This window comes from Coturnix japonica, chromosome 1, assembly GCF_001577835.2.
Source record: "Coturnix japonica isolate 7356 chromosome 1, Coturnix japonica 2.1, whole genome shotgun sequence".
Lineage (NCBI taxonomy): Eukaryota > Metazoa > Chordata > Aves > Galliformes > Phasianidae > Coturnix > Coturnix japonica.
This window is the reverse complement of record NC_029516.1, coordinates 92,487,289-92,559,377: the sequence shown is the minus strand read 5'-3', so window position 1 is coordinate 92,559,377 and position 72,089 is coordinate 92,487,289. Positions and strand designations below refer to the sequence as shown.

The 72,089-nt window shown below is 41.7% G+C and overlaps 1 protein-coding gene across 2 annotated transcripts; it reads left to right on the top strand.

Moving 5' to 3' along the window:
• The first annotated feature begins 15,195 nt into the window (after positions 1 to 15,195).
• On the top strand, positions 15,196 to 67,713 carry CYYR1 (cysteine and tyrosine rich 1). 2 transcript variants are annotated; one of them, XM_015880865.2, is made up of 4 exons: positions 15,196 to 15,334; positions 17,358 to 17,460; positions 63,294 to 63,451; positions 65,995 to 67,713. In XM_015880865.2, exons 1-4 carry the CDS (start codon positions 15,253 to 15,255, stop codon positions 66,126 to 66,128), a joined length of 477 nt encoding a protein of 158 aa, XP_015736351.1. In that variant the 5' UTR covers positions 15,196 to 15,252; the 3' UTR covers positions 66,129 to 67,713. The 2 variants fall into 2 exon arrangements, with proteins under 2 accessions (XP_015736351.1, XP_015736343.1); XM_015880857.2 differs by having other exon boundaries at positions 17,355 to 17,460.
• The last annotated feature ends 4,376 nt before the right edge of the window (positions 67,714 to 72,089 follow it).

Here is a 72,089-nt window from a genome sequence, read left to right as displayed (position 1 = left end):
CCCTATCCGAAGAGAATACTGTACTAGTAGAAAAGGTTCAGCAATGTGTAACAAAGCTGGTAAAGGTTTGGGGCTTCCATACATGAAGAGAGTATGTAGACTAGAACCTGTCAGCCTAGAAGATAAATGACCTTTGTGAGATTTATAAAGTTGTGATAATACAGACATAAATAAAGGTTGATTAATCATTGCTTTCCAGTATAAAAACAAAGGGACAGTAAATGAATCATGACAGTAACAGGCTGAAGGCAAACAAGTTACCACCATATACCATGTGTTGCTCAGGAGTGAAATCCCATACCACTGAAGGCAGTGCGTGCCATAAGCATTCTCAGGGATTCAAAAAGAAATTGAGACAATTTCGGACAAAGAAAAAAGCCCTTCAAGCATTATCAAAGAAAATAAGCCTGAATCTCAGAATGACGGAGTATTAAAGTGTTTTTTTCTAGTCCTTAGGCTCAATCTGATGCATCTTTTGTTAGACACCATGGATGCCTTTAGCCATCTACTCTCAGTATTATATGTCATTCCATAGCAAACTCTTGGGGAAAAAAAGTCATAAACCAGCCACATATAAATTCCTTTTATTGTTTAAATGTATATTAGACGTAGCACCATCTAGATTTGGACTAGTAAATGGATTAAAACCATCTTAGTGCTTGCATTCCTGATGATGATGATGGAGAGCCATTTTCATCTCCCTGAGTTTCTATGCAGGAAATCACTAGATCATTTAGAATTGTAGCGTTTCATCAGAGAAATTACATGTGTCCAAGGACGTACAGTTACACAGAGAAATGTACTGAATGCACATGGAGAACTGTGATGATGGTGAAGGGCATCAAGGGCAAGGCATACAAGGAGCGGATGAGCTTCCTTGGTTTGTTCAGCCCAGAGAAGAGATTAATCTCTCTGTTGATAGCAACAGGACCTCATGGATCATGGAGCTGCGTCAGTGGAGAGTCATGTTGGATATTAGGATAAAGCTCTTCATCAGGGGGCATGGAACAGGAGTTGGACTCAAAAATCTTCACTGGTCCCATCTAACTCAGGGTATTCTATGATTCTATAATTCTAAGATTTGAAGAGAAAGATCTGGAGGTGGTGGTAGCAGACAGGTTGACTATGAGCAGCAATGCAACCTTGCAGCAGTGTTTCATACTGGAACAAGTTAGTAAAAGTGTAACCAGAAGCTCAAAAGAAGCGATGCTTCCTCTACATGCAGCAATTCTGAGACCCCAGATGGAGGACTGACAAGAGAAATACCAAGACTGTCTGGAGATAGACCACTAGGACGCAAAGGAGCTGGAGTACATGTTGTACAGAGAGATGCCAAGGAAACTTGTTTTTCTCAGCCTGGAGAAGAGATGGTTTCCAGGGGACCAATATCGCTTTCCTCGGTTGACTCCATATTTTATAGAAGAGTCAGAGTCAGAATGGTTGGAGGTACCCAGCAAAAGAATAGAAGGCAATGTTCACAAGTCAGAAGAAGGACATAGCCACAAGCTAAGAAGGTCACAGTAAGGGTGTTCACGCTTTGGCACAGGTTGCCCTATGAGTTATCGTACCTTCATCATTGGAAATATTCAAAACTTGACTGTGCAATGCCTGATCGACTTGATCTGACTTTGAAATTAGCCCCTCTTGGAGCAGGCAGTTGAATTACACTCACAGTACCTAGCTGTCTGGAGATGCAGAGGGATGCTGGGCATTTCTCTAGTTTACTCAAAGACAGTTTGGGTGTATCTCCTATATCTGGCACAGGTCAGTGTGGAACTGCTTATGGAGCTGCTCAGTTCATCTGGAAGGACTATCTATCTCCTCAAGGCACTTCTTGATGTTTACCCAAAACCTGGAAAAATAAGTATGTCCCAGCTGGCAGGTCCATCTCTTCTCTGCAGTACAAATTGTCCTGTGAGGAAGAACATTATTTTCTGGCTTTTGCCATGGAAGGATAATTTCTTTCTCATCTGTGGATAGTTATAGCTGGAAGACTGTATGTGGGGAGAGCCCGGAAAAGTGTTGTCTTAATCCTTTATTGTCTGTGAAATCTTTTTATTATGTTTATTTTATGTAGCTATTTTAGCAGGTAAAAATATTTTATTTCATGCTCTTTTCTGTACTTTTAAAAATTTATTATTATTATTATTATTATTATTATTATTACTCTTTCATGTTTAAGTAGAAAGCAACCACTCTTATCCTTCATTCAAGAGACTAGCAATGCTTCATCTTGGATAAATACATATTTATTCATACCTAATAGAGCAAAATTATTCCCAGTGGAGCTATTAGTCTATCAGCTAAGTATGTAATTATGCTTTTTTAAAGCATATTATGTACTCATCAGACCAGAATGACAATACAGAAGTTACTCTAGCCTATCTGGTAAATAGGCAATTATACCTTTTATTCAAATTTTTATTTACCATTTTAAAAAGTCATTCAAGTCCATTAAGTTTCCTACAGATAGTATTCTTGTACATCTTTGTATGCAACAGGATACCTCATCTAATCAACTGAAGCATGCATTTTGTTAGTGAATTGTGCATGAATAAATATATGTTATCCAACATGTCATGGAAGTCTTAGTGATATACAGAGGCTGTGTCTACGGTGCATCAGTTCATTTCTTACTGTTGATGCCTCTCCTGAGGTTTCTCCAAGCTTCCCAAATCGCTTCTGAGAATATCTGTATTTTAAGAGTTAAAGAAAAAATGACACAAAAACAATCTGCCTTAATGTGAGAAAGAGGTATAAACCTAGGGTATACTTTTCCTGAGTAATGATAGGATAAATATAAAATGCCTAACAGCTAATAGGAGCTGGAAGTGGATGCTGTACAGTACAGAGAAAGGAATATGCCAGATTTCCCTCTAAGTTTTTCCATTTGTTTTCAAGATCATTTGATAAAACTTTTTATGAATGTCTTCAACACATTCTTTTTCCCTTGAAGTCAGCCAACATTCAACATGAATTTACTTAATATAATTTATATAATAATTTCTTCTGTAATGAATTGACAAGACTGGTAGATGAAGGGAGGGCAGTGGATACTGTCTACCTGGACTTCATTAAGGCCTTATAAACAAGCTGTTAATTTAAAGGCCAAATGGTCAGATGGTGAAGTACGCTGAAATCTGTCTGAACAGCTGGGTCCAGAAAATGGCCACCATTAGAATGACAACCAGTTGGAGACCAGTAAGCAGCCGTGTACCCTAAGGGTCATTACTGTATGTAGTTCTGTATAACATCTTAGTTAATGATCTAGATAATGTGACAAAGTGTACCCTCAGTAATTTTGCACATGAAACAGAACTGCAAGGAGTGGCTGATGCACCAGAAGATCATGCTGCCAACCAGTTTGATATTGACAAGGTGGTGAAACAGGCAGACAGGAACCTTATAAAGCTCAATAAATGTGAAGTTCTGCACCTACAGAGGAGCAACTCCAGGCACCAGTAACATCTAGAAAGCAGCTCTGTGACTTGCAGAAAAGTATCAGGAGGTCCTGGTGGATACTAAGATGAACATGAGCCAGCAACATGCCCTTGCAGAAAAGAAAGCTTATGTTAGCCTGAGCTCCATTTGTAGAAGTGTTGCCAGCAGGTCAAGACAAGTGATTCTTCCTCTTTACTTAGCAATCTTGAGGCCACACCCAGAGCACTTTGCCCAATTCTAAGCTTTTCAGTGCAAGAGAGACATGGGCATACTGGATAGAGTCCAATGAAGGGCCACCAATAAAATGGTGATGGATTCATAGCACTTCTTGTATGAGGAAAGTCTCAAAGAGCTGGGAATCTTCAGACTAGAATAAGCACAGGAAGTATTTTAATGTCTATGAATATCTGAAGGAAGGGTGCAAAGAGGATGGAGCCAGGCTCTTTTCAGTGGTGAGCAGCACCAGGACAAAAAAACAGCGGGCACAAATAGAAGCTGCTGTGGCCCACAGCAGCATCTGTGGCCCACAGAAGCTATGGCCCAGTACAATTAATAAATGTACAGTCAGATGAATTGCGTGGTTAGGATGGTATTTTACAGGTTTATAGTTAGAAAAATTATTGTGGTGGAAAAAGACCACAGTGGGGGTCCAAACAGAACTCTGGCATTGCCACTGGCCCCACCCAAAGTCATCCTGAGTTATATGAACATCCAAGTCAGCTGGGAGGGTAGAATCAAATATACCCAATGTCTGGGCTTGTTTAACTTCCAGTTTTGCCTGTTGGAAAGCATCCTGTTCTGTTCTGACCCTGTCTCATAGCTTCCCCTTCTTCATGAATCTGTACAGTGGCCTCAGCAGTTGCACTGAATGAGATATGAAGGAGTGCCACTACTCCAATATACCTAAAAACTCCTGCAGCTGCTTGGGAGTTGCAGGGATTCAGAATGCCTAAACCTTATCTATTACAGCACTGGGTAGTACCTAAGTCTTTCCTTACCAAACTATATCCAGGAATTTTAAGGACAGGCCTGAGGCCCACAGAAGCTACTGTGGCCCACAGAAGCTACTATTTTGCTAACTAGGGAGGATGGTGGTGATGGTATTTGTTGTAGAGTTCGAAGAAGAAACTGAACAAGAATACTTGGGCTCAAAGTATCATGCTGTGTTGTGATTTTCTTTCTTTGCTTAACAGAAAGAATAGCAATAATCATACTAATAAAAAAAGCCTTTTCCAGAGAGATCTCTAAAATCAAAGCCTATTAAAATCTGTGAAATAACCTCTGTTCTGTTCTGGAAAATAATGATGATGCTGATTCTCTTTCTTCCTCCAAATAACAAATAGCTTTGGACATATCCAGCTGCATTCCAACCTTCAGGCACAGATGCTACCACAAGCATACATTCACTTGCACTTCTATTATCCAAGTATAATAATGCAATAAACAATAAGAGAATTCTTAGATGCCTTGTTTTTACATTCTCTATTGGCAGGTTACCAAGATATTTCTTCCCTGGATTTTGGTTATGATGTTTATTGCTACAGCTTAAGCTCATCTGCAAACTTGTTATGAAAAATCCTTCTTTCTCCTACTGTGATGCTGACACATCACAATGCTAAAAGCCTTATGCATCTAAATGTATTACTTATTGATTTATTATACCTGTAGAATTTCAGCCATTATATTTAACTTACTTTCTATTGTATATTCTGTTGATGGTTTTGAATGTATCTTACGAAACAATAGAGAACTAAGCACTCTATGGGTAGCTACTACTGGACAATTTAATTCTTCTCCTGAAATCCTTCTCAGAAGAGCTCTCATTTTTTGCTGACTTTCAGCCCTCTGTTTCTGTTATCCTTTTAGTTCCTCATTGTGGCTTCCAAAAAGTAATTGAGATTTGACCTGGTGGTTCAATATCTTCTCAGGTTATGAGTTCACACTTATGTACTACTGCAGTTTGTGCCTTCTGCAGGCTTTGTGTATAAACATCATGAGCCAGATCATTTTTTGCTGTAGACAGGTATAACTGCTCAGACGTCAGTGGCACTACAGCTGTTTACATCAAGCAGAGGCTCTAGATGCAAGTTCCAAACATGCATGGCATATCTCAAGTATCTTTCAGGAATTCAAAGGAATTTTTATCTGAATGCTAAATAAGGATTTACCTAACCCTCAAGAACACTATTTTTAATGGATATTTTCAGTTTATTTATTCTGGGTTTGATTGTTTGTTTGTTTTTTATTCCCACATGACAATATCTCTGTAAAGATATCTCTGTAAAACAGGAGTTAGAAGAATACCACTGTTTCCTGAGGAGGTCACTCCTTGACTGCTTGGCCTAAGGAAACAGATATTGTTGACCAGGAAGCCAAAATGGTATTACTTTCAAGAGTTCTGGTTATGAACACATATGCGCTACATGCGCCAGCTTCCTTCTTGCATGTTTTAATAAAACTGCATTTAGCCATCTAGTAAAACACGGTGGTTATAATTAAGATGCCAACTGTTTTTTACAGGTAAAATATTTTCTGCTATGAATAAAGAAAACATCAAACATTGTGTTATAACTGTCTCCTAATTTTTATTGACAATCAGTATATTTTGACTAATGAGATGTCAACTTATACACAGGCTGTGAAATGTCTTTGAGATTATTTCTATTCATTGCTACTTTCTTTTTTTTTAATCCATGTTGCATTGCCAGATGAGTATACTATCGAAAGTAAGAGACCTTTGGAGGAGATTTTCAGAAGAAAAATTGATTAAAATGACCTTACATAGCTTCTGCTTTCCGTCTGATTTCTCTGAAGTGACCCTCACTGGTTATCAACCAGTTACAATAATTACCTCTGATCACCACAAAAAAAGTGAATAGAATTTCAAACTCTTGCTTCATCACAGGAATGTCTGACAGGAAAAGAAATAATGCATACAGTACAGAGCGCTGGTATCTCAGGCGCACAGAGTCTCCTGATAGAGCAAAGGAAATGGCTCTGGATATGGTTGTTATATACGCTGTGCCTTGCATAGTCACCTGGCCTTATTTTGCTCTCAGAAGATCACCCAACCAGAAAAGTTAAAAAGATAATTTTAACAAAACGAAGCAATAGTTAACTCTGAGCTGTTTCCCCAGCTCTGTTCACTACACAATACAATCCATTTCCAAGTGAGAACAAAAGAAGTAAATACAAGGAGCAGAGTAGCAGCATGAGTGGATAAAGAAGTGGCTTCTTTTGGAGGCAATTACATTGTTAGGTATTGACAAGACTGAGCTCAGTTACAGAAGTCTGTGTTTACATAATTTTGTTGTTTTTCACTGGAATTGTCCTGAGCTGGTATGGAGTTTAGCCATCTCTCATGTAAGTGGATTACATAACTGCACTGGTGCAATCTCAGGGAAAAAAAACATACCTTCCGACATTTGGCACATGGATAAGATGCATGCCTAAACTAATACTTGCAGAGACACCATTTTCAACACAAGGATATAGTTTCACTTCATCCTGTGGCACTTACTTTCCTGGGACCCTTAGTGTGCTCAGACTGTTGCTTTCACAATATCATGAGGACAAAGTTCTGTACAGGTGTATTTTTCCTATGTTGATCTGTTCAGATATAGAAATAGGAGCTTCAGAAGGAACATCTCTAAGGGGTGAGGGCTGAAGTACTTCACATAATGTTGCCACTACAGTATCCAGTGGATGTGGATTGGAACATGAGGAGAAAGTTTGGTTTTGTACCTTTTAGAAAAATTAAAAATGAAAATTGTACACTGAGTAATCCATTGTGTGATCTATTATAACAAGATCACTCTGGATAGATATAATTATATATAAATGAGCACAAAGATGCCTTCTCTTCTGATTTAGTTAGTAATCTCTTGGCGTAACTCCGTATATCTATATTACTAAGTTTTTCATCACTTTGAAAAAATGATTTTTCAGTTTTAAAACAGAATACATTTGGCTTGATTATAAGTGCCCCCCTTATGATTATACTCCTGTGTTGTTCCAACCCTTTGTTTTCTAGTTCAGAATCTTCCATCATCACATGATGAACTCTGAAGCATACAATCAACAGCTGTTGTGCTGCTGGCAAGGAGCACATTGCATGCAAGCTGCCTTTCAATTCAAAAGGAAGACCCTAAAAAAAAACCCAAAACATTAAGAGATTGAACCCCTTCCCAAAGTTAAAATATAGCATGAAAAGTGGATCACTGCTTAAAAATGGACCACTTGATTTAATGGCAGCTGGCCGTTAAGTCTCTAGAAAATGTTCTCCACCTCTAATTCTGTTCTTTAAATAAAAGTCTGCAAGGTTTGAATGCTACAGGAGAGAAATGGACCTTTGAAGATCAAGGTGTTTGGGAAGAATAAATAAAGTACATTTGTTTACCATTTGGTTTTTTAATTGTGCTAACAGTTCTTTGATACCAGCAAGTCATTATTGCAAGAAGTCACTATGAAAGGACTATGGGATGTTTCTTGGAAGGGTGAGCTTTAATCTTCCAGTACTTCCCATGGACATAGCCATTTTGTCTCAGTGGAAGCACTGGGTCTCCACAACAAGCATCATGCTGTGCTCTTGTACCCAAAGACCATACAGCCAAAAAACAGCCCAACTAGTCCTAATTTTCCCTGATATCTGGTACGGAAGAGCTTATCCCAATTCACTCTTCCAGATTCTTGATATAAGACTTTGTGAGGCTTGCAAGTACAAGAGTAAGGACTGGGATTACCTGCCATCTAGATAACAGAAAAATAACATAGAACCATAGAGTCTCATAATTGTTTGAGTCAGAAGGGACCCTTAAAGTTCATCTAGTCCAACGCTCCTACAATGAACAGAGATACATGCAGCTAGATCAGGTTGTTCAGAACCCTGTCCAGCCTGACTTTGAATGTCTCATCCACCCCCTCTCTGGGCAACCTGTTCCAGAGCCTCACCACTCTTACTGTAAAAAACTTCTTCCTTAAATCCAATCGAAATCTCTCTCCTTTAGTTTGAAACCATTTTCCTTTTTTTTTTTTTTTTTTTCTTTTTTTTTGTCACAGCAGACCCTGAAAAAGAATCTGTCCCCTTTTTTCTTGTTGCCCTTTTTTAGATACTGAAAGATCACTCTTAGGTCTCCCTGGAGCCTTCTCTTCTCCATACCAAACAGCCCCAGCTCTCTCAGCTTGTCCTCAAAGGAGAGGTGTTCCATCCCTTGGATCACTTCTGTGGCCCTCCTCTGGACACATTCCCACAGGTCCATGTCTCTTCTGTTCTGAGGACTCCACATCTGGATGCAGCACTCCAGATGAGGTCTCACCAGTGCAGAGTAGAGGGACAAGATTACCTCCCTTGACCTGGGTATGATCTTGTAGCCAGTTTCTCATTCATCAAACAGTCCACCCATCAAATCTGTATCTTTCCAGTTTGGAGAGAAGGATGTTATGGGGAACCATGTCAAAGGCCTTACTGAAGTCCAGGTAGATGATACCACTGGCTTTTTCCTTGTTCATTGGTAGTCCATTGACCATCATAAAAATCAACAAGGTTGGTCAGGTAGGACCTGCTCTTGATGAAGCCATTCTGGTTATCCCCTGTCAACTCCCTCTCTTCCATGTGCCTTAGCATAACACCCTGTAGGATCTGCTGCATGATCTACACCTCATCAACCAAACAGCATTAGGCTGCCACTTCACATTCTTTCTGGAACATCAATCTGTCTTTCAGTTAATAAATGGGTGATATGCACTGAACTTTGGTTTCCTTCTTCCAGCTTCATTAAGCTTCCAAATTCTTGCGTAAGCTTGTTTATCAAAACACGGATTCATCACCTAGTGATACAGATGTATTTGTGTGTGTGTATTTGTATGAATGTAAAAATGTTTTCATGTATATATTCACATATATAGGTACATATGAAAGTATATGTGCATTTAGTGTACCAGAAAAAAAAAAACCAAAAAACACCTATAGCTTTTATAAGGCATTAGAAATCCCTGCATTTGGAACCATAACAGAGTAATAGTTCTGGAAGTGCCTTTTTAATTTATTTGTGTAGCCAATGCATTGCCAGTTTTACCTTAAGTTTCTCACCAGAATCTGTTGATGAAGCTGGCATACTAGATATTCCGAATGCTCTTAGCAGGGTATCATTTATGATCGCTCCTGAAGAAGGGGCTCGGGATCATTTAGGTTCAAATCTTGATTCTGTTACTGGATACTCTGGTTGAGTTCCAAATGTTATGCAGCCTCTCTACCTTGGTTTCTTTCTGATCAGGGAGCAGAAACACCACTGCCAAAGTATGAACAGCATTTTTATTCTAATGTACTGCATGTTATGGAGATCAATATAAAGATGCTTTTATACAGCATGGAAAACTGAAGGTTATTCAGCTAAGCTTTTTTGGGACACTGAAAAACATCTAGCAATTTTGAGGATGTTTTCTTCCTGCAGCTTATTAATACCAAGCACTTGTTTCTATTTGCCAGTTCTAGTGAACTAGCAGGCTGCCAAGGTGCTAATGAGTGTGCAGTCTGAATAGTAATTCCAATGCTATTGGAGATGATGATTAGGAACACTCCTGAATATAGATGGTGCTGTCTTGACCCCTGTCTCTGCCCTCAATTTGAATCAATTCTACTCTACTCCAAAAGATTTTTCATCTCCTTTAACAGAAAAGTTAGAACGTTTTGTTTTGTTTTTCAATAAAGTGTGCTGTCATTTCTGAAAGCACCCTTATGTAAGAGAGAAATGGATTTGCTTCCATATCCTAAAGTTGCTCAACTAGATTAAACCAAGCACTGAAGCAAATGAAAGTAGCTGCTGTCAGACACAATCCTTCCATAGTTCCAGGATTGTGATTATGGTAGTAGGGTTTCCTTCTCTTGCCCATCCCACCATCTTTCACTTCTGTTCTACTTAACAATTTATGTAAGAGTGTGAAGTGTAGTTGTACAGGATAAAATAATTTTGAAAGGCAAGGCACTGAGTCCAGCTAACAGGCACCAAGTTTTTCTTGTGAGAGAGCTTTAAAAAATGTTACTAGCCTCTATTCTCCAGTAGAAGTAATCTCCATTTCACTTTGTGAAATACAATTCTGAAGAGAATGTCATAGGGTTCATGAGTACTGAACGTCTGCTGGGCTAAATGTATTCCTCTACAAGCAGCATATCAGAGCATTCTCCTTTCAGGCTGGCAATGTTAATAGTGCTCTAGGCTTCAAGCAGAACAGTTGAGCTTTCTCAAGTGTAATGGTTCCCATCAAGTTGAAGTAACATGGACAACAGCAAGAGAGCCATGCACATTTTGTTGTAGCCATGAGGAACACAATGATGATATACAAAGGACAGCATGTTAAAAAATTAAAAATAGTTATCTTTGCCTAAGAAAATGTGTAAGAAAATAGCACTAGGGAATACAGCGTGTTTCAGTCCTTATAGCTGTACGACAGGGCCTAAAGGATCAGCAGAATAACTACTTCCCCTTTCTGAATAAAACAAGTTACAATACCTACCCAGTGTTCTTCTCTTTATTTGCTGCTCATCTTTGCTGGTTTCTGCTATTTGCTTATTCAAGCAAATAAGTGTAGTAATTTATAATCCAGTTTACCTACAGGCTGAGATGTTTAAATCACAGTATGGCATTTGTTGGCCTTTGGTTTTTACAGAGTATGTTTCCCTTCATAGTTATGTTTATCAAGAAAAGTAAATTTAGTGACACTTTTCACAAAGCCAAAGTTCTCTAAAGGTCACAACTACCAGCCAAGCATCAATAATTACAGTAGACACTGATATAAGAACTTAAAGCTACTCACCCTGAGTGCTGGATGATGCTGGAAAAGATTACTTTTGGCTGTTTACACTGTACATTCCTTAGGAAAAATCATTTCAGTATGTTCATTATATGAGTGGGAGAAAAAAAAGACACCTTCCTATCACGCCTTCAATTCTGCTCTTATCATAGGTGCTAAATAACAAAGACAAACTGAGATAAAACAAGATATGTTTGGTAAACACCAGAGTGGACTTTGTAAGACAAAGTGTACAATAGCAGATAGAGCTCTTCCTTAGATACTAATGAAACTTCCATCTATCCATCCCCAGCACAAGCTTTTAAAATCTCACTCAGCACTGAAAGGTAGAGGCATCATACCTGTGCTCAAAATGGTTCTTAAAACTAAGAAAGCATTCTGTTTGGAGCAAAAAAAAAAAAAAAAAGAAGTTTACAGAGCTCATTATTTCTTTATACGGGATATTCATCATCTGCTGCTTGAAAATAGTTCTTTAATTTCAAACTTTGCCTCTTCAGGTTTTGCTTTGTTTGCAGTGAAGGTGGGAGAGGCCAGAACTTCCTATGATGGTTACAGCATAGAACTGTATGCTTGTAAACAGCCAACTTCATTAAAGAAGAAATAATATTTAGTATTTTCTAAATATTTTCTACAATGTTTCTACCCAAAATAATAAAATAAAATAAAATAAAATAAAGTAAAGTAAAATAAAATAAAATAAAATAAAATAAAATAAAATAAAATAAAATAAAATAAAATAAAATAGAATAAAATAAAATAAAATAAAATGGGAAAAAAAGGATCATTTGAGCAGGAGGGCATTTGGAAATGAGAAAACATCAGCAGTAACACTTAAACTCAAGACTTCTGTGACTACAAGTTTTTCCCAGATGTTGTTGCTGTTTGCTAAACTTTACCAAGCTCTACCGATTAGTTTATTAAATAAAAGTTTAATTAAGGAAAGAAATAAAGCACACAAATGCCTGTTTTTCTAAATAGACACTGTTTCACTAGTTCAAGTCTGAATGAAAGCTAGCCTTGCAGCAGATGCATAAAGCACTTCCTGATGCTCAACCAGAAGGGTGAGACACACCTTGTTCCTGGTAGAAACAACGTCAAAGGTGTTCCATTAGTTCCCTTCCAGCAAGCAAAAGCTTGAACTGTCTTAAGAGATGACATGAACAGGGAAATGTCTAACATGCAAACAGTTAAAAAACAAACAAAAAAAAAAAACCCACCTATTTCCTCTGCTGTCTTGAGCTTTTCAGCATCCAAAATGTAGGCAAAGATTTTTCTGTCTTTTATGCTTGATTACAAGAATAAAGAATGCATTTCTACCTGTTGTATCATTCTGTTCCATAGAGTGTGACCACTAACAAGTGGAGATTACATCCACCTTCACACGGCAGATGTAACTGGGGTGGCTCTATGATACGTTGCTTGCTGCACAGGATTATTTCCTGCAATGTGCTCTCTGAGTTTTACACAGCAACATGGAGGAGTGTTTGGCACATCCATCACATGACAGAGACTGGAAGTCTGTGGAGAAGAAAAATCAGTCCAGTAGCGTTCCAGGAGCATTGTGATAAATTCTCCAATGTCAAAGCTAGTGGCAGAAATGTGAAACCCTGAAAGAGATAATAAAGCAGCTTATGTGGAGATAAGCAATGTAATCACAGACAACAACTCTGAAAAAGAATGCAAGCATGTACATTTGTGTTACAGTCATCAATAGTGTGAAACTAACTATATGCCAAAGCTGCAATAGAGTTAATGCATGCTAATGGAGTATTCAGGAAAATACATGGCACTTTGTCAGAGAAGGAGAGAAAATGACATTGAAAATCAATTTCAAATAGCGTGTTTAGTATTTAGGCCATTCTCAGAAAAAAAAGATGGTTGGACTGGTCTTAAATGCATTTTCTAGCCGTAATGATTTTAAGATTCTATGTCAGTATGGGATAACATGGGGCAGAGCTTAACAGAAGTATTTGCGGGCTCCCCTCCTTACAGAATGAGGAGTTTGCCCAAATCAGCAGCTCTGCTGCTGCTACACAGTATGTTTGGGCTTCTGTGGAGGTGCTGAGGAGATGCTCAGCTGGTTTCATGCTGTAAAACATCTACAGGACTTATTCTACCCACACATCCAGCCAGCAGCCTGAGTTCAACAAGAAATTCTTTAGCACGTGTAAAAATTATGCTGGTAATTGTTTTAAAGTGATTTCTCTAGAGGTAGCATAGAGGTAAAAGAAGTCTAAATGCTCGCCTTAAGCATATGCCTTTTTCTCTATTAAGTTTCCTCTAGTGCTCTTCGTGTGATAATTACTGTTTCTAAACTGCTAATTAAGCTTCCGAAGACAGAAATGCTTGATTTTAGTGAGTTTCAAAACACTGGTGCACTGGGAGACGGATTTTATCCTTGAACTCCACCTGAAGATCAGCACTTCAGAACTGTTACACAGCATCATCTCATCAATCCTACATGTTTTTCAAAATCATCTTTCAAAGCCCATTTCTGACCAGAAATTATTTTGTACCATGCGAGGCTGCAATTTGTAAGGAGAAATTGACACGGGTAGGGCCTTAGTTCTCATCTTTTCATAGAAAGGCTTGGGTTGGATGGGACCTACCTCAAAGACCATCCAGTTCCATCCCCTGCTGCTGTTGTTGGGATTTAGCCTCCAGATCTGAAACTCCTTTTTAAAGGATAAATCTTTTACTACTGTCTGCTGCTGTCTGATGGCAAAAGCTGGTTTATTCTTTCAAGGAGTTACACATGAACAAACCACAGCCTGTGACCAGGCAGGATACAGGGAGCTGATGCCATCACTTTGATATGAAGCTGTGCACCTGGCCTGAGTTTCAGTTTCACAGCTAACACATAAGTGATAAACCCTTTTATTCAGGTTGTTGCATAAACTAAGGGATACACACTGCAGGGTAGTTAAAAACATAAAGAACTAGTTTTCTTTGCCGATGATTAGATTCAGGCATGTATTTCTGAGATGTTTGTGCATTGATAAACACAATTGGCTTCCAGCTCATCTGACGCAGTGCTTGGGGGGGTTGGGTTGTCAATAGAGTACAATAGCTGAACCTTTAGAAAAAAAACATGGTATTTTTATGTCAGCCTTCCCGTCCAAGCTGCCAACAGCAGGAAGCCCTTTATGAGCAGAAACACCTGTGGATTTTTCTCATTTTTGTGCGCATACCTCAGTGTCCCAAAGTGCATTCCTTGACTCATGACTCCTTGCACAAGGTCAGCCTCAGCCCTATTGTTCTGTGAGACCACGGGGCAAACATTTGGCCTCCAGGCCCCCGTCGATGGGAATTCTTGCATGGGGTTAATTACAGCAGCATTTTAAATGGTTATCAAAAATCAGTCTTGAAAAACACTTTGGCGATTACAGTTCAGGCCTTATCACAGAGCAACTTCAATAGTGAGCAGCAGGGTGGGGTTGGCCTGAGGCTTGCTGTACTCTCAGTTCAGGGCCCTGTTGTTGGGAGCAGGGCGGGCACAGGCAGCCACACCTGGAGAGGTCCCATTTTGGTGTCACTACAGCAGACGATATCTCACATGCATGTCACGTTCCGTGCATTGACGCTGCCTTTGTGGTTCCAAGCAAGGTGTAACTATCGATCCCAGCAGCGGAAATCAAAAGAAAAACTGGGGGCTAAGTGCTGGGAGCTTTCACTTACAACGTAGGAGAGCTCCACCAAGCTTGCCAGGTGCCCGGCGGGCGAGAGCGCCCAGCTTCCCACCGCTTCACCCCCCCGACGGCCACAGCAGAGCAGCCCTGCCCTGAGGCGGACAAAGGCGGGGAGGCGGGGAAGCGCCGGGGGCCGGGCCGCGACGGGGCGGCCCCGCCGCCACCACCCACGGCGCGGCGGGCCCAGCCCGGGGGCGGCCCTCGCTCGGCGGGGGGCAGCGGGCCCGGCCCGACGACGCCTCCTGCCCGCCGCCCCCGGCCCGCCTCCGCGCCGCTCCGCGACGGGGCGGGCGGCGGCTTCGTGCCCGCCGCCGGCATGGAGGCAGCGGGGTGGCGCGGACGGGTGCGGGGGGTTTCGCTGCCCACCCTCCTCCTTCTCCTTCTTCTTCTTCACGCAGGTCAGCGGGACCGGGGCGGCGGGGCTGGGGGCGATGCGGGACCCCGCCAGAGGGCCGCCAGGTGTCCGTCCGAGCTTCGGGGGGGAGCTGCCGAGCCGGGAGGGGCTGGGGGCTCTCGTGGTTGGACTGGCTGCAGTGTGAGGTTTGGGAGGGACGGCCCGTGTAAGCCGGTGAGCACGGGGGCTGCTGCGGCACCCCGAGTGCTGCCCAACTTCAGCACTTGGAGTAACTTCCCGGGAAGGAGGGCTCCTCCTTGCTGATAGGAGCGCGGGCTGTTTGAATTAGGAGAGGTGTTTCATCATCCCTCTCTCGTGCAGTGCTTAAAGCCCTCCTGGATCGCAGAGGCGTTAGGTCGTTGTCCTGTCGTGCCGCGTTGTGGTGTGTAGCCCTTCTCTGCCCTCACTTTGGTGTCTGTCCCCACAATTGCACAGGTGGTGGGAACTGACCTGTTGAAATCTATTGAGTGAAATTGGGATGATGAATGTTGGGATGGATCAGCAGCACAGGCAGCTTGATGTGCAGCCACAAGCAGAGAAGCCTTGCTGCAAGGTGGGAGCTTGTAGGCAGGAGGTGGCCACAGCGGTTGCTATGATGAGGTTGGGTTGACCAGACCCCAGTGCACTGAAAACTGGGCCAAAATGGATGACAGGCAAGAACACATCTTATAAGGAATCACTGTGGGAGTTGAGGTTGTTCACACTGGAGGAGGCTCAGGGAGACCTCATCAATCTTTACAACCATCTGAAAGGAGGTTGTGCCAAGGTGGGGGGTCAGCCTCTTTTCCCAGGTGGCAGTGATGGGACAAAAGACCTTAAGTTGTGCCAGCAGGGGTTCAAGTTTGATATGAAGAACAATTTCTTCTCAGCAAGAGCCGTGAGGCAGTGGCACAGGCTGCCCACGGAGGTGGTGCAGTGTGGTGTTCAAGGTGTGGCACTGAGGTGGGCATAGTGGTTGAACAAGATGATCTTGATGGTCATTTTCAACTTTAATGATTTTGTGATTCAACAAATGGGATTGGGAGTGAAGCCCATTGGGACAGTGGGATCCCTAGTTGTGATCTGCTGCCCAGGGAACAAGAGTTGCAGCCTGTTGGGAGTGTGACAGCAAAGCCTGATGACTTCACATGTATGCTCTCCTGTGACAGCAACTGTGTGACCAAAGAGGTCCAGAAGAGTGACAGTGTGTGACTTCAAGGCTCTGCTTGGGGTCATCAGAGAGAGTGAGCTCCTGATGGTCAGGAAGGAGAGTGTGGGTTGAGACAGAGGAAATATGTCATTTACCTGGGGGAACTTGGCCTAGGGCTTTGCAACACCACAAAGTGGTTAGCAAACAGGAGGTTGAGTTTTAAAATAAAAGAATATGTCCTTCCACATCCTTTAATTATAAAGAACTTGCTTACTGCTATTTCACATTTGGAGCTGTTTATCAGAAGGCTTTTGGTGTGGTGGGCAGAGCTGGCTGCAGTGGGGTTGTGCTGGGCTGGCAGGGCCCCACTGAGATGGAGCTGGCACTCAAGCTGGTGTAGAGCTAGGACAGTGCTGGCCGTTGGCTGGGGAATCTCAAGCAGCCCTAAGTGTCACTCTGGACCCCTCCAGCAGGAGCATGGGGCAGAAGCCAGTCCACAGACAGTTTCATTCCCCTCTCCTCGAACCCAGCAGTGCAGTGAGGGAGACAGCTTGGCCTTAGGTACTTCTCTGGAGTCTTCATTGAAATACAGAAAGATAATCCGTGGTGTCTTGACATTTTGAAATGCTCTTTTTTTATTTAAATGATTTAGTATGAGAAGGGATTGATAGAGCCAGCTACGAAATATGCGTACACAAAGCATCTAAATGTGAACTTCGCACTGAAATTTGGAATGAGAGGGAATTGGCTGCCATTTGGATTATGGGGTCAGGCCAAGCCTCAAGTGAAGTCCTGTGATTGTATAAAACTGTTAGATTGCATTTTCTTTAGAGCTGTATTCTATGGCTTTTTGTTGTTGCTGCTGTTTGACTGCGTGAATGTTATTTTTATTCAGCAGAAGATTGTCTGGCTCAGTGTGATAATGACTGCAAGGCTTACTGCTGCGATGGGACCGCTCCCTACTGCTGTTCATATTATGCTTACATTGGGAATGTCCTTTCGTAAGTATATTTGCTCTTCAGAACAACTGATGCTCACTGTTCATGGACTTGATGTAAATTCAGTTTGCTGGAAACTATGTTTGGCAATAAACGCTGACAGGGCTTGGTTTGGGGATTTTAGTTGTTTCTTCCCTTGCTGCTAACAAACGTTGTTAATCCTTTAAGGTGTCACATTGCATGCATTTTTGAGGCATGCTTATAGCAAAAAGCTTGATGAAATTAAAGGTTATGTCCTTAACTTGTGTACACTACTGGAGCCTTTGGAAGCAAGCTGTACAGGTGCCGAGAATGTTGCTTCAAGCTCTTCAAACGAAGAGGACTGCATGTAGAAAACTTGTTTTTGTTTGTGTTTTTTTGTTGAAATATTTTGTTACAATACCTGAATTGAGCTGCTATTCAAATATCTTTAGATTCTTTTTACTTTGATTAGTATTTTTCTTTCTTTTTATTGACTTGTTTGTTTTCACTAAATAGTGCTTTGGCTTTTGACAGCGTTTATTGAATAGATTCAAAGTGAGGGTAATCTGATCCTTTAACACTGTGGTGTAAGTAGCACGTTTCACAGTGCTTAGAAGAACCAACACAGGTGAAATGGAGAGGGTATGAATATTTCCCAGCTAGAAGAATGTATAGGTGTAACTATTGATAAAAATCATAGTTTCCAGTGCAGGTTTTAGCTCTGCATTGATGAGGAAGAAGAGAAAAGCCTGTGTGCTAGTGGACCTGACTCCAGGCTCTGGGTTTAACTTAAAACCCGTAAGTATTCTATTTGTATGTGAGGGCAAACCTAAACAAAACATAAAATGTTCTTCAAGACAGGGCATCTAAACTTAGGTTTTGTTAACCTCATCAGTAGTTTCTTTGCCCTTTAGCATGCAGTCTGTGAAGAGGATAAATGTGGCACTGAGGGACGTGGTCAGTGGGCATGGTAGATAATAGATATCATGGTAGGTATCTGAGGTGTGGGGGGCAAAGTGGCAAGGCTCTTTTCAGCAGTGTGTGGAGACAGGACAAGGGGAAACGGCCAGAAACTGGAGCATAGGAAGTTCCGTACAAATGTGTGCAAGAACTTCTTTACAGTGAGGGTGACAGAGCATTGGAACAGGCTGCCCAGGGGGTTGTGGAGTCTACTTCTCTGGAGATACTCAAGACCCACCTCGACGCTGAGCTGTGCAACCTGCTATAGGGAGCCTGCTTTGGCAAGGGGGTTGGACTCGATGATCTCTGGAGGTCCTTTCCAACCCCTGCGATTCTGTGATCCTGTGATGGTGATGATGAGTTGGCAATTGGACTGGGTGATCTTAGTGGTCTTTTCCAATCTTAGTGGTTCTATGACTGTGTATTTTTGGTTTGTATTCTTAGCCAAAACCAGAGGAGGAAGATGTGGTATGTCAGGTGGATTGCTCAGTGCTTGGGCAGGAGTGAATGCAAAAGAAGTAGTGTTTTCTAGAAGGATACCTCTGTTGCAGGCTTTGTACCTGGGGAATGTATCACTGTTGCCTTCAGCTTATTATGTAGCACTTTGAAGGAGTAGGCATAGTGATGGCATTTTAATGCAGAATTGATCCACAGCATTTAAAGTGGATCAGACAGTTTCTGGGCTAAAGTAAATAAAATGATGATGGAGCATCAGAATCCTTCATTCCCTTGGAAATAAGGAAGCGTGCATTGAAGATTGATTACTTTTGGAGAATAACAAGTGATTTTATTTTCCTCTCCTCTAGGGAATATCTCCTTTACTTTTTTTTTCCTTTTCTTTTCTCCATCCAAAATTGCTGTCCTGTTTAGATGCACAGAAAGATATGCTGCATTTGAATAACTCATTCCTGTTCATACATGGTTAGGAATGATGGATACAGTAGGACAGTATATCGCATTGTAAGTAGAAAGGTTCCAATAGAGCAGTGGGTTTCCTCTCCCACTTGCCTGTGAACACCATTGGCATTTTCCTAGTCTGATGTCAGAGCTCTGCTGTGGAAAGGATTGACCAAAGGATTATTTGGAGTGACTGATGAGATATTCAAACCATGCTTAACACCAGGTTCACACCTACTTTTCTGTGCACCTACTTAACCAACACAAATAGCTGTTGAATTAGAACTGAAATGCAAGTGACACTGGCATGTTAGAAAGGTTTGTGTGTATCTGTATGCATGCTTAAGTGGCTTTTACAAATGCTGTTTGACAAAGTGTGACCTGAAGGAGGTATTTCATTCTTCTCATTTTTTTTTATGGGTAAGTACTTCAATTCATAAACTGGAAGACAAGTCAGAAGTCATTATTACTCCTCTGACCTGACATTTTGAGTGATTGAGCCATAGCTTTTGTGGTTTTGTGGGTTGTTGGTTTTTTTATTGTTGTGTTTTTTTTTCACTAAAAGCTGTATAGGATGTGCCTTCTGTAAACATGCATAATCTCATTTTGAAAACTACAGGCATTAATGAATTGACTGCCTGCCCTAGTAAATTCTTCTGTAGTTAATTTGCTAACTTTGATGGGAAATTTTGCAGGGAAACGGAAGCTAAAATTCTTGATGTCAGCTCTTAACTTATATGAGTCTGAAATGTGCCCCTAAATAGTCATTGTGACAGCTCTCAACCTTATCAATAAGCTGATTGAACTCTGTCAGCCTCACATATAAAATTTGCTTTGTTTTCCTTTGCCTTGCCCAGGGGTCAATTCTTTTGAGTTCACTCCATTATTTTCACTTCCTTCTGGAAATGTGGCAGTCCGAGCTGAGTGCGGGGTTTTGATAGAAGTCTTACTGGGATTATTTTTTTCCTGTATTTGAGCATCGAGGTTTCAGTATCTGTTTTGAAGCTAATGATCATCATTGAAGACATAAGTGAACTTACTTGGTTCTTCCATGTCTAAGTTCTTAAGTCATTGTCCTCAAAACATGTCTGCTACATTAAGCCTGCTGATTGCTCTTTGCTAGAGTTACCAGCTTTGCATCTAGTGGTATGGCAGAACAAACAACCTTAGACTGTGACTTTGATTATGCTCCTTAACAATAACCGTCTGTTTTAGCACCGTGTTTGTCTTTATTTTATGTGACACGTTTTCCTGAAGAAGTTTCATGTCATCTCACCCCTAAATGACAAACCTATGAATTAACATTGTAGGACACAATCCCTGGAATCTGGAAATCGCTGTTAGCGACCCATCTTTTGGTGCCTTACTGCAAACAACTGAGTGTAGAAATCTTTTGGAGTTTTAATCCAACAAGCTATGTGTCCTGATAGTTCCACGTCATTATGTTCTTTCAGTATCTTTGTTTTCCCGTATCATCATTTTTGATCTCGCTGCCTACACCAAAGAGTGGACTTTATCTGTATGGCTATTTTTAGAGTGCCTTTTTATTGACTAAAACACTGTTAGTAGTCCTTAGTGTTTTATTGGCCCATCTGCTTCTTCAGAGATTCTCAGTGCTTCTTCATTTGTTTATCACTAACATTTCTCCTCTGCATGTCTTTCTGAGGTTTCTGTTCTTTATTTTCTCCAGGATGTTTCTTCTTCATAAGAGCAGCTTTCCCTTGCAGTTTTGGAAGAGCCTTTCAACATGTAGTAGGTTCTTTTTTAAAACAATTCCATGTTTTATTTTATGCCTTTCACCTTTCTAGACTCGTGCCTATGATTGTGCAAACAGAATAGAAGCACCAGTCGATAATGTGTATCCTAATTTTAAAACAGTCACCGTGACTAGATCATGTTCACTGATACTTAGGCAGCTTTTAGGTGATTAATTCTCTCATTAAAATGAGATTCAACATTGAGATACTCCATGTAGGGTTCTGAAGTTTCCTATTTGAGGAAATCATCATCTTTTTAGGGCACTGGGGATTTTTTTTCTTTAGTCAGATGAGGTTTTCAGCAAACATCCTCCAGGCTGTGTGCATCTGTGATTAGCCTGTTTTTCTTTCTGCACATGAAGAACAGATGCAGAGTTATCAGCTCACTCAAGTATTAGGATTCTAAGGACAGCAAAAAGTCCCATAACACCACCATTAACTGGACTATGGGTATAATCTGTAAGCTTTCAAGATCTGTGATCTGTAAATTCATGAGCATCTCTAATGTAAAATGACATACACTTCCTCTTCCTTCTCCCCCTGCTTTTCATAATACCCTTTCAGAGCAAGTTGTTACAGCCTTAGTTTTCCAGCTATATTTCCCTTCCCACTAGTTTTCATTAGTTATAAACGGACATTATTTCATCTGATGTATATGCATTTCCTCCTGTTTATTCTCTAGCCATCTAGTGCTCAATAGTTAGTCCTCCTAAAAATGCTGTATTTCTTGGACAAATTACAGTTTTCTGTTTGGACATGGGCAATGTCATAGAATAGTAATCAATAAATGAAAAGATGTGCGGAACACTTGGATGGTCAGACTGTTCCTCCTGCCCAGCTTTTCACTTCTCATCAAAAGGTAGCACTGGGATGCCCTTTCCAGCCTTTGGTATCATCCCAGCTCTTGAAAGTCAAGAAACACAAATTCCCCTCCTCCTCAGAAGCTAGTTTCAGTGCTTATTGAACCATGGGTGACTGACCTTTTATCAGTTTCCCCATGTTGCATCTGCTTCTGCAGCTTGCTGCTGGGCAAGGGACTGAGAGGACTGCAGTGTGTTTTTTCTCAAACCTGCTCCAGATTTGCCTCCAGCAAAAATATCTTCATAACTAACCAACCAGCAGTATTTCACCTTCTGTCACTCAGAGGAGTTGGAGACATATGGCTACTGCCTTCAGCTCCAGCCACAAACCCCAGCACTCCTTTAAAGCTCCAAAATCCAGAGGCTGCACAGCGTAGCCAGGAAGGAAGGAAGGCAGACAGAAAGAATGGGAGGAAAGGAGGCAGAAAATGCACTTAGCGTAAAAATCACATGTAGGCCTCAGCCTGCAAAGCTGAAGAAAAAACTGTGTATGGTGAGTGTATCTAGGTGTGGCATTTGATGTGAAGTACTTCACATTCAGTAGTACTGTCAGAAATGCGGATGAACTCAAGAGAATGACAGTTTTTTTCATGCAAGAAAGACTGTTCCTTAAGCTGATTCACCTGATGCGGCAGTATGGAATGGAGGGTGGGAATGGAGGAGGAGCACGCTGAAGGATGGAATCAACATTCTAAGAGTTAAGAATACAGCGGCATAGCCTCTAAACTTTATAATGAATTTAAATAAATAAATAAATAAAATCAGGAAGCTTAGTATTCACTCTGTATTCCAAATAATTAAAATTAGATACTTTCAGGCATCCCACAATAAATATGTGAAGCAACATATGGGTCGGGGACGGTTCTGTGTCTGCACTTGAGCTGTCTGATATTCTGCTTAAAATAAAAATGGGTTCCTCTTCATCAGTGCAGTGTTCAAAATTTGCCATGATTGGAGTGCTTCTTGACAATATGGAAAACTGCACTTTGCCCAACAGTTGACATTTCACGCCTCTGACTCTGTAATTTCTGATACAGTGCCAGCAGGTAAGATAAAAGCCTGTTTCAGTAATTATTTGGCTTGTGTTGAGGATTCTGGTCAGGAGGGTCTCCTCGAAAAAGCATGCAGTGCAGGCTGAACTGGTAGGTGACAGAACCAGGGCCTGAGGATGGTTTTTTAGCACTATGCTGGCTGTAAACATGTCACTAGGGAGGGCAAGATGCCAATAACTGGACTAAAACAATTTCCCCTTCATTCTGGGTGAGAGAGGGATAGCAGTTGGGACTTTTAATCCTTGCTCTTTAACATGTGCCTTGCCTGTGGAAGTGTGCTATTCATGCTTCAGCCTGGGAAAAACTCTGCAAGAGGGGGCATCCTGCTTGCTCTGTGCAGGGGGTTGATTAACTAACTACAGCTTAAAGAAAGGCCTAGGATCAGGTTTACATTGGTAAGATCTGCTGGAGAAAGAGCTGATAGTCAAAATGTGACCTTTGCAAAGCAATTGAACTTCCATTGTTTTTTGTTCCATGCCTATTGTTCCAGCCCATATCCTTCAGTAGAGAATGTGCAATCAGATTTACGACCAGAGCAGCGTCTGCTCTTATGACGGATGCAGAGGAAACCCTTGTCAGCACCAGATTTAAAACACAGGGCGTCTCTTCTTTAGCCCATTGTGCTTTTAATTCTGACTCCATGTTGTGACAAGCAGCTTAAAACGGAAAAAAAGCTTGTTTTGTTTGCCAAACATAAAGTATCAAAAGATAGCTCCCGTTTCACATTTTCCGCCTCTTCTTTTTTTTTGCACAGGGCATCTGAGTAACTCTTCTATAGATGTTTGGGACTAAAAAAAAAATTGAGTTCTTTTGGCTGTTTTTGGAAGTTTAGTGTTGCTGGTTTTTTATTAAGTAGTCATCAGAACTAGAATATTATTTTAATGAAAACTGGAAGTTCTTGTAAACGTGCATGTTCTATTATTAGTGAGAAAAAAGGCTAGTATGGCTCTGAGCTCTTGACACCTCTGTGGATCATCTGTTTTACAACGTTTGGAAGGCTGCTAGCGTTTGAACTGAAAATGGATGCATAAATGGTGTATATCACTGAAATGCTTTCTGTGACTTATGGAATACTTGCTGGAGTGTGGGAAATAAACATTCTTACATTTGGTAAGAAACTGTTATTTTGTTCAGTCATATGTACATCCAAAGCTTTCAGGTAAGTTCTAATTGTCTGCTAGGCACCACTTCAACAAAGTAGTTAAATGTATGTATAACTTCAAGGCAGAGAGGGGATGCAATGGATCATTCATCTTGTTGAAGTCAATAGCTAATTAGTATGTATGTCACTGGGGATTCCATGCACTGCTTCTAACGGGGTATGTTGTAAACTCAGGTATCTTGTTGAATCCATCTGTAAGAAGGAAAAAAAAAAACAACAAAAACCCGACTTTTTTTCCCCTTCACCACAGTATCCTCAATGTTCTCTGCCACTCCATGCTCCCTTGTTCCCACTTCAGATGCCACTTACCAAGGTGCATCACTTGTGGTGGGGTCAGGAGGTACACAGGACAAATCCCACCTCAGCTGACTAATCCATTCCCTGCTCTAGCTCCCTGCATTTCTCAGATGCATACATGCCTTCTCTACCCTCAGCTGAACGATTTCTGTTTTATTAGCTAATTCTAAGATTTCACAGTGTCTGGAGGTTTCTCAGGGGATTAGTCTGTTCCATTTTGTACTGGTTTCCCTGTAGTAATATCAAACTGACTGAGAGCACGATACTTCTGGGTCAAAAACTGGGCAGGAGGGCTGTATGATGCAGTGCATAGTATAATTGCAACTCGTTCACATGAAAGCTGTAGCACTCGTGCAGTGTTTGAACAATATTGTCCTAGAAAGATAAACTCTCATTCTGATTTTAAGTGTACTGCTTTAAGAGAAAGAAACAAACTTTGGAGCGTGTGAGCAATTAAAAATTAAAGGAAATGAGCTACTAATTCACAGGGCAGTCACAAGTTCCTTGGAGATTTATAACCACAACTAGATGGAAATTCCATAGTTAATATAATCTTCAGAAATTTGGTGGAGTTTTCTTAATGATTTTTCTCCGTTAAGAAAAAAAAAAAAAAGTCATGACATTTCCATTTGGTATAACTTACGCTGTCATAAAGCTCTTTTTTTCTTGTTTTAATGATTTTTTTTGTAAAACTCAAGATATTTCTGCGTTCTTACTGTATGTGTGTTTAGTGTGGGATGGCACAGCATTAATATCACAGACAGCAGGCATGCTACATCATCTTACCTCCCTCTTTCGGCTCGTCCACAGAGATAAAATGTTTTTACTGCTATCATTAAATGAAATTATTCCTTTTGCACACAAGGGAGGCTTGTTTTAATGCTGAATTTTCTAAGTTCTCTCTTTATTGAGGACTGTGGTACAGTTTGTAACAAACACCAGAGGTACTAAGGATCTGCTGGTGTTAAAACATCGTCTGTTCATCAGCCAAGATGCAGTGGACCTTATTTTGGTGTGCTTCGTAGTCTTCCTACAGTGCTGCTGAAGCAAAAGAGACTGTTTAAGCTATTGCCACCCCAGTTCTTCATACAGTCCTTAGTCAAGGTGGTCCAAGGAAAGCATAACCAGGGTACTGTTGCCCTGTAGCTATTTCAACTGCTGAGCAGCCCATAAGGCACCAATGTTTGCGGGCTTGGAATAATGTATAAAATTCTGTCCCAAATGTATGCGCTGATGCTCTGCCATTTACTGCTGTTTTGATCAGCGGTTCTCCAGTACTGTTTGCTCCTGTGCTGTCTGTGCATTTGTTTTTTAGCTTCCAGCAGCCGGGTAAGACCCTGGAGGTGAGCAATGTTCCTTCCTTTCACAGTGCCTCTGCAACAAATCCCTGAACATGGAGAATACAAGAAACAGGAACATTCTGATAACATACTGAGGAGAATGCAGGGACAGAAGGCAAGCATTGGAAAGACCCAAAATTAATTACTCACTTACAAGTAGTGCTTATAAAATGATGGTGTTTAAATGTTACATGATAGCGGCTTTTAATTCTTTTGTTTGGATCAAATCCTTCAGCAAGTCCCTGAGCTTTAAGGCCTCTCCTCATCTGCTGCTTTGGAAATGTAAACCTACAGGAAAAGAAATAAGCAGCCAGCACAGATTTCTCACTTACTTATTATTGTTGGAACTAAAGCTGTGCTAATCGTATTTTGTGCAAGGCCTTGGTGAAATGTATCTCTTGGAATGTTTGAGATTTTCCTGGAAGAGTAGCAAGGATTTTGTTATTATGCAACTTTTTTGTTGTAATCGTCTTTGCTTTCCACTTGCGTGGTGTATTATCATCCAAAGGTTTCAATATATACACATCCTGTCAGGCAAAGAAACAACATTTGGGCATTGCACGCCTGCTGTCCACATAGGATGGACTAGTCAGTTCTAAAAGCAGTATGAAATGATCTCAAACAAAGGCAAATTATTTGGGCTACAGGTAGAATTTGGATTAATTGGAACCGAAGCTTAATGTCTGAATTTGGATGCTGAATATGTCATAGGTGAGCATATTCCAATGAAAACCTCCTGGGGCAGAGAGGGACTTTGCATGTGAGGGTTCTTTCAGTGCTCTCACAGTTGTGAATGAGGTGCGTAGTGTTAATCTAACCTGAGGAGTTAGCAACCTTCCCTTAAAACTATTCCATCAGAGCATCTCATGTGCAAATGTTGCACATTTCGACAACAATAGTTAGTTTTGTCTGCCTTTCTGCTTGCTGACAGCTCTGCAGTGTGCTGACCACTTGCTATTCTGCACGGTCCTTGTCCCCGGAGACCTCAGTGAGGCTGTGTCCGATGATAGCTAATATATTTACTTGGCTGTAAGCTAATATTGTTTGCTCAGCCCACTGTGGTAACTCTGTGTTTGGCTTGGCAGTGGATGGCCTATTTACATAAATTGAAATTATGAAAATGGATGACAGAATCGCCTGTCTGCTTACCTCGCATTGCTTTCCTCATGTGGCTCCTTGCAGAGATAATGTGATATTAAATTCCAGAGGAGAGCAAAAGAACAGAGCTTCAAGGGGACAGGGGCTGGCTTAGAAGTTATGGCTTTATTCTCCATTTAAAATTGTTTTGAGTAAAGCACAGTTCATCTTCTTTTATTTTTGAGCCATCACACTGCTAAATGAAACTCATGATCAAATTAGCATATATCTTGAAATGTAATAAAATGTCAGCTTGACAGTAACACTTTCAAAATTGCTTTATTACAGAGGTGCTGTGTGTTTTGTGTGTTTCTGATACTATGTTGCATCAGGAAAATAAGATAATATGCTGAAACTGAAAGGGAAGCTATGGTATTTAACATCTGTATTTGGTAAACTTACGTTGTCACTACCTTCTAACTTATTTCAAATTAAAATCCTATATCAGGAAAGGAGATTTTTCCTGCACAATCCCCAGTGAACTTTTCTTCCTAGACTGGGGACAGTGAGCAGCCAGCTCAGGAAATGGCTGATACTGCCTGGCTGCCTGGTGCTGTAGAGAAAGTCTCTGATGACCTAGGAAGGTCCTTTTGCATTAGCAATAGAAGTAAGAATTTTGGGTTCGAGCTGTTCACACCTTCTGACACTATGGGCCCACTGGTAAATACGGGGACTCTATCCTGTGTTCCTGTGAAGTTGCAGGCTGACAGCAGCTATTTACAAGCTGACCTCCAGGTTGGTGTTTGCACAGCAGACGGTGGTTGGCATTGTTTATCTGGCAGGCAGAGTCACCTCTGAGTGTGAGCTGGCCTGCGTGCAGCTAGATAAGCAGCTCTGCTTTGCATCACTCCAATTTAGCAAGTCATAAAGCAACTTTATCACTGTGGTTTGGTTTTTGAGCCCTGCATCCTTGTTTAGAGGAGAGTTTTGTTACTTCCTACAAGAGACGATTTGTTCTGCATTTCCATGAATAATTACCCAGATGGATTTTCACATCTGAAGAGCCCTGTGGTCCGCTTTGATGCCATCCCAGGTGACCCTGCTTGAGAAGGGGGTAGTGGGAAGCTGCAGGGAGGCTGCTGCCCTTGGGTGCCAAGAAGTACTGAGTATTCATTAAATTGTCAGGTATTTTAATGAGCTCAGGAAAGTAACACCTGTAGTTTGTGTAATTGGAAATCTGTCTAAGGTTACTGTGAAATATTTTTGAGATGGCATCGATTAAGTTTATGTATTCTTCTGTTTCATTTTCCTTCCAGAGAGGAGCTGTTATTGCAGAGCTGCCAGCAATCCCAGATTATCCCAGAGACTGACTCGTCTTTTCTATGAGGAAGTTGTGTTACATGGAATTTCTTTGTGCTTAAAATGTGGGGAGGTGACTCCTCCATGGGGACACCTGGTGTCTGATCCAGAAAGTCACTGGGGCTGTGTTGATCTAGCCCAGTGCTAGGGGTAGGAATGGGGCCCTCCAGAGAGGCTGGCACTGTGTGGGTAGTAACAGCAAGCTTGCTTCATGGGTGCCTTCTCACACCTTCCCAGTTGTCTCTCAGAGCCACTCCATCAGGACACACACTTGGCACTGAGGGAAGATGCAGTCCCTCTTTTAGGCAACATAAAAGCAATAACTGCTTTATGAGACCAGTACCTAAAAAGCCAGTTAGCAGCCATAGTTTAAATCTGAAAGAGCTGTGCCTGGGGGAACGGTTTTCACTTCGGCCTTGTTATATGTTGATAATTTCATCTATGTTTCAGGTGCTGATGGGACTTTGTAATGAGATGTCATTGTTTTCCTAGGCTGAACACTTGCGGTGCTCACAGAAAACCCGGGGTGTGTGGATTTGTGAAACAAGTCAGATGATATATTACTATTATCTGTCACTTGAAGAAGGGTTTTAATAACTGGCAGAACTAACAGCTCCTTCATAACCGCCAGTAGCACCGCTATGGCTGCTGCTCTGTTTTTCTCACTGCCCTATTCTTTTTTCAACTTGTATCGGGAGGTGTAATCTGTAAATTAAGTGAGCAGAATTGTCAAGCCACTTGATTTGTGCTGATGTACACTGACTGAAAATACAGTCCGCTGTGAGAGGTGCTACAAGATTGTCCTCCATAACTGGCCAGCAACATCATTTGGACCATCTCTGGCCTGTCTGGGAGAGATCTGCACCAGCTCCATGGCCATAAAGGTTCTTGGTGCTCCCCTGCCCGTGCTCAGTCTTGAGAAGCACTTTTTCTTTCTTGGTAGCGTCAGCAAGGTCCTTAGACTGGTTTCCCAAGAGCAACACAAGCCCATCTGACCAGGGGCCCAAGCCATAATACAGGGATTGGAGGTTCTCTCCCTGTCAGTTTAAGCCTTGTGCTTTGGATTTTATGGTCTAACCTACTTAGGAAGTTGCTTGAGGCTGAACTTCAAGCTGACCCTCATTCGGGAGCCAAGTATTTTCAGTCCTATTCTATTATAAAGTTTTTAGCTGCTGCTTCCTCATAAAATAGCCAGCTTATTTTACTTTTTGTGTCTGTCCACCTGCCTGGCCTGCCAGAGGGCTTGGAAGGCCCTCATGATGTCTGCAGCAACAGAAAAGCCTTGGCAGCGAGCGCCTTGCTTGGAAGAGCTTCCTCACCAGGCTCATGCTCTTCTGTTCTAGCTGCCCAAAACAGACACAGAAGCCAAAATAAAAACAGTTTGGCCTGGAAAGTGCAGCTGTTCCCCAGGGGAGACCACACTGTGCCTCTAGTGCTATAGTGATGTGCATGGCCATCCCTGCAAAGATCTGAATGTGGCATTATGTGGGAGGAAATTCTAGCATTCCTGTAGTATTTCTCTGCTCAGAATGCATGCTGCTGCTTCTCTCAGCCTGAGAGACTCATCCTTACAGAACATGTTTGTACCATAGCTGCCCATCCCTATGAGCAGGATCCCATACAGTTCCTCCCTGCCATGTGTCAGGGATGTGCTCTCAGGGGAGAGATCTGTGACCTTCCGTGGGATGATGTCATTGTGTAACTACTCCTTCATTAAAAAGTTAAAAGGATTAAGAACTGGCTGAAATGCCAGAAATTAAAGGCAGCAAAGTCTTACTGTGTAATGAGGATTGTTTGCGGCAAAGTTCTTTGGGGATTAGTGCTTGCACTGAACGTTTTCCAATGCCAGTCAGGGCCTAAGAATCAAATGCAAAATCCCTGTCTGAAAATATGTGTGTGTGTGTGTATGTCTGTGTGTGACAAAGATACATTTTAAATGAATGCACTTCTGGAGATCTCAGATAACATATGTAAAGGGGGTTCTGTAACCTGAATTATTTCCTTTTTGGTGTACTTTGTAGTACAGGTTGCAATTACATGTTTTTCACAGAGCAGTGGGGTTACAACATTTGTATGTCTTTGACGGAGATCTTTTCAATGTGTAAGGGCGTGTACACCTCTATACAGATTTAAACTTGGCTCTTAACACATATTGCTTGTAGAAGTGCAAAAGAGCCCTTCTCTGATCTTGGTATGAGACATTTCAGAGCTGTGAGTGACTCAGGCTATGGATGGTAAAAATTCTTCACCAGCTCTCCATGCTGGCAGCTAGCTCATGTGAAATATTTTGCTGGCCTCATTCCAGCTGTTGCTGATTACAACCAAAATGTCACAGCTGGTGCCAGATGAAATATTATTTGGATTGCTCAAAATAGAAGCTGAAGGGTCATAGAGTAGCTTGTGCCCTTTGCTTACAGAAGAAGTACCTCCGTGCCAGAGCAAACAACACCTAGCGAGACATTACAGGGATGCTTTTTTCATTTACCCTGTGGCCTAACTTTTCTGAACACAAATGAGAGTCCTTTTCATGTGATGCTAGCACATTTAAAAAACGGCAATAAAAATTTCAGCATTCTAATTAAATGTCTTTCTTTTGTGGTATTTCAGGAATTCAGTGACAATATAGAGATGATCTATGCGACTTAATTAAAAACATAACAAACATCTTTACAGCTTTCTGCTCCAAAGTGCTTAGGGATCTCAGATCCCATTTTCATGCATCTGGCAAGAGCCTCATTTCCACAGAAGAGTCACTGGGAAGTCGCAAAAGACTGAAGACATTCTGCAGGTGGCCTCCTGTGGCTGAGGGCATCCAGAGTCACCCCTGGCTTTTGTAATGCTTGCTTTCCATACTCCCCAGTGTTGGAAAACTGAATGTCTTTGTGTACGTTGACTTTGGTGTTCTTACTTCTTGACTTTTTAGTCTGAGCAGCAGGGCTCTTCCTTGTTCCTTTCAAAAAAAAATAGTATGTATACATGCACACACAAAATTCTGAAGTCTGGAGAAAACATAGGGATGGCCTTGTTGCTCTCTATAGGTACCTGAAAGGAGGTTGTAGAAGTGTGGATCAGCATCTTCTCCTAGGTCACAGTGGTAGGATGAGAAGTAATGATGTTAAGTTGCACCAGAGGAGGTTCAGGTTGGATATTAGGAAAAATTCCATCTCAGCAGGTTCCCCTTTAGATACTGAAAGGTTGCTCACACGTCTTCCCTGAGCATTCTCTTCTCCAGGCCGAACAGCCCCAGCTCTCAGCCTGTCCTTGTAGGAGAAATGTTCCATCCCTTGGGTCATTTTTGTGGCCCATCTGGATGCAGTACTCTGTGTGAGATCACCCCAGCATGGAGTAGAGAGGCAGAATCACTTACTCTGCTGGTCATCCTTCATTTGATGCAGCTCAGGGTATTGTTGAATTCCAAGAGGAAGAAGGTTTCATCAACAGGCTCCACTTGATCAGGTAGCCTGTAGTAGACACCAACCACAAGGCTCCTATTGTTGTGTCTATCTCTAACTCTCACCCGTCTTCTCAAATAAAGGTCGAAATGAGAGTGAAAATAAGCTCTATCCTGTTTGAAATAGATTTCAGTAACAATATATTCATTCTCTTAAGCTACTTAGCATATTTTTCGTAGCGGTGTTATATTTAAGCTATGAAATAGGATTTTTTTTTTTTAGTTGTATTTTTAGCAAGTTATTTTCAAGACTGTCTTTGAAAAAGTGAATGCCTTTATATGTCTGTCTCAGTCTTAATTTCTACAGTCTGAAAACAGATTTGCAAAGGTCCTGAAAATGCCAACTTGATTTATCCTGAAGTCAGTAGGAATCTCACTGAGGGTATAGAACTAGATTGCTAATAAATGCTTCTGGTCCACGTGCACAGCAGTGGTTGATGCATTCTTCACGTGTGGCATTTTAATCTCAGAAGTACATAGTCAGAAGTGATGGTTGGAGCCCATTCAGTGCAGTGTCTTTGTGGCATATGTGAAGCAGGATGTTGTAACTTCCAACTTCATACAGTCAATATGCTGTAGAGATTTGTCCACAGGCTGCTGTCTGAAGGGGGCTGCCTTTCCCATTGTTTGCTCCACAGATCTGGCACCTTTGAGAAGATATTGCCTTCCCACCAAAAGTCAGGGTAATCTTGCTGTTATGCTTCTTTATAAATTCTCAAAGCATTTAATTATTCTATGGCAAGCTGTTTTTTTCCTGTTCGTTGACACTTAATAGCTTTGTCAAATGGTATGTTTGGTTTCTTCTGTGTTATTTGTGTTAGACCACGGTAACAGCTGGTCCCTAGGAGCTTGCAGATGAGGTGGCTGGGCTCCACAGGCAGGTACAAGAAATGTAGGGTGATGGTGGAGCACATCTGCCACCTCTGGAGGTGCTTTGTGTTCAAAGAGAGGCAGGAAAGGAGTGCCAGTTGTTGTCTTTCTCCAAGGATAAGGGCCCACTCCCAGGGATGTTTCCTTTGTGGTCTGAAGTGTGGGAACAGAAAGGGGTAGTGGAGGAATCTTAGCCACCTAATGCTTCTCCAGGAAGCCAGAGTCTGATTTGGTTTGGGGAAATAAGAAACTGTCCAGAGCTGTTTTATAAATCAGCTCCTCTTTCTGCCAGACTCCTGGCTCACCACCTATGTGAGCAGTGTGTGTGGAAAGGCAGCTCGTTTCTCTTCTTGCCTGACTCGCCAGTGCCCTCACAAAGGTGAGCACCCAAGTGCACAGCTTCCCACCAGCACCTCACCTAACCTGTGAGGAAAAAGAGGAGGAGGAAGCATTTTGCTCTAGATAGGTCAGCACAGTAGGAGGGGATGGCCTGTTGTGATTCTCACAAGGAACGGGGCATAAGAAGGAAGCATCTACTGGTAAAGATATAGCATTTCTTGAATTGTCTGACAAGGCACAAAGTGTTTTTTACATTAATGTTTATTTCATAAGTACAAGTGGTTACGCTGAGGGTGTATGGCCTTGCTGTAAACCATGTGGACTAGTTCTTTTTTCTTTTTGTTTACAATGAAATTCTCTTGAAAACTGCTTGTTTTGTAACCTGGGTCCCTGTCCAGCTCCTAGCGAATTCAGCAGAAAGTTTCATGCTGTATTTCATGGGATGTGGCAGTGATTAGAGGACTATCACCTCTTTAGTGGTAATGCAACGCTCTCCTCCTCCACCTGAACAGAAATGGCATTTGCTTTTTCAGCCTTACTGCTGAGTTGGCTGGTCAGCGTCATGACTGGAGCGCATTTGGATGGCTTAATGGCCAGTTATGGCTGTTGGGAGCTGGATCCCTTTCAATTCTGAAGTGGACTGAAGCCATCAAATCATTTCTGCTGGAAGACCAGCAGCAATTTCTGAACTAATCACATGGAGGTATATTTTATTACAGCTCCCTTGGATGTCTCAAGCCTCCCTTAAGCAGCACATTTGAAAATCAGCGTAATCTCCATTCAGAACCTGAAGCAAAGTCATATACAGAAAGCAAGACTGCCGTTTGGCTCTGAGAGAGGTGCTTTGATGTAGAGCTGTTACATTTTGAATTTATTAACTTAATGTCAGGAAACAGGACAGTGAATATTGCAAAGTATAGTCCATGTCTAGAAGTTTCCAGTGAATTAGTTATAGTGCCATGAAGAAGGCAATGTGTAATAAGACAACGCTTGCAAAAATAGCTAATGTGCTGTCAGCTTTAGGGCTCCATTTAAAAGGCAGGGTGATAATGGAAGCACATAATGTTGCTCAGACATGATCATCTACTGCTGAGATCTGTAGGTCATACTGTAGCTACTCTCTAAATTTAAATAGGTACTTACTGTGTGCCTCTGCACCAGATGGTGTAGGTTTAGCACAGCCTGTGCAGCACTGAGTGAAATGGAGCCTTTTGTGTTGTTGGTAAAGCTACATCCAGTAAGATAGAAATACATTAGGAATAGACTTTTATTCCCCACATAATGCCTCTCCCTGCAGTATCTGTCAGTCAAGCAGACAATACTCAGAAGGAATGAGTGACCAGAGGGGAGTAATGACTGCAGATGGGGAAAATGGTTTCAACTGGAGCAAATGTGTGATTTCCTGAAAAATTCAATTCTGCTGAGATATGTGGTTGTAACCAGACCAGCCACCTTTAATAAAGCATAATCTTTTTAGCAACTCACTGTAGTGGTGTCCTATTATCTTCTTGTTAGAGGGATGCAAATGTGCTCTCTGTGGTGCATTTCTCCTGATGCTTAAACAGACAAGCTACCAAGCCTGGAATTTGTAATTCCACAGGTAGTGCATGTAAGAAATGTTTAGAATTCTCAGTGGAATTGAGTTTTGGGTTGGTTTTTTCCTTTTTTCTTTTTCTTCTTTTTTCTTGGTTTTGGTAATCTGCTTAAACCTGGACATTTAGGAGTCGTGCATGACCTCAGAAAGCTGTTCCTTTAGCTGGCAAAGGCTTTGCAGCACTCTCCATCGCTCAGCTCAGCTCCGTGAACATCTCTTGACCCCCTGGGCTGGAGTCACAGTGGTTCTGGCATTTAGAAGTATCTGCACACACAGTACCTCCGTAGAAGTCTATTTATAATGCAGGCTAGAAGGAAATATAAATTAAGGCATACGCTAGGTAGTGACAAAAACAGGATATGTTTTGGGGCTGAATGGAAGTCAGCGGGCCTTTTGTTTTGCTGAATAATAAATAAATAAATAAATAGATCGCACCCTATTTAGTGAAAATGAAAGTAGCTAGTTATTCCCTAAAAAGATGACCTGAGAAATTCTACGTAGTAACAACCTCTATTTTCCTACTTGCAAGATACCAGATAACCAGCATTAGATTCCTGATGTTTCAAAGGAAGCAGAATTGGGCTTGTTCTCCAGAGAGTCAATTAGTTGTGTACTGGTAAATATTCTAAATCTGCAGGTAAAAAAGAGTAAAGCTTTGTTTGCACTATGGAGAGCAGGTCAGTTGTGTAACTGTTTCTGCAGAATTCATTAGTGAATTACGTGTCAGACAGAAGGTTAATTTGCAGAGATTTGTGGTCTTCAGCCCTGGGTCCTCCAAGCTGTGAGGCTGCTGCCCTTGCTCAGAACCCCAGTCCCCCAGGGGACCCATTTACCTTCTGCTGTTTTGTTCTGGTTTCCAGCTAAAACAGGAGTTAGATTTTGCGGGTGTAATCTGGTAAAGCAAGGGGATCTACCTGTCAGTGACTCCTTCCATACTGCTTTGTGTTATGGGCTTACTGGCTTGGCCTTTCAGTGGTCACATCCTCCTCCTTCAGTCCCCTGGGGGCTTCCAGGGTCCAGCTTTGTGACAGCATGACGCTGTAGACTGCGACCACCATTTTAATTGCAGTATACAAACTGCTGCCGGGGGAAAGGTAATTACAGTACTGCAGTACTGTGTTGGTTTTTCTGCAAAAAGATTTGCATGTGTACTATGCAGAGCTAATGTTTAAATAAAATATATTATAAAAAAAAAAAAAAAGCAAAATTAGCTATATATAAAAATATATCTGCTTATTCCAGGTTCTATTTTTAAAGACAAATCAGTAGCGAGGTGAAATCTTGGCTCCTTTTGTATGGGTGAGTGGTGACTGGTCTGTTAAGCCCAGGATGTCAAACAAGTTGCAGATTCTTACAAGTTACTCTCATACATTTAAAAAAAAAAATAAAAAAAAATCATTATACTTTTTGAAGATGAAGTCTGCCCCTTTTCTCCTGTTTATAAATATTTCATGGTGAAATAATGCATGAGGTAGCAGAGCGCACACCACGCTGCAGGGCTGGCATCGCTCTTTTCAGATTCTGATTGAAGTGGATCACTGGGGAACTGAGCTTATGCTGAACAGCGGACCCAAATCTGCCTCAGTAGGGTTTGTTTCTCAGCAAAGCGTATTAGGAAAACAATTTGGCTAACGAGGACTGAGTGCGTGTGTTACTTTCTAGGTTGGTACAGAAGCGGAGCTTTAGGAAAACGGGAAAGAAAGAAGTTGTGTCCGACATGATTCTGTAATGCGATATCAAATGCGTTGCCCTTTTTACCAGGTAGTGAGTAAATGAAATCAGTACATGAATCATTAAGGAAAAAGCTGTCTTTTTTCATCTTTTATTTTTCTTTTCTGGCCTGGAGGCTCAGATTTTGAGCTGCTGGTTAACTGGGGTATTTAGAAAAGCAAGCTCAGGAGGAAGATATGGGAAAGAAGGAGAAAACCTCCTTTCTTTTGTGTAGCTCTGAGAAGTAGAAGTAAACATCAAGTCAAGAGTGCTTTATGGAACTGAATCTTCATGGGAGCCAAGGGTGGGTGAGCACTATGGTAGTGAGGAACCTGGCACTGTCCTGGCACTGTCCTGAGGAACCTGGCAGAGCTGTCCTTGGACACTGGGAAATGGGGGCTGCCTGCCTCTGCACAGGACGTGGGGAGAGGCAGAATGAGTTCTGGGGATGCAGTGCAGTGAATGCATGAATGCCTGTTACAGCTCGATACTTGCCATGGAAATTAGGTGTACAGGGCACACTATATACTGCAATCTAATACTGTTTGTATTTCCAGAGTCAGCTCATTTTATCTATGTAAAACACTTAATTTCCTGTGCTCCATCTCTCCCGATACTCTGTATTGTCATGAGCCCCACAGATTATGGGTATTCCTGGAGATCATCTGTTTCTAGTTATCTGTGAGGGAAAATCTCACTGAGAAAGAGCTGGAGCTGAAATAAACACCCCATCAATTAAAATATAATATGCTGCCTTTTTTGAATCACTAGCAATTTGCATGATCTGGTGAAAACTGCAGGGAAAAAGTCCTTGGAGAAATATTACAAAATGCCCAGATGATTTGCATATTTAAACAATTTATTCAGCAGTCTGTTGAATCTTAAACGGTCTATTGAAATGGAAAATATAAATCACCCGATATTTTAGCACAAATGAGGTTTCTTCATCAGAAGATAAAACTTAATTGTACGTTTTGCTGCTCTGTTAGTAGGATTTTTATCCTGTTAAACCTTTATAAGGTCAGTAATTAATTGTTTTACCAAGCCAGTAGTTTGTTGGGGATTTTCTGCATCATCCCTGTTACTGATGCGTGGGAGAGAAACACATGTTCCAGCCATGCTGTAGTTTATGTGATTCATCAGAATTATCTCAGCTAATACAGGGATTTCCTTTTGGTTCATTTTGTGAAAGTCCCAAGGACAGAATTTGGATTGAATTATTGGGCAACCAACTAGTGAAAGCCGTAGGTAAATTCTTGGCTCTGACACTGGTGTCCTGGGCAGCCTTGGGCAGTCTGTTGTCAGTTTGGCCTGCAAATGCCTTAAAGGAATCAAGTGTTCCCAATTCTATGAGCATGTGTGTGTGTTCTTCTTTTTTTCATACTGGCTCAGTGAGTTCATAGCCTCAGTTGAAACCCTGTGGTACTGTTAGTCATAATAAAGCATACTCCCTGTTTACTGGATGCATGTTGACAGAATTTAGGAGTGAAATTAAATCAGAATTACCTCCACATTTCATGCCGCTCACTATCCCAAAGCTGCTGGGAACCAGATACTGCTTTATAGCTCCTTTTGGAGGTAACAGAAAATCATTTTTCCCCCTGTGTTTGCAGTGAGGCACCATGAGATGAAGTGAGTTGTCTAAATATTTCAACTGAACAAAGGGTGGAATTATATCACTACACATAATCCAGTTCTCTTGATATCCGGTCCCTTGCTGCAATAACTGCATCTCTGTGCAAATCTTTACCAGATGCAAATTGCCAGGGTCTGACACAGTAAATGTACTCAGTCCCTGATCTTACCCTCCAGATAGCTGGCCCTAACGCTGGAATTTGATTTCTTTAAAAGTCACTTACATTGTTTGAAAAGAAACAGACCTTGTAGCTGCTGACCAAGGAGACTTTGAAACCAATGGGCTCTTTCCCATACATGCTTTTTATCTGTTCCAACACGGCTTCTCTCCACAGGCCACAGTCCCTTCACAGCACATCCAGCCTGGCCTCATCTCACACAGCAGCCCTGCAGCTCCTCACTACAAACACCTACGGGCAGTGCATTTTCAAAATCTGAATCTTTATGATCTAAATGAGTTTGGGTCCTCAAAATAATCCCTGCAGAGGTAATGTACTGTAGCAGCTCAGTCTTGGTAGTGCTGAGGCGTTGGGTATTACTGAAGTCCCAGGTCCTCATCTCTTGGATAGCAGTAAACTTGAAGGTAGTATCATTAGTCAAGCACAGACCTTTCTGGCATGAGGGTGTGCCTGTGCAGGGCAGTGCTTTGAAAACTGTTGTTTTGGGGTGTCCTGATACAAATAGAGGTAGGTGCAGAAGGGTCCATCAGAGTCAGAACTTTGGGGGAGCTATCATGGGGTTTGTCAGAATGGAGAAAGCTATGCTCTGCACACAGCTGTCCTGAACGGCAGTTTGATCACCCACCAGATGCTTTCTATCCCTGGTAGCTGCCATCCCCAAGGTCAGCCAACTGAGCTGGGATCAGAGGACACAGCTGGGTGCGTAAGAGGAGACAGCCTCCCATCGATCTCTGTGAGGCTAAAAGTGCCTCTGTTTCTCAGGCTTTAGTGGACATGGTGATGAGCAAACAGTTACTGAGACTAAAGTGAAGGACCTGTCTGCCATTAATGTTTCTTCATCAGTATCCACCTGGCTGGAAGCCATGGTCTTGGTTTCCCATCTCCATAGTAGGTACGTGAGGCTCTTGCAGACATCCTCATTCAATGGCAGGGCCTCCTCACTATTCCAGTGGTTGGTGATGGTGAGGATATGGCAAAGTTCAAAATTTGGGGAGCAGAAATGCCTGATTTTTAATCATATTAAAATTATCTTAATTGGACTTACCACACAAAAATCTTCAAAAGCCTTATAAGTGAAAAATTAAATTTCCAAATCCTTCCATGCCTTTACAACACAAATCCTGCCAGTAAACCCTAAATATGCTTTCAAATATAAATCCTTTATTTGCCATTGGGATAGAAATGGCTGATTTATAAATCAGAACAGTAAAATTCATGGGCTTGTGTAGTGTCTGCAAATCCTGATGTATTTCCTAATGAAAAATTCTGGTTTTGAATTTCTGGTTTTTGTGTCGCTTTATCCTTGGAAAAACAGTGCATGGTTTGTGTCTGTTTCTACATTTTCCTGTTCTGGCATAGGTCCTGAAGTTCTATTCCACCTGGGTCACTAATAAGAAATGTTGTAGTGAATGTGGACTTTTAATGATTACAGCTCCCATATGAGAAGCAATTCAGATACTTCTTGCAGTGGCATGGTTCCCTTTGGTTGGCGCATGTTGTGGTCTCCTTCTCCCACAGCTAACTTAGTCCAGGTTACTTTGTTGCTTCTGATCCTCAGCTGGGAGGCAGGACTGATGAAGCTGCTCTGAAGATCGGAGAGAGAAAGATTTCAGCAGCAGCCCTCAGCAGGAATTCAGCCCATCCAAATGTGGAAATCAGCAGGACAATAATAATTCTGAAAGGCAGCTTAGAGGGAAAAGGCAATTTTGACAGAATGGTAAGGGAGACTGTCACATATTTAAAGAGATTTCTGATGTAAGACTAAATTTACTCCTGCATAAAACTAAAAGTAACTAATGCATGCAAGAATTTATTGTCTTCTGTCAGTCATATTTGTGTCTTCACACATACTGCTCTGCTGTCCATCTTCTCTGCTGATTTTCTTTTTGCTCCACAAAGCTGGCTGTTGAGACCTGGACTAAATGAGAAGCAAACACAGCTGTGCCAGGTAGTTAGAGCTGTGTGTTCACTCTGCACTTACACAAGCTGCTGCTTAGGGTTCTGTGGATGACCTTCACGAGTCCATTGCATTTAACTGTTTTCCTTCAAAAAGTTCACAGCTCCCAGCCAAGGACACAACCACAGCTCTGATAATGTTATTGGGGGTATCAGCTCCACAGCAGCAGCTCATTCTGTTGTTTCACCCGTTGAAAAACTGCAACTTTGTGGAACAGTTCCAGGAGCTGTGTTCTCACAGATGCTGGAGAGGTGCCAGGTTCCTCAGTCAGCAGTGGCTTTTGTTGTAGCCCATCCTTATGAGGGAATAGGTGCTTTCAGGTGCTGGTTGTCCTCCTGTCCTGTTTAACCCCACCATCCCACATCCCTCACAAAGCTGAGCACAGGGGCTTCTGGGGGAAGCAGCACTTGCCTGTGAACTCACCTTGCATGGTAGTACTCAACTGCAGATAAGGCCTGCCATGGCTATGCAAACCTAAGACTACCCTCACCAAGAAGCTCCCATGAAATAATCATATCATCTTTTCATGTTAGGATTTAACCTAATAAACATCTACACGTAGGAATATAAATCAGGAAGAAGGAGTTGTAGTGAAGTAAAGGAGAACTTAAGCAAAGCAATGGGATCTTTGAGGTCTGTCATTTGGGATTGTGAGGTGGAAGTAGACTGGATTTGGACAACAACACTGTTTAAAAAATCAGTGGTAGTATGGAGTAACTAAATAACTCCATCAGCAGATGTATTGCCCAATGAAGGCCAAACTAAAAAACTCCTAGCTCAATTTCCTCATTCTGAAGCTGCCAAGAAATTTTCACATTATATTTTGCATAATTTGCTACTATGAATATTGTCATTAATTCCTTTATGTAGCTATCATGTCATTCCATGCAAATATTTAAAGACATACTGACTCAAATGTGATTAATAATGGGGTTAGGGCCCAGTACACTTGGATTAGAGGCTTGATGTTTGGTAGGTCCATGTCAGCAGCTGTTGCCAGCTTGACTTCTGCTCTACTGTTTAACTCTGCATATTTAGCAGGCCATTATCTAGTACAAAGCCAAGAGTTTAGATCATACTGAATTCCTGAAAAACACCTTCTTGGAAACACCTTATAAATAATTTTGATCGGGTGAATAGTTGCACTCCCAAGTAGTCAGTGAGATGACTTTGATAAAAATGCTTACAAGTAGTCTTTAAAAACCCAAAAGGCTGAATTTCTTTCAGATTTGACCCATTCTGTCCTCTAGAAATAACTTGAAGACTGTTGTCTATCAAACCATTCTTCTGTCGTGGTCATGGAGGGGAGAGAAATAGGAAGGGGCTTTCATGGTGCAGACCTAATGCACGAGATGTTGCATAACCAGGAGGATTTCCACCATAAACACTGCACTGGTCAACCTCTGATCATCTTTGGTTGGAGCTAAGAGTTGCACACATCAAAACCAAAAACTCCAAACTTAATGTGTTAGCACTATAGCACAGAGGCAGTTAGTCTCACATGGTTTAAAGTCATTTTGCCTGGAGCCCAGCTGTGTCGAGGATGCACTGCACTTCCAGTGTGTGACAGTGTGTACACACTAATTTCTTCGTGGAAGCAAATACTTATTTTCAAGATGGCTAATGAGAAACTTAGGATCAGCAAGACAATAAAGCAAAGCTCAAGTGTGATTCGGTGTTGCTTTATAAAAGTGTGAAGATATTAGGGAATTAAACCCTTTCAGAGGAACTAACTGGCTAACCTCAGAGTTGCTTCACTTTATACTTTACTACAGCTAGAATTACCCTGAAGAATGACTGATATGCACTTTCTTTATAACACATGCTGTTACTTGTAATGTGGTTGTGCTTGCTGTAAAGCGTGCTCTGCCTTAACATCATTTCAAAGGCAGTTCATGAACAAGGCAAACAAAGTTAAAACTTTAAAGGAAAAACAAGAGCAATTCTTGCATTGATGCCGACCCTTGAGCTGTTGATCAGCAATAGCATATACAAAAATAGTTGAGGGCTCTTTCTTTATGCAAGATGTAAGAGTTTTTTTTTCTGTTCACCAGCAGTTCAGAGCTTCCGTGACAAAGGAAACAGTGAGTAATATAACGTGAGTAATCTCGTGTCCAATTCCAAGATATGTTTTATGCATGAAAAGTTTTGCCTGGCAGGCAGTGGATTTCAAAAAAGGACTGGATTTACACCACACAGATAACAGAAAGAATTATGTTGCCAACGCCATCGTGGCTTCCAAAGCATTTTAATGTTCATGAAGACTCAATGCTGAGGGACAATAACTGTTTCCAATCACCAGTTTTTGAGCCAAGAGCCTGCCTGGCTCATGAAAGGAAAGCAAATGCAGTAATATTTTCTGCTTTATTTGAAACCCTAGAAATTGACACAAAGATTAAAAGAACTGAAATGTTGAAGGGGGGGAAAAGACATTGTTGGGGGTTTTGATGGGACTTGTTCTACAAAAGCTCACTCATATTTTATTACATACCTTATTGACTTTTTTTGCCTGGTTCAAAAGTGCACGTTGGTGCCATTAAGACTCCCAGGGGAATGGATGCTGTCTGCTTATATTACATTTTCACCATCATTTCACGCCTGGTTTTTAAGGTCAGAGCATGTAATCATGATCTGTGAAGTATATATGTGCTTGTCAGGTAACTCATCCTCTCTACAACACTAGTTCTGTGAAAGAAGGAGCATCACAGCAATTGACTGGGACATGCAGAGCCTGTAGGGCAGGATGGGGCAAACTCCCACCTTTCTTATTTGCAGACTTTTTACTGTCATTTCACGTGAATGTAAATGATCACGCTGAAATGCAAAGCACTGTGAAGCTATCGGATATGCTGTCAGATTTTCTTCCTGATTATTAGCAGATGGATAAGAAGATGTTTGTCTTTTCTCCCCATTCTTCCTTATCAGGAAGAGGAGAATGACTTCAGTCCACTCAGTCGCTTGCCCTATGACTGACTGCGAAATAAAAACAGTAACATGTTTACCTCAACTACAGGAAAGCAGGAGGCCTTTCCCTCACTACTACACAACAAGCAAATCTACAGCATAACTTTACCTTGGAATTACTCCATTCATCCTTCTGTCAGAAGGGGAGAAAAAGTCTAAAGGGTCACCATACAAACCAGAGGGAATGTGTCTGAAGTTCACTACTTCCATCAGCTGTGCACAGTTTGTCTGCAGCCCACAGTACTTGTGTATTGAGCGCAACCAGGTTTCATTAAGTGTTCTGTTGGCCACCGTGCCTGAAGCAGGAGCAACACCCAAGAAACCCAAAGTCTGGTTTTGAGTAGAGATGCCTGAAAGAGATTGAAACTGCCTATAGTATGTTCTGCACATGCACTTCATCGTTATTGCTAACCTTGCCTGTACATCAGTGTGCCCTGACCTGTAACTTCTCCAGCTTTGGTTTGTATTTAGCTCAGATCCAAACTAACACATCACAGAAACTTGCTGGTAGGCACAAATGGCTGTACTTTTATTTTTGACCACTGGCCTTCTTGGTTGAGAACTACTTTAAAATAGTAAAGGAAATGCAAGCCTACAATCTGATTGAATCACTGAAGGGCTCTTTGGCTCATCACCAATATCTGGAGCACATTCTTTAAGTTTTAGATCCTTTGAACTCATATGTGAAGAGAAAGTAAAGGCTTCTACAGGCTGCACCAGACTGCATTCCTCTGCAGACCTTTGTGCTTTAACTGTTGAACACAGCTTTTCAGTATTCACAGTATCTCTACTTCATGTGCTGTAAAACACTTGGAAGTTATAAAGTTTTATTTTGCAACTTTGCAGTGTGAAGCAGCTTATACAGATGAAGACTGGAAATCCTGGATTCTTTTTCGGGGACTAATGCAGTTCAATCTCTTGTGTCTCCTTTCATAAAATAGGGGTGTGTTTTGGTTGTTATCTCACAGGAGTGCTTTTGTAAAGCTAATTTGCTGTCCTAGACAAGCTTTGTAAAACCCCATTAGGGACAACAGCGTCATCTTCCACAGCTTAAAAAAATGTGACTTCTAGTTGTTTACCTTGGCAAAGAAAGTTACTTCATAGGAGTGAATGTATAAAGAATCCATTTGTCTTTTCAGATAGCAAAGAGAAGACATGCACTGAAAATGAAATTCAGTCTGTAACCTCTAGTTTGTCCAGGCATGCTACGCTTTCCACCATGATGTCTCCATTTCATTTGTTTGCTTAAGCCAAGTTTACTGAGATCCTGTTCCCTGGAGAGGAGATTGGTAGGGCAGGAAGGGTCTTAGATATTATTCGTTTCTTCCTGTTAGCCCTGGACAGCAGCAAATCTTTCTGCCACTGCAGTAGTTTCTAGGCTGTGATTTTCTTGGCCGCATTTCCCAGCTTTGCGCTTCTGGCACTGACTAATTTCTTTACAGTTCCGCGTAGTGGGAGAGTTGCACACATCCTAAAATAAAAGCCTGGGGTTTCGCTGTGGGAGCTTAATAAGGTGGGCACGGGTACTTACGAAAAGTGTGATTTAACTATATCTTCATAAATGTATTATGATAACAATGCAAAGGTTTTCCAAGTTTAGTCTTAGAAATGTGTTTGCTTTAGTTTTGTACTATTGGGACAGTGTTTATTTTTCTCCTTCCACATTAAACCATGGAGATTTTGGGTTTTCTGGAAATGATGGTCAACCAGCTCCTATCAAGTCTTTTAAAGGTTATTCAACTGCCAAATGTTTTTTTTTTTCTCCCTCATTCTACTTTTTCTTTCTGTTCAGTCTATTGTCACTTACCTGCAGTTTTTCAGTGTGACATTTTAATGAATGGCCTGTTCCCTCAGCTTAGTTCAAAAAAGCTTTTCTACCTCTGATTTTATGTCATGTCAGCTATAGACCAGAATAGGTGAGCTTAACCTCGGAGCACCTGTGTTACATTTTTAAATATAATGTGTTTTTGGATGGGCTGTGCAAGCACTGCTATCTCTGTAATGGACTGCTTTGTGTTTGCTGTCAGCGAGCAGGACTATTTGGAAGGGGCAGAACTTTATATTGCTGTGATTCTGAGGTCATATTAAGGTTACCAAAAACAAAGAAACAAACGTTCTGTGAAAAACTAGGCCTTACCACTGCACCCTGCCTCAAAATGTCAATCAAGTTCTGCTGTTAGGGTAAACCGGCTCCAGTTTCATGTTTTGATAGTGTATGAGGCTGTTATTTGTGGCAGGTGAATAAGTGATTGGCAGAAATAGTCCCTGCAGCAAGGATGGCAATCTCTAAGGAGGTGGAACAAGCCAGCGCTGAGTGTTCTTCAGATAGATCCTCTCTTCTAATGAGGTCAAAATCTGGTTTCACCAGGCATTGTGACTGGAGCACATAGATATCCTAGGCCATCTGTGTCTGAGAGCCTGAGTCACTGATGAAAATTAGGTCTACAGCTTTCTATTATTTATCTGTTTGCAGTGGATTGACCTTGGCTGGCAATCAGCTGCCCACTCAGCCATTCTCACACCCCCTCTTCAACAGGACAGAGAAATTAAATAAAATGGCAAGGCTCATGGTCAAGATAAAGGCAAGCAGATCACTTTACCAGTCACTTCCCTGGACAGAACAGACTTTACTTGGGGAAAATAAGTTTGTTGCCAGTTTAAAAGATACAAACTCCAACGCCATTTCCAACTCTGCATACCTCATCACAGCAAGGCCATCAGGAATTGAAGAATGGAGACCATAGTTAGTTCGTAACTGCTCATCTGCTTTTCCACACTTCTCCACTGCTCCACCACGTTCTCTCCACAGGGAAATCTCTGCTCAATGCCTGCAGCTCCTCCTGCCCCCTTCTGCTCTCCCCTGGGTGCTGCAGGGCCGTTCCTCACTCCACTTCCCTCATCTCTCCCTGTGGTGTGTTGTGTGCCCTCACTTCCTCACAGTTACATTGCTATGGGCATAGAGGAACTGTTTCTTCTCTCATTGACCATCATTTTATAAGGAGAAAGTAAGGAGAGGGTCATTTGGATGCTACTGAGGAAAAAGGTATTTCAAAACCTTCTGAGACAGATCCTTAACTGGTGAATATCTGCAGCAATATTTGTTAACCTTCAAAGACCAATATCCTCTGCTGATGCCCAGGGATCTGAACTTCTTTTATCCTCTGGAAAGAAGAAAGGAAAAGCAATTTTCCATATTGTGAATATCTTCAAATATATAATAGAATAGTTGGAATGGACCTTCAAATATCAAGTCCAACTTGATTAATTATTAACTACATTAATGAGGGTGTTATCCAAATGTCTCTTGAACACTGGCAGACATGGGGCATCAACCACCTTTCTAGGAAGCCTGTTCCAGTGTTTGACCACACTCATAGTAAAGAAAGGCCCACCCTGAGCCTCCCCGCCACAGGCTTGCACCACTCCATCATATTCTGTCATTGGGGTATATGGATATAATAAGACTTGTGTCATTTAGTTAAAAAAAGGTGAGGTTTCTTAGAAAGCTGAGAAAGGGATTTTCTCTTTGTCTCTTGCTTTCCCTCACCCTGAAGTATCTTGCTTGCCTGAAGCTGGAAGTTGAATAGTTGAACCAGGACTGTGGTGCAAAATGTCAGGGAACTGAAGTAAAAATAACTAACTAACTAAATAAATAAATATCTTGGTCATCACCTCTGGAAACACTGTGTGGTTGTAAGGCTAGGAAAAGAAGGGTATTTGGTCTCAACTTTTGTACTGGATATGCCTTTAACTTCTCCCCTTACGTCATGTCAGACCTACCTGCTGGTTTTCTGGACTGTCATTACTTGAGCTTGATTTACCTTTTGGTTTTGTAGAGTTTTAATTCTGTAAGGTACTCTAAATAAGCTAAATGAAATAGCTTTCTGTGCAATTGGTAAGTGAGGAAAAGCCAGAAGTAAAACATGACTGTTCCCTTTGACAATTAAATAGGAACAAATGAACACAGTAGTTTAAATCATAAGAGCTTTCAGCTGAGCTGCTCATTAGTGGTGAAAACCTTTTCCTCTAAAATCTCCTGAACCCTATTTTTGAGGGGAAAAATAGGAAAAAGCACTTTGCCAAATTGATGTTTTCAAATGGAAGGATCTAATTTATTTGTTTCTCTGCTTCCCAAGAATTAGTCTTTACAACAGAGTCTCCAGACCACCCGTAATCTGGTAATGGGTCTAGCACAACCTTGAGTCTCCAAAACAGATGTTTATCTGAGCATTATCTGATTCCCTAGTGATGGGAGAGTCTGTTCATAATCCCCAAACCCATTAAAGAAATGAGGAGGTTGTAAAAACATTTTGAAATAGATGAAACACCTTTCAAGAGAAGTTGCTGGAAAAGCAAAGCAAAAGCACTGAGGAACTGAAATGATTCCTTGGATGCTTCATGCTACTTCTTTGGCAGCTGCCATGTTTATCTCTTACTGTGATGATTGCACTGTGTGGCATGTGCTGAACAGTAGTTCCGAAATAAATAGCTGTTAGAATTCCTAAGCAAAGCAACCTACAGAATCATTACAACTAAGTAACTAGAAGTTCCCATACTTCATTACTCATAAGTTGACAGGGGATAAGAAATGTACAAGTACATTTTTATGGCAGGAAATACTTCCTTTAAATTGCACCATTAAGTCATTTATACCAGTCACTGTATTCTCTTGCTTTATGGGTTTCATATCGACTTCACCTTCTACTCAGCACTGTGGACAAGAGGGTAGCATTAAAGACAGACAGATAAAAATGCATTTACCTGGTTGCTAAGTCATGGTTTTTGTTCAGGCAAACATGCATAAAAGAAGTACGAAATAGTGGAACTGGGAAAACAAACATTCTCAAGAGTGTAAGCAATCAGCTGCCCATTGCAATAGCCTGAATATGAGTGCTGCATCATAAAACGTATTTTCCCTCATTTTTTTCTATTTGCTTCACTACAGTCAGTAATGTTTTGCTTTCCTTTTTGTCCAGACTTTGAAAAATCTCTTTAGTGTTCCTGGTGGTTGCTTGCTTTTGTGCAGTGATTAAAGTTGTTCAAATAGGAAAATGGCTAATTTGCTGGTTAATGCAGCTGGCACCTTATTCATGCTGTTCCCATTTTCCAAGGCCCTTCCCACAGTTTGTGGCTAAATGTACTTTCACTGTGTGGCCAAAAAGTAGCAGTTTCCTATGAGGGGATCTCATTGTGCATTGGGAGCATATATGCATCGGATGGTAGAACCACAGGTTTCTGGTGCATTTCTCCTTCTCAATGGTCTCGTGTCAGACAACCAGAATCCAGACTCTCATCACTCCCACCCCATGTGTTCCCCTGATCTGTATGTGCAGTTGCTGTCACGTCCCTAAGGTGTGCCTGTGCAAAACTTCAGTCCAGGTGAAGTGCTGATTATGTACATAAAGGGTAAGAAGTGACAGGGCTTCTGTTTGAAAAGCAAGGTGGAAACCAAAGTAAGCACCACTGCTCATAAAACTCAGCTCTCTTTTGGAGAAATCATTGTGCCTCATGAGTTTCCCTTACCATCAGGTTAGCCCTTCCAGGCCATTATGTCATTTAGGCCACTGGTACTTAAAAGCCTGTTAATTCTTAACTCTATTCTTAGCCTTCTTCCGTTACAGTTAATGTCACGTATTAGATGCAGTGCATTCTGCTGCTACTGCCAAGTCCAACATTCTGCCACTTATTTTTCTGTTCCTGCTTTCCTCATTCCATTTAAGTGCTGGAGCCCCAGTGCAATAAAGCATTTAAACATATGTTCAGCTTGAAGCGATGAAGTGTTTTGTTGAGTCAGGACCTTTGCATTCAGCTCTGCCTGTTTCAGTGCAAGTATCCTTTGAAGTTTAAAAGGCACATGGAGGGATTCTTAGTGGCACAGAGAGGACCAATTAATATTTCCTTTTATTAGTCTCTTTGGCTTTTTAATATAGTTGCTCTCAGATTCCCATTTTTTGCTTTCTCTGCCATATTGTGTTGTCTGCCTTTTTGTTTTTAGTTACTCTGCTTTTATTTACCACTCCTCCAGAGCTGGGAAGCGTAATTCTGTTTTGAGCTTCAGACAATTAAATGTACAATTAATTTGAGTGGACAGGTCATGTTGGCAGGTCCATACCATGCTTCTGGTACAACCAGCAGCTGAAAATGTGAATGCCACTCCCATGCCACAGTGAAATAAATCTGAGAGTACCATCATTTGTCCTGACAGGTTAAAAACCTACATATTTGCTTGATACTAAAGTGTTCCTATGTTTTGTATGTTATCAGTTGATTCATGCAGATGCATCAGAAAGAGGAGTACTGAAAATTTGGCCAAGTGTAAAATGGGGCTGCTAATTAGATCCTTCTCTCAGACTCTGAGCCCAGAGCTTTCCCCTAGCTTTGGTGACTTAGCACTGACTCAGAGATGAGTTCTTTTGATGTCTTTGCTATTTTTTCTTCTTCTTTTTTTAAAAACCTGCTGCAGCTTAGCTTTGAATTCAGAACTTTTGCTTGCTCTGCACTCGCAGGTCGCTGTGACCAGGCTCCTGCCATCTCAGGCAATGCATCACATGGTTGCTATTATAAATGTGCCAAGCTCAATATTCACACCTCATAAGTAGCTAACCCCAGCTGCATCTACCAAAACACTGTTCCAGAGCCATGCTCTTCTGACTGTTGGAAATCTATTTTGCAAACTTCCTCTACAAATGTATTAATTCTGGTGATACATTTCTAAACTGACCCTAAGTATCCTACTTCAATATGCAGTTGTTGAAATTGTTTTTTTCATCCCTTGTTGAGTGAAGATATTTCTAGACTGTGATAGTTTTGGGGAGTTCTTGTGTGTGCATCCTTGCATGCATCACAGCCTTCTTGTTAAATATGTAAGTAAATGATGCAAGCTAATATGTATTTACTCATTATGGGGTATAATTCCTGTTTAATCAATGGGATGCATGGTTTGCCTGTGGCAAGGGACATTATTGAATCTGTTTTTCTGGGAAAATAATTCTCTGTTACCTCTCCAAGCAAGCTACTCTTTCCAACAAACACATATGTCTGAAATAACTGTAACAGGCTGTGGCACTTGTAAAAAAAAAGAAAAAAAATTGACCACATGAACACATATCTTAATAAAAACTGTATTAATATATGGTTTAGAGGCTGCAGATGCTTTTGATTCTGACTGCTTTGTAAGCCATATAATGGTATTCAGTTGCGTCTTTCACACTGTTGCAAAATTGAGTAGAGTTTAGATTAGTAACAGGTCGTGACATAACAGCAGTGCTTAAAGCCTCGAGGAAAGCTTCAAAAAATGTTATGTTCACAGATTGTCCTGTCAAAATAGCTCAGATTGTCGCTACATCTCTGTTTTGGCTGCCAGAGATATTTGCACGGAGAAGAGCTCCTCTGGCTCATGGATGCTGTTGTTGTTTCACAGGGAGATGCTGAGCACCCAGGTCTGTTTGAGAGCACAAACCTACTAGAGTGTGCTGTATGGCAAAGGACACCTGAATGTTGGCTGCCTTTGGTGTTCCTGCGTGTGTTTAAATGCTGTCAAATGCGGTAATGACAACATGGGAGAGCCCTGTGCCAGGCTGCCTTAACTTGCAGAGATGGGGAGCAGAGCATTTCTTTTGAATAGTCAAAGCTGTTACCTTAGGCAAAACGAAAATGGAAGGATAATATTTTAATTGTTTGACAGACAACAGATTTAATCTTCTGTTCAGCAAAGTACGCGGAGTCTGTTGACTTCCTTGGGAGAGTTATATTTAAACCTAAGCATATGTTTAAGTTCATTCCTGAGGTTGCCAAGTGGGGCCTTCAGGGAGAGTGCTTCTCACCTTCCTGCATGGGAGGAAGAAGGCACTGGGATATATGCCTGAAGGCATCAGGACACTTTGCTGCATCTCGTTAGCATAAAAAGCAAGGTGAAGTGATGCTGAGGTCTGGGCAGAAGGGACTAAAGAGGCAACAGGGTGTCTGCTGAATGGCTCTACAAGAATAAATGATACCTCCTGGGTTGGGAGAGGAAGGGTTCTCAGTCTGCTGTGCCTCACTGCTTGGGGGCTTTCCCTGTCCTTCACCCAGTCGGTGCAGGCGAGTAAGGATCTCCTGAGCTTGTAAGGGAAGATATGGCTGAGACATCAGAACTGGCTCTTCTCCAGCCTCCAAAGAGCTGAGGTGGAAGAGGTCAAGTCTAGCTCAGTATTACTTAATGTAGCATGTGCATATGTTTTTATCTCATAGTGACTTCTGCATTCTCAGCATAGCAGCCTTCAATTATAGCAGCTTTTATCATTTTGTGGAACCTGCAAAAGCTACAGAACACTTTCATAATTAAAGTTTATTTTTCAGGCTTTTTTAGTTTTCTGACTCATAGTCATTTTCTAAAGAAATATAAAATGATTCATATACCAAAGCACTTAACTCGCTTTAAATTTGTAAATGGCACTTCATGCATACTTAACAAGGGTATTCCAAACCATAATTTGCTTATACTACATAATAACGCTTGAATCCTGCGAAGTCTTATGTAAATAAGTTCATTGTAGGTTTTCATGAATGGTGACCTATTTCAGCCATCCTGATATTTTTTGGATAAGCAACATGGCCAAGCACACAAGGTCTGGGCAGTTCCTCTAGTGCCTTGATGATAACTTTCCAATGCAGGTGGTAGAGGAGCCAACAAGGGAGATGTGCTACTTGACCTTGTTTTTACTAACAAGGAAGGGCTGGTCAGGGATGTGATGACTGGGGGAAGCTTGGGATGCAGCAATCACAAGATGGTGGAGTTCAAGATCTTGTGTGGAAGAAGCAGAGTAATAAGTAGAAGTGCTACCTTAGACTTCAGGGGAGCCATCTTTGGCTTCTTCAAAGACCTACTTGGGGGTATCCCATGGGCTAGAGCATTAGAAGGTAAGGGGGCCCATGAGAGCTGGTTGTCACTTAAACACCACTTCTTCCAAGCTCAAGATCAGAGTAAGAAGTTGGGAAAAGTTGGCAAGAGGCCTGCAAGGAACTCATGGATAACGTGAAAGTAAGGAAGAAGGTCCATGAAATGTGGGAAAAGGGCCTATCCACCTGCGAAGAATATGGGAGTGTTGTCAGGTCTTGTAGGGATGCAATAAGGAAGGCTAAAGCCCTCTTGGAATTAAACCTTGCAAAGGAGGTAAAGGATAACAAGAAAGGTTGTTTTTAAGTGCATCGACAGTAAAAGGAAGACTAGGGAAAATGTGGGTTCCATATAAATGAAGTTACCCCCTCGGTAACAGGGGACATTGATTCAGAGATCCTCAGTGCTTCTTTGCTTTAGTCTTTAGTGCTAAGACTAGCCTGCAGGAATCCCAGACTGTGGAGTGTAAGAGAGAGAGAGTCTGGGTAGAGGAAGAGTTTCCGTTGGTCAAAAAGTATCTGGTCAGAGAGTATCTAGCTAAAACCAACTCACACAAATCTATGGGCCCCAGTGGGATGCACCCACATGTGCTGAGAGAACTGGCAGAGGTGATTGCTGAACCACTCTCTATCATCTTTGACAAGTCTTGGCAAATGGGAGAGGTGCCTGAAGACTGGAGCATAGACAGTGTCATTCCACTCTTCAAAAAAGGGCAAGAAGAAGGATCTGGCAAACTACAGGCCAGTCAGCATCACCTCCATTCCTGGAAAGATGATGGAACAACTTGTTCTGGATGCCGTCTCCAAGCAAGTGAATGAGAAGAATATCAGGACTAGTCAGTGTATACCTTCAGCATGTTTCATGTTTTACAGTGTATGTTTATACCTTCAGCAAGGCATTTGACATCTCCTACAACATCCTTGTTATGAAACTTAGGAAGTGTGAAATAGATGAATAGACAGTGAGGAGGACTGAGAACCAGCTGACTGGCAGAGGCCCGCAGTTCTGTGATTCTGTGATACATCCATAGTGTCCATTGGCCTGTGTCTCTGTGGTCTTCATGGGCTCCAGCACAGCACCTGTTAAGAAAGAATGAGCAAGAAAAATGCAATTGGTGCTATAAATCTGATGCAGAAAATAATGCAGAAGTGGCTCTTTTATTGCTTTCACAGGAGTAAGAGAGCTGAGTATTAAAGTACATTAGAAAAAGGAGATGGAAAGAGAAGATGAAAAACATTTTTTTTCTTTGTCTGCTCCAGAATTTCTAAAATTAAACTCTCAGTGTCTTATTATTTTTATTGGAAGATATGAGGGAAAAATCCCCCTATGCTGGATAATTCAAAGCCCAGATAGATTTATTTAGACTCAAAAAGCACGGTATTAGCTAGCACTGCCTTTTTTAAAGCTGTTTCACTGTTACACAGACAATGCACATAAATTACGATTTTCTTTTTAAAATTGAATCAAGTAATATGTGAAGCTGACTAATCTCTTAATCCAGACTTTTCCTGCCAGATCTTCTGGGAGTTTTTTCAGATTACTCACTTCCAAAAATAAAAAATAAAATAAAATCCTACATGCTTTTCATTTGTCTACCAGGCAGAATTCTATATGTAGTAAATTGTTCTGAGTTGCAGTTTAGTAAATCATAAATGCATTTTGGGGGTGCAGTTTATGTTCTGAGTCAATTTTTTTCCGATCCATAAAGTAGCGCTCTTTAGAATCAACTGTTCATTTTCTATTACTTTGTTGCTTTGTTTTATGTTATTTTCACTTGGTTGTTGCTGTCCCACCTGAAGCTGCAGGAAGCAGCACCCAAAGGGCAGAGGAGGATGAAACAGCCACTGCAAGAGGGACATCCCTAAAGCATCCTAAAATCTTCAAGGCAGAGCGTGGCAGGAGCTGTTGCTAGTAAGCAGAGAAGCAGAAGTAACAAAAATGGTGGAACTAGAGTTTAAAGTATGGTTTTGGTAAAAATCGAAGATCTTGCCAGTGAAAGAGTATTATCAAGTATTCAAGCCACCAGATGCTAAAATAACATTCTCAGCACTGTTGGACAGTACTTGTTTCAGAGGGGGGTGATTTGTGATGAAAAAATGCTTCCTTGCAAATAAATGTTCTGGCTGATTTGAGGTCCCATGCAATTTTTGAATCTATAAGGACACATCCTACAATGCCAGAACAAGGTCCGTGATCTTTCCTTCGGGAGAATGACAAGCTCCCCAACTGGGCTGAATGAGCAGGGAGAATTTCAGGGATAACAGTGTCTGTAATGCCCTTCCAGTTCAGTTGGCATAAAAAAAGATCTGCAATTAGCTTTGTAATATCTGGTCTGTGGCTTCTCCATCTGCACACTGCGGTCTTCATTGCTCTGAAAGTTCATGTTTGGATTTTGCTGTCTCTCTTGGGAGCTGATAGTGCAGTTCTCTGCAGTGATTCGCCAAGTGTGTATTTAGGGGCTACATTGCATCTAAGCAGAAATCTTTCAATATTAAAGTATGTCTTACTTAGCAATTTATGTGAACTACTAGATTATTTTCTAGGATACTTTTGTCTGACCACAAAGAAGGAAAAAAATGTTTCAGTTGGCCTCAACTTTTCCATAATTGGGAAGATCTTGAGTCAGCAGCATGCATTTTTATATGAAGCATGGACTGAATGCAAGATACCAAGTTTGAGCTTTTCCCTCTTGTACAGTATTTTGAGATAGAATACATGAAGCACAGCCTGTGTAAAAGCCCCAGAAGGGAACCTGGAAACTTCAGGGTCACAGCATAGAAGAGGCACATATACATAATGCAAACAGGTTTCTCATCAGCAAACCAAATAATCACCCTCTCTTGGAGTTATATTTGGTGTCATTTTGCCTCTCAAAGACAGCTCTATCCTGAAAAGGATTTAGCTGGCAAAGAGCAAAAGTGCAGTTACCTCACTTGATTGAGTCATTAAGTTTGGGCTAGAGACACGTGGCTATCAGAATTTATTGTGAATTTGTACTACCACTTGGAATAGAAAAGGGGAAGCTTTTCCAGCACTGCCCTCCTAAGCCACCTGATCCTGCTTTGCCGTGCCAGCATGTGTGTTTCTGGGAAAGCCTGAGTGGTGCCATGGCCAGGCATCATGCCCCAGCTCTCAGAAGCTGAGGAATGTCACTCTGATACCTGTCTTCTTTCACTCCGCAACCCAGCTGAAACATAGAGGAGAGCGCTGTTGATTTTATTGTTGCTGTTTTTTCCAACAACCAGTTTAATTTCTTTCCTTATTTTCTCTTCAGAGGACAGCAGAGGACACTCAGAGCTGCTCTGGCTTGTGCCGCATGGTTCAGGACTAGTAGCTAGGTCACACACTCGGGGTTGTTAAGAGAAAGCCTTCTGTGCCCTGAGTGACTTTTCACTTATTCCTCCAATCAACTGCTTAGCCCTGTGCAGGTTGTTCCTTGGCAGATCACTGGCTGCCTCCTGGGTTTGATACAGGCTCAAAGCATGGAGCCATCAGGCATGATGTCTGGAGTTGCAGAATCTTAGTATGGCTTGGGTTGGAAGGGCCCTCAGAGCCCAGTCAGCCCCAACCCCTGCTGTGGACAGGGCTGCCCCTTAGCAGCTCAGGCTGCCCAGGACCCCATCCAACCTGGCCTTGAGCACCTCCAGGGGTGGGGCACCACAGCTTTTCTGGGCAGCCATGCAAACACCTCACTATTCTCTGAGTAATGAATTGCATCCCAATATCTAAATTAAGTCTCCCTTCTTTCAGTGAATTGGACTCTTAGGGCAAGAGCTTCCCAGGATGTTGATGTTATGATCTTCTTGGAAACCTACCACATCATCCCAACACTGCACTTTTGACTCTCAGGGAGCTGCAGGTTGGGCAGTGATTTCAACCTTTCCCACTGTTGTTGATTGAGAAAGTGTTTTAAAGACGGGTTCAGCCAGCAATGCAAACTTCAGGTATAACAAGAATATAAATGCCTGAAATAAGGAAAGGTGCTTTAGGTGCAGTTGTGCCATGATTTTCTATTTAAGACAACACTGGGCTGGACCTTCAATTGTAAGCACAATGAGGAACGTTTTGAACAGTGGAAATTGCATTATGGCTTCTGCTTCCTTTCCAGGAAAACATGTGAAGCACATTACAGGGTGAGGGAAGGTCATGACTGCAGGGGACAGGAGAGGATGTCTGAACAGGGAAGGGTGGGACAAGGGGAACTGATGGAAGGGAAGGGGAGATGAAGGTGGAAAATTGTAACTGGAAACTTGGACAGCATCTTAATTAGAATTCCTTGAGATAAATTAAAAAAAATCTTTCTTCCTTCACCCTGCAATTCTTCTGTATTTCTAAATTTTAAAATATCTCAATTTAAGTGTGCATATATATATATATAAATATATATATGGTCATATATATATATATATATGGTGGTCATATATATATATGTATGTATGAATGTTCTGAAATTTTTGAACTGCCAGCCAGACAAAACCAGTCTGATGAAAATGCTGGACAGTCTGAGACTGATCAAAATGTGTTTGCTTAACCACAACCAATTAATAACACTACTGTATGTTAAGTACTGTGGTTGCTGTATGGCAGTATACACCTCCTGGCTGTGTTTCATGCATCATTCCCTCTGTATATTACATTGTTTCTGAGACAGCCCAGCTCCAGGCCATCTCTTAAGGTGGAGGGAGACAGTGATTCCTGCCTTCCATAGTATGAGCAGGGCAGGTGTCAGTCTCATGGAGTGCAGGCAGAGGAAGTAGTTCAGAAACAGTGACTTGAGTGCTACTGCTTGCTGTCTCTGCTCTCCCATTACTTTAGTGGCTGCCTTAGGCCATACACACCTTTACAGCATCACTAATTTTAAGCACTTTGCAGCCCTCCCGGTCAAGCAGCACCTCCAGCAGAAAAGCCTATGGTTTGGCATAAAGGAAGTCGGCATAAAATGTCTACATATTTCTCAAAAGGCAAATTGTCCAAAGAGCCTCTGCCCAAACCAGAACAAGCTGTAATTAAAGGCCTTTTGTTTTGCAGTTTATACGACTTTCTCTGTGGTTTTACAAGTGCACCAGTTACACTTCATTGGCTTTGCAGCTTTTTAACAAGCTGTAGAAGGTATCCTATTGCTCTTACGTTGGTAATACTAAAAGACAGAAAGTACTGGCCTTTAACCCTTTGCAAGATTATGTAGTTTAACAACATGGGAGAAGTCTCAAATGGTGACCTATTGTCAGCACCTGGAAGGAAGGAGGTCAGGATGTTTACCCACTACCTTTTCATTGTACACCTATGACTCAGGATATTTTGCTGCTTAAGTTAGTAATCTTGTGAAAATAATAAGGCAGAGAGAGATGGGCACAGAGGGAAAAAACATTAAAATAATTAAACATTGGCAGCACACCTTAGATCCAACTGGATAGGAACAAAAGAGGGAGATACCATCCAAATACAATTTGTACCCAGATTTAATAGACAAGATTTGTTTACAGATACAGTCAAATCACTATCTTCCTAATGCTGTAAAACATGCCTTTAAAGGAAGTTCTGGTAGGAATTTTGCCTACGTATGGTTTGCAAAGCTAAGCTTTATAGGCAAGATAGATGGTTCGAGCTGCTACTCTGCAAACTAATTTAATTTAAAACAGGAGGCAGCATCCAGCTGACTGTTTCACTGGTTTGATGATTTTTCAGTCTGTGTTATCCTAGTTTCTTCCTCCTGTGGCAGTAGAACTGTGGAGAGAAGGCTGCAGCCTCAGCCATAGGTACCTGGAATATAGCAGAAGTCACAGAATCATAGAATGGCATGAATTGGAAGGGACATCATAGATCATCTAGTACCAAACCCCATGCTGCGGGCAGTGTTTCTCACCACTAGATCAGATTGCCCAGGAACCCATGAAGCCATCTTCACCATCTTCATAGCTCTCCTTTGGACACTTTCTAATAGTTTTATGTCCTTATATTGAGACACCCAAAACTCAAGCTGAGGCTGTGCCAGCACAGAACAGTGGGGCAGTCCCTTCAACCAGATAGCAATGTTGTAAGCTTCAGTAAACTGGTTTTATCCTTTAAATGTGGCTGCAGTTTTTACTCGGTTTTTACTTCCAGCAGCCCAGTACAAAATCCACAAAATGCCTGTAATTCATTTTTAGCTGAGGGGCTCTTGAGGTGCCCTGGACATAAAGCCAAACTGCCCATGGCAGTAAAGCCACTTGGAGGAGCACTCACTACATGGTTCTGCACTTACTAGAAGAACAGAACAATTGTGAGGACGGGAAACAAGCCCAGAGCAGGACTGCTTGCTCCAGTGCACTCAAGAGAAGACTGCATGTGAGACTGCTGCAACTTCTGCTGTCAGAGTAAATGGAGGTTTGCTGAGCGAATTAAATAAATAGCACCCTCTCTCTGCAAGTAACATTGACTCTGATTAAGAGTTCAAAATGTCGATTGCTGGATCAGAAGATCAAACATCATTGATTTCTTTATATTTTATCCAAGAAAATGATTTTAAAAGAACAACAACAACAACAACAAACCTTTATCCGCTTCTTTTTGAATGCTCAAAAAGAGGGGGGAGAGGGGGAGAAGAATAAATATTAGTATTAGCTGTAGTATTCCAAATTGTATTACATGCATTATTATTATTCTAGAGATGCAGTGCCAGCAGATCACAGAGGATTGGAAAGAAATTAATGGAGGTCTAAAAAAGTACTGGAAATTAGGAAAGATAATGAAGTGGAAGAGATCAGCTGATCAAAGGGAAGACTGAAAATGACACATCATTCTTGCAGTCAAAGGGTAATGAAATACGGTGGAGGCAAAGTGGGAATACTGATCTTCACATGCTTCTAAGAACTTCTTGCTATAGTCAGTCAAATTTCAGTAAGATTGCTAACATAAGCTATTACAGAATGAAAAGACCTTTATGCCAATAGAAATGCATCTTTGGTGCAGAGCTCTACCACTTCTGCAGTGATAGTTTCTAAATTGATAGAACACTATGGAATGAGCTGGATTTTTGAAAATCTAGTGGCATAAGTCTCCTTTGCCAGGTTAGCCTGTGTCCTGCAGCAGAGGACATACATGTCTGGGTTAGAGAGTTGCTGAGCTGCAAACCATTAGTGGAGGCTGAGGGAAACAAAGGTTTTTGCATTTCTTTCAGTCTTCTGTAGGCATCTTTTTGGCTACTTGCTTCAATCGCATTTTCCAGCTTAAAGAAGCCTTTAAAGGTCTGCCAGGGAGGAAGAGGGCTGAAGGAAACAGAAATCAAGAGAAAACACCTGCTTCTGAAAAACAACACATGCACATGCACAACTAGAAGACAAAGAGATAGGGATGGTCAGCAGTGCGCCAGATAGCACTCAGTCCCTGGGAGACACCCATGGGTGCTGCCTTGCAAGGATAGTGATAGATGCACAAACCTGCCCCCCATCATCATCTTTGGAGGACAGCATTATCGTCTGTGGGCTTTCTGAAAAAGGTGTTGGAAAGGTTTTTCCTCATCTTTGAAGTTTTGTACTAATAAGCAGGCTTCCGGGCAAGATGTTATGCTCCAGGCAATACCACATGTAAAGTCAGGGCAGAACCCAAGAAGGAAAAACTACAGCATTATAAGGATGACAACAAACCAGGAAGTCCATGCCATATAGCAGTGCAGGCTGTGGAGACTTGGCTCCCAAATTTTGGTCATACACTTACACTCTTAAAAATAGATGCCTGTGCTTCCTTTCAGAAGCACTAACCTGTTGAGCTGTAAGATTTTTAGGCCCCAAGGTGGAGATGACCTTGGATGCAGTGCTTATCTGAGCAGACTTGTCATCCACTTTGCTTGCTTTCATCCCAAATCTCCAGCCTTCTGAAGGGGAAAATGGCACCAAATGAATTTCATTTTTGCTTGGTAAGACCTGAAGGAACAGGACTGCTCTTCAGCCTCTCTCCTATTCTATGGTCATCTCAGCTGTAACACTCCCAGGCTGGAGCAGCAGCTGGTGATGCCCTGTCAGCTGTGTAAAGCATCCAGGTCACCAGGCCCAGCAAGCAATGGCATGTCTGTCCCTGGGCACCATGGCCATGCTCTCTGCTTGTCTCCAGCCCTGCCATGGTTCTGGTCCCCTGCACAGGGTTCTGTGACCAGCAGCATTAAGCCATAACTGTGATTTACATTCTTTTTAGATAGATGTTGCTAGAAACACTCCCAAAGCTGCTTCTTTGTATGTGATTTTTACCCTCACAATTTCTCTTGACATTTCCACACTTTAAAGCTGTTTTCCCCCTCTCCCTCTTTACTTTATTGTGCATTGTTCTTCTCTGGCACTTTTTCTCATCCTGTGTTTTTGCTTCTGTAAATGACTTTGCATAATGTTTTCCTTCAAATTGTTCTATTTCAAAGTTTTCCCTCTATTTCAAACTTCCTAGTTGCTATGTGACTCTGCTGTGTGGTTTCTAGGTCTTATTTTGCTCTACAGTGTCCTTTATCCCTTAGGCAGATTCCCTTGAAAAGCTTTGTGGTGGAAATAAAATGGAAGATATCATCACGGGGCTTTGCCAGAGCTGTTGTGAGGAGCAGGTGCTGAGGATCCCTGCATCAGGGTGTGCATATGGCTCAGTCATTGCCTTTGCTCCCTTGTCAGAGCATGTCTCCCCATTTCATCCCCACCAGTACCCCTTAAAGTAGAACACTCAGTTGCTGTGGCAGTTCAACCTGTGTGACTCTGGCTCTGATCAGGATCCCACCAAAGTCAGCAAATGCCTGTCTGCTGATGCTCAGTCAGGCTGCAGCCAGATTTAAAAAGTGACCTACATCTCTGTATCTCAGGCTCTCTCTGTGTAACTGCCCATGGCTGGTCTAAATTTACCACTGCGGTGTGAAAATGTGAATGCAGGAGCAGCGGTAGGCCTGGCTATTTGAACTAGTTTCTGTCCTGGTTTCAGGGCCACAAACAAGACTTGCACTTAGCAGCTTTGTCAACAGAGCCAAGCAGATGAATATTTTCTTTGATGACCGTTTTTGGTTCCATTTCATAGCAGTACCAGCAGGATCCACACTGAAGAACAGCACAAGAATCCTGTAGCTGATACTCCTTAATTTGCTTACTGAACCAGGTTCCCTGACCTGGGAGAGGTTATGTTTAGACCTAGCTCTCTGTGAATTTCCGATGCGGGAAGACCTGGATGGGCCTCTGTGCAGGGGCAGAACAAGGCTGGTCAACCAGCTCTGCCCAAGGGAAACCAAGGGAACCTGCAGGGCTGCGAGGAAAGCCTCAGTTCTGACTTTTGTCATCCAAAGCAAGCTGACAAGTAGATAAGTGTCTGTGTAACTTCCTGGGAGCAATGAAAACTTCTCTTGAAGGTAGTATCCAGCGTTTTCCTGTCTTTTTTCCTTTCCTTATGAACAGTCTTATTTCTCATGTTGGTTATCATTTAATCTGCATTTGAATTAGTGGAGAGACACTGCTCTGGAGCAATAACAGTTCATGCAGAAGGGGAAAGGAAGAATGCAAGCCAGGGTGTCTGATGAGCACTGATGCATGAAGCATGTGTTCTGCGGTGCTAGTGCAACCCATGGCTTGGGGCAGGTAACCAAATGGCATCCATATAACTTTGCCTCTGGAGACAGCTGAGAAATTCTTATTTGAGCATTATTTAAATTGGACTTCATTAAGATAAAGCTTCTGATTCATCTCTTGGAAAGTAACTGCATTATATATTAGCCATAAGTGTGTACCATTTTGTGCTTCTGGGACACTGGCCTGGGAGGGCCTACCTGGATTGCAGGTATGCAACATGGGTTCTGAATCCAGTGGTTGGTGGTAGCTGCTTCTGTTTCTTCTTCCTGAGTGAAGAGTGGTGTGCATGTAAGAACATTCCCTGTCACCACAGTGCTCCTGGTGAAGGTGAAGTTGAAGTGGAGATGTCTGTAAGCAGCTGTTCATGCTGGTGAATACCAAAATGCTTGGTCTCAGCAATACTCCAAAAAGGCTTTTAAACTACTGGTTTTGTGGCCAAGTGCTTGCTGCCATGAGTTAGCATTTCATAAGTTCAACCTTTATGTGTTCCGCAAAATAGTAACAGGCTTACTGTCTCTGCACACCCTTCATTTATTGCTTCATAACAGCAGAGAGCGATTTAGCTCCCCGGTAGAGTATTTTAGTAAGATAGCAAACTGTGTTTGCTTGTGCTGTACAACCCTGTATTTGTACTGCAAATCATATCCAAGTTCCTGAATAGCTGGTACCTATTGTTACCTAAAAACAAACTCTTAAATTCATACTTTGGTTCCTCAATAAAAGGATTTTTCAGTCCTGATTTTTCAGATATTGAGTGTACTCTGACTCTTGCTGGCTTTGTAGAAGCTAATAGGCTATCAGCATGTTGGAAGCCAGGCCTGCTGCTTACTGCCATGTTGGTATGGGGAAGCTAAACTGTGTTGAGACTCCTTTCATTATTTATCTTTGTGGTACTGCTGTACCTGTTTTTTTTCTCTGCACTACAGTAATTCCTAGTGGAGCTTATTTCTGTTGACCAAACTGTCAGTTTGGGTTGAATAAAATGCCCAGTGAAAAAGTTTCCAGCAAGGCTGCTATCTGAAATCTTTGCTGGTAGAAGACATTCACAAAGAACATTTCTGTCAGGTCGCTGCTTTGTTTCATAAAAGGACAGGCTATAAATACTGTCATTCACATGTCGTTTCACTTCCTGTGCCTAACAGCAAACCCCGGTGAACTGTATGTTCATGAGAAAGGCTCATTTTGCCCTCGGTATTATTGGGAGCTCCTCAATGCCTCTCAGTGAGGCTTTTCTCCTGTGTGTCAGTGCGATGAGGCTTCCTGTCCTTTCTCTGTATGATTTCAAGGAAAGTCTGATTCATTACTTCAGGGGCTGTGCTAAATTCCTTCCCTTGGACCATTTTAAAAGAAATCATTTAAGCCTCAAATACTTGTGCTGGCTGCAGCAGATGTGCAAAAGGATGGGCACTTGCTTTGCTTTTTGCTGCTCACCCTGGAGAAGAGCAGGCTCTCCTTAATTGCTGGGCTCAGAAGCAGAGCAAAGGGACTTTTTGACCCAAGATAAAATAAAGACAAAAACATTCTTGTGGAAGCACAGCATGCAGACGCTTTGGGATGCTTCTGGAATATATTACTGGGAGTAGCTTGCACTTTCTTTTGAAAAGAAATTCATACCAACGCCTTTAGGAAAAAGAAGCCTTGTGTGATGAGGAGAAAGGGAGGAAATTATTCTTGGTGGTATTTGGTTGTTTAAATGCGGAAGGTCCTGGAATGAGAAGATTTCACAAACGATAAGTAAGTCAAGAGAGTGATCTGGCACAATTACAAAGGTGCCTCCAAAACACAGATCTCTAAAACCTTTCATTTCTGCTATCCAGAAATCCTCACGGGTCAAAAATTGTAGTATTTTCAGTAATCAATATGCACTTTGGTGGTTGGGTTTTTTTGCTCAAATGGAGGCTACTCCTGAGGAAAGAATCCTGTTTCTTTTTTAAACATTACTTGGCTGAGACTTACTGCATATTTCCATTCCCCTTGCAGAGGCACGGCAATAGCTGGAATTGTTTTCGGCATCGTATTCATCATGGGAGTGATTGCCGGGATTGCCATCTGTATCTGCATGTGCATGAAGAACAACCGTGGCACCCGAGTGGGGGTCATCCGGACAGCACACATCAACACCATCAGCACCTACCCGGGTAAGGAGGCCAGGTGCAACTGGGGCCTGAGCTCCTGGTGCAGGTGTAGCTGTGGGTAATCCTGGCTTCACAGTGAAAACTCTTCCTGATCTGCAGGGAGCAGCATGGCTCCCTGCTGGAGAATCACAAGATAGCTCAGTGTGCACAGGGTTCATTAGGGCAGTGGGCTAATGAAGTCTGGCCAGATGTCACATCAGCACAGCTGTATGGCAGCAGCACACTCAAGCCCCACTCAGAGCAGCACTGTGTTGTGCTGGATGGGTTTTCTCTACATGCCAGAGGCTCTCTGGTGAGAAATCGATTGGTTTTCTTCCTTGTTCTGAACCAGTGGGAACTTGGAGCAAGCAGCAGAGATGTCTGTTGTGCTTGGTGAAAGATAGCAGGGGTCTGACAGTGCATGTCAGCTCCAGCTAAGTACTAGATGTGCTCAGCACAGATCAGTTGGTGTTATTACACAGTTTTGATATAGTACTTTTTCACATGCAGAGCTGCACCAGAGGAGGCACAAAGCCAGGCTCTGATGCACCCCAAAGGACAGTAGGGACCCCTTATATGCCTTGTTCCAATGTAGCTGTGCCTTTGGTAAACAGGAGCTGGTACATCTGGCAGTTTCTGAAGTAGCTCTGTGCAGAGCTGCTCTCTGCACTATACCTATTAGCTCCCTGCTTGAGAAGAATTGGGTACAGGAGCACTAATTCCATAAGGTACTAGGGTCATTTTTCTGGGACCATCACTGTGTGAATGTGGATACGTTGTTGAAGAGCAAAGCTGATCCTGGGAGCAGCATTGGTGTTTATGCTGCACAGCTATGTCTCTGCTTTGGTGACATGATTAATTACAAATCCAGGAGCAACTGCCTAGGGATAACTGAGAGTTCACTGTAATAAAAGGCAATGGTTTTTCACAGATGAAGTCCCCTCCTCCCACACTTAGAGATCCCTTGATTTTATATTCCCTTCAGTTGCAAAGGTTGCTGCAAACCCCAGGTGCATTAAGTATACTTAAAGGCAACCTATGCAATATTTAGGATGTCTTCTTTCATCACATCCACTGCTCTTAGTGTCTGTTCTCTCCCCCATCCTCTCGCTTTTCCTTTAAACTAAAACCAGCTGTAATCATCCTTATCATGGCAACATTGTTTTGCATAGAGAGATGAGTAATGAAATAAAACTGCAATATTCCCTACCATGATTTGCTGAAGAGCCACTTTAGAATGTAGCAGTCACCACAAGCTGTAAAAATGACAGCAAAATGAAGGCTCTGGGGCTGTAGCCTTTCCCTCCCCAAGTCTGCTCTGGCTATGACTCACCCCCATCTCTCCACCTCCAGGCAATTTGTCTTTGCATTCCCCTTCTTCCTTCGAGCAGTTCTTCATCTCAGCAGCAGCACTTTTTGGAGGATGGCCCAAGCTCCAAAATGCTGTTTTCCCCACTGTCATGAACACTCCTTTAGTAACGAGTAAACTGGATTTTCTGTAAGGTTTGTGTCCAGTATTTCCCCCTTCCATTGCCAGAACAGAAAGTGAGGAAACGCTTTTCCTTTGGCCTCAGCCACAGTAGCAGACAGGTTTTCAGAGAGCAGGCAGTGCTCTTCCTGCCACACTGGGCCTTGTGTTTCTTCTCCACATTGCTAACATCTCAGGTTTCTGTTTTCTTTCTGTTTAAGTGACATTTTGATTCCAGTCTGCTGGGAATGAAAAGCCTCCGTGGTGTCATGAACTGAGAAAGAGCAGATTCAAGCTTAAAATTCATACACTACTGTAATGGGGTTTTTATATGGGGCCTTCAGTTCCTACCACACTGCAATTCTGCAGCACTTACTGTCTTTTTGATCACTGAACTAATCCTCCTCTATGGTTAGTAAAAGTAATTGAAGAAAAGGTTTTCAGCTATTTCCAAGTATTTTTGTGGGGTTTTTTTCCTGACTGACTGATCTGGTTTACAAACACAGGGCTTTCCTGAGAAGTCTCCTTCAGAGAGAATAAAATGAAAGCTCTGTAATTCCTCAGCTTGAAATCTGGGAGCATCTTAGAAAGATGTCCAGATTTGCCCCAGAGGCTGTGATGCTGCTGTGCTGCAAGGAGCTTTCTGCTCTGTTTGGCATGGCATGTCACGCATCTTCCGGGGATCCAAAGAGTGTTTCAGAGATTAGTGAAGGCCCTGCCTACATAATCATTTTTAGGCAACATAAATCTATAGTGCTGATGAAGAGGATGAGATGAAGAGATCTGATGAAAACCCAACCTTTCTCCTCTGAAAAACAGTAATTCTCTGCCACGTCATCTTGGTATCATTTGCCATATAGCCACTCAAACACCATTAACAGCACAAGTCTGCGGTCACAAGGATAAGCAGTAAAAAAAAGGCAATAAGCAAGGACTTGCCCTGACAAAGTGGAGGTATAGTGACAGTCTGAAGAAAGTAAATATGTTGCCAGTAGACTTTATCTATCTGTTCTATGGAAGTCTGGATGCCAACTAGAAAATGCATGCATACGAAAAATACTGTTTTTTTAACTACTTCTTCTTCCTTCTCCCATTTTAGTGACTCCACCACCATACAGTTACGAACATGAAATGGAGTACCCAGTCGATCTACCTCCACCTTATACTCCAACTCCACAGACTTCAATACAGTATCCCCCACCCCCTCCTTACCCTGGTTATTCTGGGAAATAATGGCATGGCTTCACCCCATTGTTAACTGGTTGTTGAAACAGCCAGCACCATTGGAACAAATATTTTTGGCTCAGGGACAAGTAGGATGGGGTCTGTATCAGTATATCTGGTCAAACATCAAAATAACCAAGTTTTCCTGTGGCTCAGGACAAAGAAAAATGCTGTCCGTTCTGGACCATCACAATCCATGGTTAAACAATGTGTGACAAAAGAAATAGTCCCTATAAGTCAGTGCCTGGTGAGTAGCAACCCCTCTGAGCGATTGGGTATTGGAGTCTTCCTGTTGAAGAATGTGCACGTTTCAGGTGATTCAACAAGGTCTGTTTCAAATTGCTCAGGAGACAGCTGCTGTGACTTATTCTGCATAAAAATTCCAGCTGTGGTCTTCAAACACATTACACCTTCCTGTGAAACAAAGGGAATAAGAAAGAGCAAGGAAGACCAAAGCTTCGCTTTCTACATTGGGATAATACCTAATGATCAGCTGTGCATATTGATCTCATAAGTGCTGCTGGAGTTATTCAGCAACAAAAAACTGATGGATGTTATTTTTGGCCAAATGCAGGTTGTTTTAAGTGCCTACTTTTTAAGAAAGTTGAGGCCAGTTTATGGCCTAAAATATAAACATGAAGAGCATTTTTATGTGTGAATTACACTAATTTATCGCTGATGAACTTTTAGCTGGACTTAAATATTCTGCACACTGGACAAGGCTACAGTGCCTTTTTGAAACCAAATCATGTGTTGATTTTAAATAAAAAAGAATATTGATTTGGGAGTACAAATGAGATAAGTAAAATAAATCACTTATTAAATCATCATAGGCTTGTCTTTCAATTGGGTTGCATGAAGATGTTTTAAAAACAGACAGTCATACTGTTTTCCAGTAATAATGGTATCCACTCTAACCAAAGATAAGAGAAGATTTGGATTGGTTGCTGGGGGTACCTTGGAGCTTTCTCCAAGGAAGGGCAGTTACATTCTCATTTCTGTTTCACTGCTCAGAGATAACAAATCCTGAACGAGGTTGTCTTCACAATTGTTTCTGCTCTGGACTTCATCCTGTGACATCTCTGCTGCTAATGTGTCCTCTCCTAAGATACAGATGTGCCTCAGTTGAAATCCTCCTGTGAAGTCTGACTTTCTGTGCACTGGATTTTGGCACTCCATACTCAGAACCATCTGTTGTAGTGTTGAGTGTGCCTTCCAACCTTCCCATCTGGGCTATTGGTCAGTGTGAAGAATAGAAGAATCATGTTTTATTTTCCTGCAGGAAAAAACCTACCACATCATTCTACACTACTACCTCAACACCAGATGGTCTTTCTGTGCCAAAAAGTTACCTGTAGGTAACCAACACTATCATTTCCCCCATATATGTATTATGTAATTTCTTTGAACTGAGCATGCAGACACACCAATCAAAGAGTAGTTTGTATGTAAGGAATCCAGTCTCCTAAAAAAATAAAGAAAATCATCATAAATCTCCCTTTAAAGGAAGAATTTCTCCAGCTGTCACCTTTGTCAGGACAATTTACAAAGCAGATTCCTTGAATAAAAAGGTGTTTCTGGAAAACAACTCAAAGTCTTTGGTCACAGAGTCCTGTGTTTTTCAGCTTTGAGGCTGTGTGTTGCCTCTGATTATACTGCATAAAGGTCAAGGTCACCTATCTATACATCACTTGTTCCAGGGGAAAACTATGGAAATAACAATTTGAGAACTTCATAGTGACTGAGAGCTGTTTGTTTCATATGAAAACTCTAGTGAGGATGTTGATTTCTGTATGCTAATATCTGCTGTAGATCCATATATTTGGGGCCATACCAAACAGTGATCTTATTTCTCAATGGACATCGACTCTTGTCGATGCTAAGCGCATAAAACATACAGATGGCATCCTTAAAGCAAATTAGGTAAACGTAATGCCTCTTACAATAGCCTCTTTTGAAAAACAAATGATGACTGAGTTGAAAATGAGTAAGTAAACTGGGAGTCTGAAAGATTCCTGGAAGTGAAGGAAGAGAACTTAAACATAACTAGCATAAACAAATGGGAGCACTTGCTAATACTGAAGTTGAATTCTGTTGAAAAAGTTGAAGCGTTGTTATACCTTAGGTGTTACATTCTTTGTGAGGAAACATGTAATTTATTCAACACCTCCGTATTCAAAGTGCCTGCAGTTCAGATATTCCTGGCCAGTAGTCATTTATTCTGTTTCACATGAACAGCTTGCGGGTGAGTGGTTTCGTACAAAGCATTTTTACCCAGTCTTATAGATTTATTTCAGTCTCATGCCCTATATCAGATTGTGAAGCAAGAAAAATGCAAAAATATAACCTTTGGCTGAAAGAGAACAAATGATATTTTGCTTTTCTTCCTTGGCAGTGGACAGTATCACTAATTTGGTCAGGGAACATAGCAGTGCCTTGGGCAGTTCATATACTTAGACTGTGTGCTACTGATTTGCTTGTGATCTCAGGTTGCTCTGCCTTTGGCTCATAGTTTCTAGGCTGAATTGGAAAGACGGAGGAGGTTACTGTGGCTGGGGCACAGGACTTGGTCCCATGAATCTTCTGGATTTCATAGCCTAGCGCATGAGGTGATTGCCTGGTTGCATGGTTGTTGTTATGAACTGGAAGCAGCAGGAACTGCAAGTGCTTTCAAGAGCACATATGCTTGCATATGTTCTGATGTTCCTCTTGCAGGAGGAAAATTCTTTGTAGCACCTTATTTAATCCTGTTTCGAGGATATTTCAGGCCATGATTCATTTCACAAACTTAATTTTAATCTGGCATTTCTTTAAGTTTTTCTCCCCCGGAATAAGCTACCTCCAAGCCAGTCTCTCTGACAGTCTGTTGTTTCTAGGGTACGTACCAAGCAGCAGGAGAAATGTATTTAAAAGCTAATGACCCATTTAGGAGACTTTACAAATTAGGTAATAATCAGTTGGAGGAGTGACAAGGCCAAGACAAAGCCAAGGGAAGTTAATGTGCTAGGCTGCCATTACCCAAATGACACACTCCAGTGAAAGGATTGTTAATGTAACTGTATGCCTTCTTTTAATTAGTGAAAAACGTAAGGATTTATGTTTTCTAATATAACTTTTCTAACTTTGAAAGACATTGTTTCACTGATGTGCAAGACGAGATTTTCAGTAGAGCCACAGTGAAAATATTAGATTGCTGTGCTTGAATCAATATTAGTAGCGTTCTTAGTACTGTGAAAACACATTCTTCAATTTAAGGCCAATGTTCTCAAGATCCTTTGTGGATGTAATAGGATAGTTCATAAAGTACTGGCAGCTGTTTATTATAATAGCTAATGTTCTGTGTTTCTGTATTCATTCTCATCCTGGAAGCTCCCCAGATGCTTTAGTAACTAGAAAAACAATTATTTTAATCACCTTAGAATAAAAAGCTACAGGTATTTCACAGCACACAGAACACCTTATGGTAGAGTTGAGTTTAAAGATAGTGAATATATCTCTTCAGTTTCACTAAAATGGCAGTGCTTAGAAAATATGCCTTGAAAAAATAATGACCAGGACCTTTTGTTGAGTGGTCCCTATTGTTACTTTCTGATGGGAACACCCAGCCTACTGGCTATTCTTATATTGCTGCAGCCTCTGAGGTCCAAAAAGCCATGCCATTCTAGCCCAGAAGCTTCACCAGAAATGTAAATTATGTTCATTTTCAGGAACACAGGCAAAGCCATTTTTCCATGGCTAGGAAATAGTCCCCAGTTTTTCCTGAGGAAGCTGACAGCCCATGGTCTGCACAGGTACAATTCTTTGATGGGTAAAGAACTGGCTGGATGGCCAGGCTCAGATAGTGGTGATGAGTGGAGTTATAACCAGCTGGTTCCGTATGGAAAAGAGGAGGCTCAAGAGAGAACTTACTGTTCTCCACAACTACTTTAAAGAAGGTTGTAGCCAGGTGGGGTCAGCCTCTTCTTCTATGTAACTAGCAGTAGCACTAGAGGGAATGGCTTCAAATTGTGCCAGGGAAGGCTAAGGATGGATATTAGGAAAAAATTCTTCTCCAAGGGAGTAGTGGGGCTCTGGAAAAGGCTGCCCAGAGTGCTGGTTGTCACCATCCCTGGAGGCGTCCAATAAATGCTTAGATGTTGTACCGAGGGACATGGTTTAGTGGGGAAATACAGTTGATGAGTGGACGGTTGGACTGGATGGTCTTGGAGGTATTTTCCAACCTTAGTGATTCTACAGTTCTGTGGTTCTAAATTTCTCTCAGCAAATGTCATATTACATTGACAAAGTCCTGTTACAGAGGTCAATCTGGACACTGGCAGGCATTGCCTGTCACCAGTTTATCCAAATTGCCCCAGTTTTTTCTATTACAGCATTTTTACCGGTGACTCACCTCGTTGTCCTCATTTCACACACTCCCTCAAGATCCCTCTGGGCTGTGTCCTTATTTTCCTGCCGCTTTCCAGAGAGCCTTTCTGAGGAGCGCTGATCATAGGAAGATGTTTGCAGGCAGCCCCTTCACCTGCCCCCACTGCGTTACCACTTTTCAGGAGCGGTGTGGGAGGATCAGGCTCTGCCGGAGTAATCTGTACCCAGGTTTAAGCTTCACCTCCTCCACAGGGGAGGAACATCAGCTGTTCACCAGCTATCCTGAGATCACCCTCAGCTTGAGCTGTAGTGATAAACCTTTCCCTATCTGGGTTTTCCCCAAATCCAAACCTGAGCAGCAGATTTAGAGAGAGGAAATGGAAATGGAAAAAGAAGTCATGCCCACATCTGCCCCCAGGTTTATCTTGGCTCTGAGAGATACATTTTGCTCCTTGTATTTCCAGCTATCCAGTTGATAGAATGTTCTCTCTTTCTGAGGGGGGATCTAGTCCCTTCCCTGTAGAGGTACCTTTAACCAAAGATGAGGGTGTACTTCAGCCATCCACACAGCTCTGGAATGCAAGCATTACCTGGGGCTCTGCTGTGATTTCGGCACCTCTGTCCCTCTGTTTTGCATCTGGATTTCTATGAACAACCACACCATCAGGGAGTTTTCATTTTTGTTGCTGTAGTTGTTGGAATATAATACAGTTTGGGGCTTAATTTTTAGATATGTAGTGTTCCTGGATTGTATACAGGTGGTAACTCGGTGACTGTGCTGTGCTTAATTACACAAAATATTAACCTATGGCTGGGAATCCAGTTAACCTACATAACGGGACTAAAAAATGTATGTTTCATTATTATCTGAAATTTGAATAATAGCAACTACAGATTACATGGATTGTACAACAGGATATGCAGAGCATATGCATGGAATAAACATGTATACTTGTGACAGGTGTTGTTTAAGAGAGACTGGTAGCAGTGAGCTGCTTAGTTATGATGAGATTAGGATGGCTGGTTACCTGCCAAGCTATGAAGGGATATCACAGTACCTGCTGTTTATTGCCAGCTAAGAGACAAGGTTGCTTCTGTAGTTGCTACCTCACGTACCAAGAATTTATGAAATCATCTAAGGCTGCCCTTGTCAATTATCATCATCATTAGTTCTGTGTTTAAAAAAACAAGGGAAGATTCTTGTGGGCATTCATCAAAGAAGTGCTGTGGTTCTGCAGTCTCCACTAATGTGCCTCAGCCACAATCTAATCAGGTAAATTATTGAGATAGATATAGGAATGAAAACAGATGCAGATGAACTGCTTTAGTGTTCCTCATTTGGTGGTGAATTCCTTCGTCTGTGGTGAATGGTGGGGGATCTGGGGTCTGACTGAGGATTAGAAAATCAACAGATACATTTGTGCATCAAACAATAAATTGATAGCTAAACCATCCCAGCTGAGTGATAAATTTGGGGTTCCTTACTAACAAATAGTGAGCATGTGCTTTAGATATCTGCCATTGTCCTTGTTAAGCTATCACTGTATATCTGTCTTAATAATCTACAAGAAAATGTGGAGGGGCATTAATGGTCCTCATCACATA

Bases quoted from the DNA above. Each gene is read 5' to 3' on its own strand.
- CYYR1 (XM_015880857.2), top strand. From the start codon at position 15,253: ATGGAGGCAGCGGGGTGGCGCGGACGGGTGCGGGGGGTTTCGCTGCCC. The intron at 15,335-17,354 runs GTCAGCGGGACC...ATTTTTATTCAG, and splicing joins CCTTCTTCTTCTTCACGCAG to CAGAAGATTGTCTGGCTCAG. The intron at 63,452-65,994 runs GTAAGGAGGCCA...CTCCCATTTTAG, and splicing joins CACCATCAGCACCTACCCGG to TGACTCCACCACCATACAGT.